Source organism: Arachis hypogaea, chromosome 12 (genome assembly GCF_003086295.3).
Source record: "Arachis hypogaea cultivar Tifrunner chromosome 12, arahy.Tifrunner.gnm2.J5K5, whole genome shotgun sequence".
Classification (NCBI taxonomy): domain Eukaryota; kingdom Viridiplantae; phylum Streptophyta; class Magnoliopsida; order Fabales; family Fabaceae; genus Arachis; species Arachis hypogaea.
Window position 1 is genome coordinate 20908940 of NC_092047.1, and position 72089 is coordinate 20981028.

At 37.1% G+C, this 72089-nt stretch overlaps 2 protein-coding genes, 1 long non-coding RNA gene and 1 other non-coding gene across 13 annotated transcripts; all 4 read right to left on the reverse strand.

The window, feature by feature from the left end:
• Positions 1-19278: 19278 nt before the first annotated feature.
• LOC112727107 (mitochondrial adenine nucleotide transporter ADNT1) lies at positions 19279-23452 on the reverse strand. 10 transcript variants are annotated; one of them, XM_029290662.2, is made up of 10 exons: positions 23118-23452; positions 22552-22656; positions 21772-21926; positions 21615-21666; positions 21059-21169; positions 20828-20915; positions 20404-20588; positions 19868-20039; positions 19665-19751; positions 19279-19518 (listed from the first exon to the last, which is right to left on the reverse strand). In XM_029290662.2, the coding sequence occupies exons 3-7, from the start codon at positions 21879-21881 to the stop codon at positions 20422-20424; spliced, it is 528 nt and encodes a 175-aa protein (XP_029146495.1). In that variant the 5' UTR covers positions 21882-21926; positions 22552-22656; positions 23118-23452; the 3' UTR covers positions 19279-19518; positions 19665-19751; positions 19868-20039; positions 20404-20421. The 10 variants fall into 10 exon arrangements, with proteins under 10 accessions (XP_029146495.1, XP_025632528.1, XP_025632525.1 ...); XM_025776743.3 differs by having other exon boundaries at positions 19665-19766; XM_025776740.3 differs by having other exon boundaries at positions 21772-21914; positions 23118-23438.
• A 2420-nt stretch (positions 23453-25872) lies between these two features.
• On the reverse strand, positions 25873-26580 carry LOC112729816 (pentatricopeptide repeat-containing protein At5g15340, mitochondrial-like). The gene has a single exon (XM_025779963.1). The coding sequence runs from the start codon at positions 26578-26580 to the stop codon at positions 25873-25875; it is 708 nt and encodes a 235-aa protein (XP_025635748.1).
• Positions 26581-27950: 1370 nt separating this feature from the next.
• On the reverse strand, positions 27951-29160 carry LOC112729184 (uncharacterized). Its single transcript, XR_003166389.2, has 3 exons — positions 29029-29160; positions 28187-28368; positions 27951-28085 (listed from the first exon to the last, which is right to left on the reverse strand). It is a non-coding gene; the product is annotated as an uncharacterized lncRNA (long non-coding RNA).
• A 21446-nt stretch (positions 29161-50606) lies between these two features.
• On the reverse strand, positions 50607-50714 carry LOC112731303 (small nucleolar RNA R71). The gene has a single exon (XR_003167087.1). It is a non-coding gene; the product is annotated as a small nucleolar RNA R71 (small nucleolar RNA).
• Positions 50715-72089: the final 21375 nt, after the last annotated feature.

Genomic DNA, 72089 nt, shown 5'->3' on the forward strand with positions numbered 1-72089 from the left:
AATGTTTGAAGAAAAGCAAAATTAGCTTGAAATTGATACAATACATGATGAGAAAAAAACAAGCAAAATTAGCTTGAAATTGATACAATACATGATGAGAAAAAAACAAGGGTAATTTGTTTGACAAGTTTTGTATAAAACTAAAATTGGTTAAATGGTATATAAATAGTTTTGTAACTGACAAAGTGACAATAGTAAGACAAGTTTCATATTGTGTTGCCACTAAGGATTTTATCATAATTAAAAATATTGAGATAATAATAATAATAATAATAATAATAATAATAATAATAATAATAGAGTCATTTAAGGAAATATATTAAATTAAAAATATAAGTAAATAATTAAGTTTAATAATTATTTGATTAATCTAATAATATATATTTTTTAAAGAATAAGTGTTGGAGTATGTCATATTAGCATGAGAATAACAAATCCACTTTCTACTAACAATTCTACAACTAGTAACATTGTTTTAAGAGTAATGCTGTACATCTAATTTTTTTTTATGATCCAAATTTAATCAAATTACACAATAAGATTTAGAATAATGCTAGCTATAACTGATTTTTATTATATTAGACCAATTTAATTGAATTTGGTTAATAAAAAAAAACTTGGATGTGTAGCATTATTCATTATTTTAGTCTCTAAAACTTTAATAATAATAACGTATGTGCAGCTTGTGGGGTTGTAAGGAAGGTATCCTCCCAGTTAGATACCTTGGAGTTCCCTTGGGTGCTAATCCAAAGTTGGTCAAGACCTGGAAGCCTATAATTGACAAAGTGAAAGAGAAACTAAGCCTCTGGAAACCTAAGGTGCTAAACAAAGCCGGAAAGTTGGTGCTTATTAAATCAGTGTTGAATAGCTTGCCGGTGTATTACTTGAGTTTGTATAAGATGCCGAAGGCGGTTGCGGAGAAATTAATTTCCTTGCAGAGAAGGTTTCTATGGAGCAAGGAGGATGGCAGGAATGGTATGGCGTTGGTTCGATGGGAGTTGGTGCAGCCCCAAAGAAGTTAGGTGGTTTGGGAGTTGGAGATGCTATGGTTCAAAACACCGCACTCTTGTTTAAGTGGTGGTGGCGGTTTGCGAAGGAAGAGTGCCCATTGTGGAAAAAGGTGGTCTGTTCCTGTAATAATCTGAAGCCGGATGAGTTACTGGCCACTCAAGTGTTACCTACCAGAGGAGGTCCTTGGAAGGATATATGCCAGGTACAGATAACAGACCAACTTTTAAGGGAGAAGATGATTACAGGTCTGTCCATGGAGGTTGGTGATGGTCGTCGGACTTGGTTTTGGGAGGATGTTTGGCTACATTGTGGTTCCTTGAAAGATCGGTTCTCCCGTCTCTTCTCTGTTTCAAACCAGTGTGGTTCATTTATTGGGGATTGTGGGTTTTGAGATGGGTTAGAGTGGGTGTGAAACTTTCTATGGAGGTGAGAGCTCTTCCAGTGGGAGTTGGGCCTTTTGGGTCAGTTGCACAAGACTTTGCGACCTGTGAGGCTAGTAAGTAATAAAGAGGATAGAGTGGTGTGAAAATATGATAGACTTGGTATTTTTTTGACTAACTCTTTTGTGCAGGTGTTACAAGAGGGAATGCTTGGCTCGGCCCTCCCGTATGCTTCCGCTTGCCTGCACGCGCCTAGGCGTGCGGGGCGCGGTTCATCCGGTTGTGCTGTGTTTGCGGACCGTGGTGGCGGATGAGCGGTGTGTGGGTTGTGCGTGTGGCTTTATCTAGACGGTGCAGCTGTTCGGTTATCGTCCGAAGCACCTTACGCTTCGGGCTGTCCCTCGAGTCTCTTTTGTCCCTTCCCTTGAAACCTGCCCAGCGGCGTTGGCTCGGCCCTCCCGTATGCTTCCGCTTGCCTGCACGCGTCTTGGCGTGCGGGGCGCGGTTCATCTGGGAGTGCTGGGTTTGCGGACCGTGTTGGCGGATGAGTGGTGTGTGGGTCTTGAGTGCTGTCTGGCTCCTTGCCTCGCGCAACGAACGGGCGCACCGGATCCTCTCCATGTGTGGGCTCGAGCTACCGTGCTCGTTCCACTGTTGTGCGGCTCCTGTGTTTCCTACCCCGTGGTGTGGTATCCTTGCCTTGCCCCAACCTTTCCTCTCCGGAGTCCCCTAGTGGGATTGCCGGGGGAGTTCCAAGACACGCCCGTGGTCCTAACTCCATTTGGAAAGGTTTAGTTCCACCAAAAGTAGAGCTGTTTACCTGGTTTGTATTGATAGGCAGGGTGAATGATAAACCACTATTTTATGGTTTATATTGTGTTTAATTGTGTGGTTTTATCATGATCCTTACCCACTTATTCATTAAATTAGCATGCATTTAGATTTCCTTCCTGAATTTATTACATGTTTGAAAACTGCTTCCTAGAGACTTTAATTATTTATTTTTAATTCTCCTTTATTCCATTCGATGCCGTGATCTGTGTGTTGAGTGTTTCAGACTATACAGGGCATAAACGAGTTAGAGATTGGAAAGGAAGCTAGCAAAAATGAAAGGAACACAAGAATTTGAGGAGATAACCAGCGAGAAGTGACGCGGTCGCATGGCTCACGCGACCGTGCGAAGGAGAGCAAATCACAGCGACGCAGCCGCGTGGCTCACGCGGCCGCGCGGATTGGAAAAGTTCTGGCGACGCGGTAGCGTGGACGACGCGAACGCGTGGCGAGGAAAAGCGCGAATGACGCGTCCGCATGGATGACGCGATCGCGTGACATGTGCAATCTGCATAATCTGCAGAATTCGTTGGGGGTGATTTTGGACCCTATTTCGGCCCAGTTTTTGGCCCGGAACAGCAGACTAGAGTCAGAGAACATGCAAAAACAAATAACACATTCATTCAGTCAACAGTTGGGAGATCTAGTTTTACTCTCTTAGTTTTTTCTCTCTAGGTTTTTAGAAATTTAATTTTCAATTGATCTTAGCATTGGAACATTGAGAAGAGTTACTTCCTTATCAAGACTTCGTCATTCTAGTTCGTTTTCTCAACTTGGTTTTATTCTTCCATGTTCTTTGCTTTGTTCAATTTTGTCATTTAGATACTTTTATGATTATTTAATGCAAGGATTATTTCTTTTTAATTCAATTTCAATTCCAATAATCATGTCTTCTTTTAATCCCCTTCCATGTGCTATGGATTCTTTATTTACAATGCGTGAGTAGTTTCCTTACTTGATGGGGAGTTGATTAAAAGGAATTCTTGAGTTGGAAGGATTGAAAGAAAAATTTGTAATTGGGTTAAATGTCGGATTGCTGTCCTGTCACCAACGCCAATCCCTTTGAACTAAGTGGGTTGCAACTTGTGAACAGATCTGGCATTCTAGCTTGTTTGACTTTCCCTTACTTAGTAAAGGATAACCACACAGAACAACCATTAATTATAAATTAATCTTACAATCACTCCACCAATAATAGAAATTCCAACCAATCAACTCCCAGTCAAGGCTTTTATTCATATTATTTAACTTTCCTCAATTTACATTCCAATTCACTTAGCTCAACTTCTTGGAACATCTGATTAATAAGATAGCACACTTTTCTGCAACTCATTGGGAGACGACCTGGGACTTAAAACTCCCAGTAATTTTTAATTTAATTCTCTGTGACATATTTCTAAATTGATAGGCAGATTTTCGGTGAGTTAAGAACTATACTTGCAACGTAACCATTTTAATAATTTTTAATTCACCAGCTTCTGCGTCTCATCAATTTTTGGCGCCGTTGCCGGGGAGTTGCAATAGAGTGCTAATTTTATTAATTAGAATTTATTTATTTGCATTTTATTTTACTTTGCTACTATGAGCTGCATGTTTCTTCCGTCAAATGACGCGTTCACTTCCTGATCCGCGCTTGCTAATATTTGATCCTGAAATTGAAAGGACAATTTCACGAATAAGGCGAGAACAGCGTCGGTTAGCCCACTCTGAGGGTGGATCTGAAAGTGAATCTGAGGAAGAAATCAGCCCTCGTTCTACTGATTCGGTTGTTTTACGTGCAGAAAACATGACAGCTAGGAGAGTTACCATCCAGGAGGAAGGAGCCCCTGATTTTACAATGCAACCGTTTCAAGCGCATCATCCAGCGGTAGCTACAGATTTTGAAATAAAGTCCGCACTACTAAATTTGATGCCCAGGTTTCATGGCCTACCTGCTCAAGAGCCTATCAAGCACTTGAGAGATTTCCAGGCAGCCTGTTCTACTGTCAGGCGTGATGGCACTGATGAAACTTCAATTCTGCTGAAAGCTTTTCCGTTTTCTCTTGAGGGAAAAGCAAGAGAGTGGTACTACACTCAACCTCTAGCAAATGTATCCAACTGGGATACACTCAGAAAGGAGTTTCTGGAGAAATTCTTTCCATCTGAAGTTACTGATAAGCTAAGGAAGGATATCTCCACAATTGTTCAGGATGACAATGAGACTCTCTTTGAATACTGGGAGCGCTTCAATAATCTTCTGGAAGCATGTCCCCACCACATGATTAACAAGATCGTGCTACTCAGCTATATTACACAGGGTATGAGGCCCCAAGATAAGACCATACTGGAAAGTGCCAGCAATGGGTCTATGAAGAAGTACAAGACCACTGATGAAGCTTGGCAATTGATCAGTGATTTAGCTGAATCCACTAGGAACCACAGACAAAAGCAAGGCCGTTCAAAAGCTGTTGCAGAAGTATCTTCCAGCAGAGAGACTGCTGCTCTAACTCAAGGCATCTATGAAATGACCAACTTGCTGAAACAAATGCAGTTGAATCAACAAGCTCAGCAAGCTCAACCTCCTCCACCACAGCAAAACCAACAACTAGTCCCACAAAGAATTTACGAAATCTGTGTTGATTATAGCCACTACACCGATGAATGCTCGCAGCTCCAACAAGAAGACAACATGGTGGCATCCACTCACAACTTCTATGACCACCCCAACCAAGGGTACAATCAAAGTGGAAATAATAACCATGGATGGCAGGACAATTCAAACCAAAATTGGAGGGGCAACAATAACAGAGGAGGCAGAGATAATCAGGGAAATCAGAGGTGGAACAATAACAACAACAGACAGCAAAATCAACCTTACAGAGCACCTCACCTGAGGCAGAACCAAGGACCACAAAATAATCAGCAGCAGACCTCTCAATTTACTCATTCTTCGTTATCTTCTAATGAAGATCTACTACAATCTCTTGAGAAAAGACAACAGACCATGGAAAACAACATCATGAATAGTATTAACGCTGGTCTGAATGGTCTCACCTCTACTCTGCAAGCTTTTATGACACAGCTTGGATCAGCACAAAATTCCAGTAACCAACCTTCAAGCACCACTGGAATCCCCTCTCAACCATTACCCAATCCAAAGGGAGGCATTAATGCTATCACCCTGAGGTCCGGAACCACACTGCAGGAGAGGATTCAGGAGGAATCAAGCTCACCAGAATACGCCTCAGCTGAAGAGGTGGTAGAAATCGAAGATGTTGAAGAGGAAGAGGATATACAGGACATAGCTGAAGAAGAGACAACTCAACCACAGAAGGAAGCACCAAAAGGCGCAGACACCACAGACAACACTGCTCCTATTCCATTTCCACAACTTGCAAGGAAGCCCAGGAAGCAGCTGGAACCCGATCCTAAAATGGTAGAGATATTCAAAAAGGTTGAGGTAACTGTTCCCCTTTTTGATGTTATTCAGTAGGTACCTAAATATGCAAAGTTTCTAAAAGACTTATGTATCCATAAAGACAAAATTAATGAATTAGAAATTATTCCTTTAGGTAGTTCTATATCTGCTTTAATGGGAGAATTACCTGAAAAATGTAGTGATCCAGGTCCTTGCATAGTTAGTTGCACTATTGGTGGTGTAGTAATTTATGATTGCATGTGTGATTTAGGAGCATGTGTCAGTATAATGCCTTTGTCTATATATGATGTTTTGAGGCTCCCTCCCTTAAAAAGGTCGGCAGCTCGTTTTGTGTTAGCAGATAAAAGCATTATTACAGTGGCTGGAGTTGCTGAAGATGTTTTGGTGAACATTAAAGGGCTCACATTTCCCACTGATTTTTATATCTTGGAGATGCCCCACAATGATTCAGATAAGCCATCATCAATCCTACTTGGAAGACCATTCCTGAAGACATCAAAATTCAAATTGGATGCTTTTTCAGGAACATACTCCTTTGAAATAGATGGCTGCATAGTAATCTTCAATCTGAATGGAGTCATTGACAACCCCCCAGAAGATCGTTCTATCTTCCAGTGTGATGTCATAGACGAAAGTGTAGCTGAAGTTCAAAAGGAAGAGTTTGAAGAGAGGCACACTGGACAAGGTCCAAGTGTGGAGACCCTCTTAACTGACAATGGGAGCACTTCGCCATTTTCACAAGCCCCAGATAATCCAGAGCCCGCCCATGATCAAAAGTTAGAATTGAAACCTCTCCCTCCACATCTCAAATATGCTTATCTTGAGGATAAGCAGAAGTTTCCGGTTATTATTGCGAGGGAACTAACTTCTCAACAAGAAGAGCAGTTACTTGATGTACTGAGGAAGCATAAGAAGGCAATTGGGTGGAGTTTGGCAGACATAGTGGGAATCAACCCTCAAGTATGCGAGCACAGAATATTTCTAGAAGAGGAAGCAAGACCTGTCCGTCAACCCCAAAGAAGATTGAATCCCACCATCTTGGAAGTTGTCAAAAAGGAAGTGAACAGACTATTGGAAGCAGGTATCATATATCCCATTTCAGATAGTGAATGTGTAAGCCCAGTACAAGTGGTGCCCAAGAAATCTAGAGTCACTACAGTGAAGAGTGAGCATGGAGAGCTCATAGCAACTAGAGTTCAGAATGCTTGGAGAGTCTGCATTGATTACAGGCGTCTCAACCAAGCTACCCGTAAGGATCACTACCCACTTCCATTCATTGATCAAATGCTGGATCGCCTGTCAGGTAAATCACATTATTGCTTTTTAGATGGTTACACAGGTTATTTCCAGATTCATATAGCTCCTGAGGATCAGGAAAAGACTACTTTTACATGTCCTTTTGGGACTTATGCTTATAAGAGAATGCCCTTTGGCTTGTGCAATGCATCAGCCACCTTCCATAGGTGCATGATGAGTCTTTTTCTGACCCTATTGAGGACTGTATGGAAGTTTTTATGGACGATTTTAGCGTTTATGGTGATTCTTTTAGCCTTTGCTTAGATGGATTATCTCGAGTGTTAGATAGATGTGTTAACACAAACCTTGTATTGAATTTCGAAAAATGCCACTTTATGGTAAAACAAGGGATTGTATTAGGACATGTGGTATCTAATAATGATATTTCTGTAGACCCAGCAAAGGTGAATGTTATTTCTAGTTTACCTTACCCCTCTTCTGTGAGGGAAGTCCGTTCGTTCCTTGGCCATGCAGGTTTCTACCGGAGATTTATTAAGGACTTTAGTAAGGTGGCGCTTCCCTTATCCAGATTACTGCAGAAGGATATTGAGTTCGAGTTCAGTGAGGATTGCAAACAAGCGTTTGATAAGATGAAGACTGCTCTAACTCAAGCCCCAATTGTGAGAGGACCAGACTGGAGTCAGCCGTTTGAAATCATGTGCGATGCTTCCAACCATGCAGTAGGAGCAGCGCTGGCTCAGCGTGAAGGTAAGGATCCTTTTGTTATTGCCTATGCGTCTAAGACTTTAGACACTGCCCAGTCCAATTATACTACTACTGAGAAGGAGCTTCTTGCTATTGTTTTTGCTCTGGATAAATTTCGAGCTTATTTACTCGGTACTAGAGTAGTAGTGTATTCAGACCATGCAGCTCTAAAGTATCTATTAGCTAAAAAGGAATCCAAACCAAGACTTATACGTTGGATACTGCTATTACAAGAATTTGATTTAGAAATAAAGGATAGGAGTGGTAATCAGAATTTAGTAGCAGACCACTTGAGTCGCCTTGAACATATTAAGGATGACCCTACTCCTATAGATGATAATTTTCCTTTTGACAACCTGCAAGTAGTATCCGAGGTAGTTCCTTGGTATGCACCTGTTGCTAATTATTTAGTTAGCCGCACATTTCCTCCACATTTTTCTAAACATCAAAGGGACAAGCTGAAAAGCGAGTCTAAATATTATATATGGGATGACCCATATTTATGGAGATGTGGCGCTGACCAGATAATTAGACGTTGTGTGCCTCAATCAGAATTCCAGTCCATTTTAGAGGCCTGTCACTCATCTGAGAGTGGAGGACATTTTAGCCCTCAAAGAACAGCTAGAAAGATCTTAGACTGCGGATTCTGGTGGCCTACTCTTTTTAAAGACGCTGCTGAGTTTTGTAAATCTTGCCCCCCATGCCAGAAATTTGGTAATATATCCAGGAGGGATGAGATGCCTCAACAATATATGCTCTTTTGTGAAATTTTTGATGTTTGGGGCATTGACTTCATGGGTCCATTTCCAAATTCTAATGGATATTTTTATATATTGTTAGCTGTAGATTATGTTTCCAAATGGGTAGAAGCAATTCCTACCCGCACTGATGATGCTAACACTGTTGTTTTCTTTGTGAGAAACCATATTTTATGTCGCTTTGGATCACCACGAGCGATCATGAGCGATCAAGGCACCCATTTTTGTAACAGGAGACTAACAGGATTGATGAAGAAGCATGGGATAATCCATAAAGTTGCAACCGCTTACCATCCCCAAACTAATGGGCAAGCCGAGGTGTCGAACAGAGAAATTAAGCGTATCTTGCAAAAGATAGTAAAGCCTCATAGAAAAGACTGGAGCACCAGGCTACAAGATGCACTGTGGGCATATAGAACAGCATACAAGACACCCATTGGGATGAGTTCCTTCCGCTTGATTTATGGAAAAGCTTGTCACCTCCCAGTTGAAATAGAACACAGAGCCTTCTGGGCAGTTAAGGAGTGCAACATGGGAATTGAGAATGCTGGAGCTGAAAGGAAGTTGCAACTGCAGGAACTGGAGAACCTTCGCCTAGAAGCTTATGAGAACTCCAGAATTTACAAGGAAAAGATGAAAGCTGTGCATGATCAAAACATCAAGAAGAAAGAGTTCCAACCTGGAGATTTTGTCCTCCTTTACAAATCTCGACTAAGGCTCATGCCTGGTAAGTTGAGATCAAAATGGGAAGGTCCATACAGAGTAGAGAAGGCTGAACCGTACGGAGTTTATCACCTAAGCCATCCTTCAAGCTCTGAACTTATTAAGGTTAATGGACAACGCCTGAAGCTGTACCATGGTGAGAAGGTGCAGAGAAATAAGGAGCTTGAGATCTTCCGCCTGGAAGATCCCCACATAGCAGCCGATTGAGCTAGTGGAGCGTCCAACTTACGGACGTTAAAGCAAAGTGCTTGGTGGGAGACAACCCACCGTGGTATGATCGTTCTTTTCTTTGTTTTTCCTATTCAATAACTCTTCTCTTTATTAGTACTTTCGTGCATTTGCATTTCATGTCTTCATATTTCAAAAAAAAAATTTCGCCACGCGACGCGATCGTATCAGCGACGCGTCCGCGTTGCAAAGGGGGTGGAGAAAACAAATAAACGAACAGAGAGTTCGGCTGGAGCGTGGCTGGAGGCGTGCCAATGGCACAAATCAGCCCATGCGACCGCGTCCTTGACGCGTTCGCGTCGCATGGGAATCATGGCCTCCCACGCGACCGCATGCCCCACGCGGCCGCGTGCCCTGAGTTTTCGGTAAAAGGGTGCACATCAACATTTTGTGCGAGAGTGATGCTGGATTGGTGCTGGAAGCACAATCCTTGTCACGCGACCGCGTCACCCATTTTACAACGCACACTCATGCGATCGCGTGACCCACGCGATCGCGTCACCCCAATTTGGAAATTCAATTAAAATGAACAGAGAGTTGTGCTGGAGCGAGGCTGCACTCGCACCAGCAGTGTAACATGGGTCACGCGACCGCGTGACCAACGCGATCGCGTCCCCCTACCTGACGCGCACCCACGCGAATGCGTGCCCCACGCGGCCGCGTCGCATGCGCCGCACAGCTTAACCTAAATTGCCAAATTATCTTATCTTTCTCTCCCCCAAATCCTAATTTTTCTTTCCCCTCCTTTATCTTCCTTCCCCCCTCCCCCTTCTATTTCACCTTTCACTCTCTATCTCTCTCACCACCGTTAACAAGGTTTTACCTTCTTCTTCCTTCTTTTCTTTTCCATCATTCTTATTATTTTATATACATTTTTATTTTCTTTTTCTTTTCTTTTTCTTTTCAATTTTTTTTATTTTTCATCTTCTTCCTTCCCTTTTTACACGATGCTAGAAATTTTTTTTGAGTCATTATCCCTCATTATATGCTTGTGACTTGTTATAATTTATTTGACAATTATTATTATTTTTAAGGGGATTGCTTGCATGTTCAATTTCATACTTTTTATATCTTATTTACCATGCATGCCATGTGTTTGTGAAAAAGCCTATATAGCCCTATGCACTTTTCTACATTACTTTACTCTATTACTCAATGCTTGCTTTTCACAAATTTCCCTTATTATTTTATTAATTGAATTCAATTGTCAATACAAACGTGATGGTTTGTTACGAAGTAATGCTTGGTCTATGCTACTCATGCCCTTTTCTGGCACGCCAATAAACACCTTGCATTCACTTGACTTTGTATGCACTAGCTATTTTCCATTGATGGCTTTTCATATGTACTCGAGAGCATGTGTTAATGTCATCTACATTTTGCTGTGCATCATTCACCCTCTTTTCTGTTTCCTTCCTTGCTGTATATCTCTTTAAATTTAATTTTCTTTCTCTTCCCTTCTTTCAGGATGGCCACCAAGAAAGGAAAGGAGAAAGCAACTTCCAAACCACCAGCAAGAAGAGGAACTAAAAGAGCATTAGTGGCAGAGCCTTCTTCAACCGCCGTCAAGCCCTCAACAAAAAGAGTTAAGCGGATAATAAAGGTTGACGAAAAGGAGAAAGCCTTTCTAGCAAAGGACACTGCGCGATTTCCCAATCGCTACTGTGAGCAGATGTTCCCTATCATGGCAGAAAAGAATTATAATAATGAATACCTTCTTATCCTCCTGTCCAATATTGCCACCTTTGTTGAGCCACAAATTGAGCGAAGACAATGGGGTTTCCTACGGAGACAACCAAGACAGGTCAATCTTTCTTGGGTAGTTGAGTTCTACTCCAACTTCTACATGCCGACCCTGCAGTCTGTTTATGTCCGGCAGAAGTAAGTCCCCATTACAGAAGAGGCCATTCAGCAAGCTCTGAGTCTTCCCCCTATTCCAGTAGGAATGGACGCTTTTCAAGAAGCCACCCTTCAGCACCAGAGATACCAATTCAACTGGGACTCTGTTCTCAGAGTCATAGCCTTACCTGGCAGCCGTTGGATCTACGGATACCACCGTACCCGCCCTAAGGGAATCTTAGCTTCAGCACTTACCTTGGAGGCTCACGTATGGGCGCAGATAATGTCCCATTATGTCTTTCCGAGCACTCATGAGTCCTCCTTCACTGCGGACATGGCTGTTCTACTATGGTGCATCCTTACAGACCAACCTCTGTATCTCTCAAGACATATCCGGAATGCTATGGAACACGTACAAATTGCGGGCAACTTACCTTTCCCCGCCTTGGTCTCAGATCTTGTCTCAGCAGCCGGAGTCTCCTACAGAGCTGGGGACACAAAAGCCATGCTTCCACGGGATGATCAGTATGTCCCTAACGGAAAATACCTCAGACTCTCAGCAGCTACTACAAGCCTTCCTACTGCTCCAGTTGAAGATAATCCTTCTTCAACACCACAAGCATCTACAACTGAGAAATTGCTCCAGCAGATAATCGAACGGTTGGATCGGCAAGAACAGAAAGCAAAGATGAGAGAGCGCCGTAACGAGCGCCGATTCAAACACCTCAAGGAGCTACTCAAGGGACATTTCATAGACTCAGACACCCCGGACTCCACTTCCTTTACCAGCACAGGGAGCCATGACGGCCCCGACTGTGGAGATACTGCTACCAGCCCACCCCTGTTTCTGACAGATGGCACCGAGGACGGTGCAAAGTCTTAAGTGTGGGGAGGTCGGTCAGTACCTGACTTCCGGAGGTAATTTCTCTTCTCTGGCACCAATAATTAGGATATTTTAGTTAGATTTTCTTTCCTTTATAGAATAGAATAAATTGCATAGGTTAGGATAGTTGCATGCATGTTCTACTTGATTGAAAAGACAATAAGTTTCTTTTAAAAATCTATCTTTGGAACAAAATTTCACTAATTTTTCAAAATTTTTATGATAAATTTGCTTGAGTTGTATTTGGAACATGATATTTGAGTTAAAGAACACACAACCTGTGAAAGATTTGAGCCTTTATGAATGGTTACATTATTTAACCATAATTATTTCATTCTTGTGTGTTTACTTCTCTATGATTGTAATCTATATTTTGTTTTATCTTATATGTTCAATAGTTATTGTATTTGCATGCTTGCACATGATTGAGGCCATTATTTGTTTAAACTCACTCATCCAAATTAAGCCTACCCGTTTCAATTACCTTTGTTAACCACTTTGAGCCTTTAATTCCCATTTGTTCGATATTTTACCACATTACTAACCTTAAGCCGAAAAACAATTGTATATCCCAATTTGAATCTTTGGTTAGCTTAAGATAGAATTGTGTGTGCTAGTTAAGTATGGGAAATTGTGGGAACAAAAGTTGTTAAGGGAATGTGTCATAAAAATTTAAGGGAAATTTGGATACCTACTCATGTGAAAATATAAGAATGAAAAATCTATGTGCATTGATAAGCTTTATTTATTTATTTAAAAAAAATGAAAAAAATCAGTAAATAAGGGGACAAAATTACCCCAATGTTAAATTCAGAATTCAAAGATCAGTGCACATACAATAGAACCAAAATATAAGTTGATGCATGAGTATGGATTGAAAAAGGGAATTCTAGGTAGCTAGGTATGAACTTTAAAGATGACATTAAGTGTATACAAGTTATGTTAGAGCTTGGGTTAATTAAAGATTCAATTTATTAGCTCACTTGACCAAATATACACCCCTACCTATACCTTAGCCCTATTACAACCTTGGAAAGACCTCATGATGTTTGCATTGGTATATTAACTATTGTTGATTGGTTAGGAGAAGAACAAAAGTTAGAAAGCATGATTAGAGAAGGATAGAGTGACCACCCTATACACTAGAGATTAGAGCATACATACATTATCAGTGAGGGTTCAATACTTGAATTTTCAAGTTTCCTGCTTTCATGAGCTATCTTCTTGCACTTTTATCCATTTTATTATGTAATGATAAAATTAGTGGAATTTGATTTGTAATTGTTTTGAAGAGCCTATTTACTTTTGATCAAGTGGACAAGAATCATATAGTTGCATTTATTTATATATATATAGGTTTGCATTGCATTTCATGAGTTTCTACATGTTCATACTTATTTCCTTATCTCCTTCAATTAAGCATGAGGACATGCTAATGTTTAAGTGTGGGGAGGTTGATAAACTACTATTTTATGGTTTATATTGTGTTTAATTGTGTGGTTTTATCATGATCCTTACCCACTTATTCATTAAATTAGCATGCATTTAGATTTCCTTCCTGAATTTATTACATGTTTGAAAACTGCTTCCTAGAGACTTTAATTATTTATTTTTAATTCTCCTTATTCCATTCGATGCCGTGATCTGTGTGTTGAGTGTTTCAGACTTTACAGGGCATAAACGAGTTAGAGATTGGAAAGGAAGCTAGAAAAAATGGAAGGAACACAAGAATTTGAGGAGATAACCAGCGAGAAGTGACGCGGTCGCATGGCTCACGCGACCGCGCGAAGGAGAGCAAATCGCAGCGACGCGGCCGCATGGCTCACGCGGCCGCGCGGATTGGAAAAGTTCTGGCGACGCGGTAGCGTGGACGACGCGAACGCGTGGCGAGGAAAAGCGCGAATGATGTGTCTGCATGGATGACGCGATCGCGTGACATGTGCGATCTGCATAATCTGCAGAATTCGTTGGGGGCGATTTTGGAGCCTATTTCGGCCCAGTTTTTGGACCGGAACAGCAGACTAGAGTCAGAGAACATGCAGAAACAAATAACACATTTATTCAGTCAACAGTTGGGAGATCTAGTTTTACTCTCTTAGGTTTTTCTCTCTAGGTTTTTAGAAATTTAATTTTCAATTGATCTTAGCATTGGAACATTGAGAAGAGTTACTTCCTTATCAAGACTTCGTCATTCTAGTTCGTTTTCTCAACTTGGTTTTATTCTTCCATGTTCTTTGCTTTGTTCAATTTTGTCATTCAGATACTTTTATGATTATTTAATGCAAGGATTATTTCTTTTTAATTCAATTTCAATTCCAATAATCATGTCTTCTTTTAATCCCCTTCCATGTGCTATGGATTCTTTATTTACAATGCGTGAGTAGTTTCCTTACTTGATGGGGAGTTGATTAAAAGGAATTCTTGAGTTGGAAAGATTGAAAGAAAAATTTGTAATTGGGTTAAATGTCGGATTGCTATCCTATCACCAACGCCAATCCCTTTGAACTAAGTGGGTTGCAACTTGTGAACAGATCTGGCATTCCAGCTTGTTTGACTTTCCCTTACTTAGTAAAGGATAACCAAACAAAACAACCATTAATTATAAATTAATCTTACAATCACTCTACCAATAATAGAAATTCCAACCAATCAACTCCAGTCAAGGCTTTTATTCATATTATTTAACTTTCCTCAATTTACATTCCAATTCACTTAGCTCAACTTCTTGAAACATCTGATTAATAAGATAGCACACTTTTCTGCAACTCGTTGGGAGACGACTTGGGACTTAAAACTCCCAGTAATTTTTAATTTAATTTTCTGTGACATATTTCTAAATTGATAGGCAGATTTTCGGTGAGTTAAGAACTATACTTGCAACGTAACCATTTTAATAATTTTTAATTCACCAGCTTCTGCGTCTCATCAGTGAACACGAAGGAAAGGCTAAGTTGGTTTGGGATTATCAATCAGGATGATACGAAGTGTATCTTATGCAACAGGGATGTGGAGCACGTCCATCACTTGTTTCTTGGATGTGAATTTGCCTGGCAGGTGTGGAATGCTTGGATGTCTGTGTTTGGCCGACTGTGGTCTCTTCCGGAATTGATGAAGGACCACTTTCTAAATTGGACAGAAGAGCCGCGTAGGAAGGAGGATCGCAAGCAGCGATTGAGATGCTTCTGTGCGATCATCTGGAACATTTGGATGGAAAGAAATAGGAGGATATTTCAGAATGAAAGCAAAGGTGTTGAAGAAACCATCAATATGTCCTTGCTTAGCGTTAAAGAGTGGGAAGGTGTGCGCTCTTCTTGTTGTTGATGTCTATGCTGGAGATGACATGGAGAGTTTCTTTATGTTGTGTTTGTTCTAGGTGTTGTTCGTCTGCTTGTTTTTAAGTTTGCTCCACTCTATTGTGTTGAGCTCTTTTATTTCAAAAAAAAAACTTTAATTAAGTCTTTGTTTTATTATTAACATTTAAAATGTCATATTTTTATCTCAAACGTTTTATTTTGTTCTATTTTTATCCTTTGTTTAAAACTAAAACTTTTTTTCAAAAAAATCATTTTTCCTTTATTATTATTATTATCTTCTTCTTTCTCTTGTTTTTTTTTTATCACTTTTACTCTCAAATCACTATAACCACTATTATAATTACTATAATTACAATTTTTATCGCTATTTAAAAAAAATACAATATAAAAAAGATAATTTTGGAAGGGAAAAAAAATTAATTTTGACCAAAAGATTAAAATTGGACAAAATAATAAGATGTTTGATATATATGAAGCCAAATCTAAAATCCTTAAAAAATAACATAAGGATTTAGTTAATTAGCTTATTAAGTAGGAGTGGCAGATTGGGTTGAACTTGTCAGACTAAACTGCTAAAATAGCTAAAAATTGTGGGTCGGGTAAGATTTTACATTCGCCAATTTTTAAAAACCCGCAGACTTTGACAGGATGAAAAGGGTTGGCAATATTTTTTTTAAAGAATATTGTGGTCATTTTATAATATCATATAAATATGAATTAAGAGCATTTATGGTGACATGGTTATTACTATGGATTATTTGGTATATTTTGATTTAAGTGTAGTTTGATCATTTGATATGGATTTATGGAATATGGATTATGTTGTTGTATTTGAGACTTAATATGGTTAATATTATGATTTAAGTGTGTTTGATATAGTAATTGTTATGGATTGCATACTTATTATTTAGAGCTTAAAAAAATATAGTTATTGTCATGAATTTATTGAACTGTACTTATTATAATATTACTTAGAGCTATAAAAAAAAGTGAGAAGGTGGGCTGGTCTGCCAACTCGCCAATCTGCTTTTTAGCAAGACGGGATAGCAAATTTAGCTTATATTAATTTGGTGGCCTGCCTTGATTTGTGGCGAACTTTGGTGAGACGAGACGCGTAACCCACTTTGTCATCCCTATTAAGAATCATAACTTAAGTAGGTGCGATGTATAGTGGCCATAAATATACTGTCTATGTTCTTTCCACCAATTAGTGCAGTATACGTAAATAAGAAAAAGTTGTTTGACTTTGACTTTCATGTTGTTAATGACAGGAACATTTTTAACCAGATACAATAAATACGTTAATGTGATTAGATTTGAAATCATAAAAACTTTTTAAAAATAATTAAAAAAATAGAAATATGAATAAATAATTCATGAGGAAAAATCAATTAGGATTTTATGGTGGTCTTGGATGGTCTATTAGAGCAGGGGTGGCTCATTTAGTGCAGAGCATGATAACCAAATGGAAGATGAGGATGCTATAAAATTTTGCAGTAGAAACCATGGACAGCATAGGTGGTGGTAACCGTCGGTGGCAGTTCGTGTACGATTAATATGTCTAGCTTTTATCAATTTATCGCATTTTGACAACAAAGAGTGTACGAGAGTGTACCCCATGTGCAGAGGCGGATTTAGGAGGGACCAGTGTGGCCTTGGCCATCCTAAATTTTTTAAACTTAAAATATATATTATATAATGTCTAAAACTTTAATATATGAATCCCGCTAGGGAACCAATAGAGTATCTGTACAATATGTATAATGGGTTGTTTATTTGGCTCAATATGAGTTAAAAAATGAATATTCAGGGTAAAATACTACTAATTTCTCAAATACAATACACCCATACTATCCAAAATAACCATTCGGGTACCAAGGATAATAAACATCTGATATCCTACTGAATCGAACATCCCTACACCCCTATTGTATATATTGTACTCTATTGGCTCCCTATACTTCCTCTTAATATATTTACTAGTATAGTGGTTGAAAGGAGGCATATTATACCCCAAAACATGGGTTCAAATTCCATTTCATGCATTTTAAATTTATTTTATTCAATGAATTGTTTTTGTTGTTCTTTCTAAGATTTTATTATTTTTAATTTTAATTTAAACTTAGTTTATTATTTTCTATTTTATTAATATGTATAAAATTAAAAATGATTGAATTTTATATTTACTTAAAAAAATTATTTTTTTATGAGTAGGGTTGGGTAAGGTAGGGTTTAGAACTTTAGGATACGAATAGGGTTAGGGTTGAGATATTCTCAACCCGCAGGTAGAATAGGATTGAGTTTTAAGAAAATTTTCAACTCGCGAGTAGAATTAGGGTAGAATCTAAACCCTACCCTACCTATTGCTAGCATAGTAACAAACACTAATAAGAAATGTTCAAAAATAAAAAATATGAACTACTCTTCTTCAACCTCTCCCTGCCACACCTTCAAGCCTTTATTTATGGTCACCTGCAACACTTAGCTCCTTCTGCTTCGGATTCTCAAACAAACCAGAATAACTCCAACATTCGAGTACTACAACGCACAACGCATACATTTCCCTTCACCACATGCACAAATGTCACCATCTTTTCCTACTTCACTAATAACTAACTATTGACCTCACAATTGGCTTCCAACTTCGGCCATATGTAACTGAAATAAGTTGACAACAATCGACACATAACCAACCTACTTCGAGTAGATTTTCTCTAACGACATCATATACATAGTTCATCCCTTTCCAGCACCGGCCAGCAACCCTTTCGATAGATAAAATCCATTCCACAGCTTCACATTCTTAACTTTGGAACATCACTTATTGCTATTTGCATTCAAGTTTTTGTACTAAAAGAACCAAAATTAACTGTGCTTAATGTCTTAAGAATATGTCAATGCCACTAACTAAGAAGCCATTTGTGAGCATCTCATTAGATAGTCAACTCATTGTATTATGTATTAAAAACATTCTTAAAAGTATAAATTTTCATAACTGTGTTAGAAACCTTTTTATAATCAGAGGTTATCCGTTCGTAAAACTTGGACTAACCCCTAAAGGAATAAACTGACAACAATACTTATTTCCACTATTATAAATTGGTTACAGAAAAAAATAAAACGGGTGAACACATGATAAAGCAACACAACTATGAGACAAGGAAAAAAAATAGGGACACAATGTATGTTTTTTGAGTCCCTTTCTAATATTGTAAATAATGTTCTAAATACATATGGATTTAGGCGTCAAAATGCTTTTTGCAGATGTCCACATCACTTTGTAAGAGAAGTCAAGCATGGGAATTAGTTGCTCAGAGAAAGGAGGTTGAAATCATACTATTTCAGCATATCCTCAGAATACTAAAATAATTTTGGCGCCCATTGTAGAGCAAGAGAAAGAACATTCTGGTTACCCACAAAAATAATAAAAGGAGGATACTACATTCGTTTTGTCTGAAGATCCTCTACCTTAACCTAAGTCGACTTATTAGCAGTAATAACAGAATTGCAAACTAATAACAAGCAAATGAAAACTCACACTACAAGAAAACACGTCTATTGAAAGCGTGGCGAAAAGCTAAAAAAAGCGTGGCGGTTGCTCTATCGCCACACTTTTGGTGACCTATTGCCACGCTTTTTACAACTGGCCACCTGTTAAAGCGTGGCGATAGGTAGAGATACGGCCACGCTTTTAAAGCGTGGCGATAGGGAGATATACGGCCACGCTTTAAAAGCGTGGCGAAAGCCTTGTTAAATTAAAAAAAAATTCTTTTCCTTATTTGAACTTAATTACTACACAATATAAATTTTCAATCCTTTTTTATTACCAAACCTATAAATATAGTATGCAATTTTTATTGCAAGACAAATCAAACAGTAATTAGTGACATAATTTTGCTATAATTATTTTATACATTAATAAACTAATATTCAAATACAAAATAAATCTCGAGTTTAAATTCCAAAACTAAAAATGGTAGAAAAATACAGAAACAATACAACTTAAACACTAAGTCCTTTGTTGTTCTTTCTTCCTCTAGCCCTCTCAAACTTCCTTCCCTTAGATCGTACATAAGGCTTGGTATGGCTATGAGGAACACCAGGACCAGGACCAAAATGTTTCACAGCTTCCCTGAAATAGCAAAATCAACAAGGGAACAAAAAACATGTTTAAGTTACAAAAGATAAAGTAAGACATAACACAAGAAGAAGCAAGAGTGTAATACTCCAGAATCCCCAATTTTTGGCTGAATTAGGACATAGCAAAGCCAAACTTACAATCTGACTGAGCAGAACAAGTCCTTTTCCATCAACACATCATTTCTGATTATAGTAATCCATTGACTCCTCAGCAATTGGAAAGAACTGCAGCACATTTAACTTACCAAATATAAATAAAACTGAGCAGCATAAAAAGAAAGATGGAGTAAATGCAAAGCAGGTTCATTAAATTTAGAAGAAAATATTTAGATACTACTCACCTTCAAGAATAATAGAAGACTAGAAATCATCAACCTTGTTCATTCCAGCCTTACAGTGGACAACCACAACATTCTCAATATCTAACTTCAACCACGAGTATGCACTATGACAGAAAGAGATAACTAGTTGAAGTGGTGGGCAATTATGATCATCAAATGGAAAGCTAGCCACCTGAAGAGAGAATTTGATATTGTAGATGAAAGCAGCAGTTGGTTTGTAAAACAAATCTAAGTGCTGAAAAAACCTAAAACCCAAGTGAAACAGAAAGCTGACACATGTAGTCTAGGTGTTGGAAATTAATCAAGACATCTGCATGAACACTCTATTTCCTTGGAACATTTATGATCACATTAAAAGAGATAATGTTGTTAAGTAGAGTAATATTATATGGTCTAGTAATCAATAATTATTCCACGATTTCCCAGGCTGAGAAACCACGTTAACAATATGGGCTATGATATGTAACACCTAAAAAAATAATAAATAAAATTCTAACAACATGCATGGATTGGCTTCTCTAAAATGATACTCACACCTTCAATCTAAAGGTGCTTCAAAGGGAATAAGCAACAGTTTCCCCAATAGTTCCAGGTGCAACACCACATGCCAGGCGAGTTGTCACACTCAACTCAGAATCTTGCACTAGACCAAATGGATTGGATTTAACTAACCAATCTTTCAAAGACTCATAAACAGCAAAGTTTAGATCTACAATGGAACCTGGGAAACAAGAAAAACAATTAAAAATAAGAAAGCATTAATTCTAATAACAGCACTACAGCAGGAGAGGTGGGGGTGGAGAACTGTAGGGAGTTAATTATATCAGTTGCATGAATTGCCTAAGCACAATATTATAATTTGTCATATTTGCCATTATGATCATGACTGTAATCATCAACTTTATAAAGAATTAAAAATGAAAAGATTATTCACAACTCTAATGACTGAAGGAAGCCAACCCTTATATAAAGCACGTGGGCCTTCTTCTCTAAGCACAGTTGTCAAAGCATGGAACATCCCTCTGTACTGGTAAGGAAACTTCTCTGTCTGCAAATACAACAAAAAGCATACTATAAATATTAAGAGCAGTAGAGCACAAAGAACACGAAGAAAACCAATGTTATATCTTCTCTCTATGTGATTTGCAAACCAAGCAATTGGTAAACAGAAAAATGAAGGTAAAGATGTACCTGTACAGTTATCCTGCCTCGAACCATATCCATTGGATAAGTTGCGGACATGGCAATTATTCCAGCACGTGCTCCAGCTCCAAGATGTAAACAGGAGTCAGCTGAGATCCTCTACCAAAATCATAAGAAAAACAGTTAGACAAACAGGGTTTTATAACTGAACCCACTCCCAGCCCCTTTCCTTTCTTTGATTGAGAAAAGTGCTACTTCTTATTAATTTTCATCGTTAAGTTTTTATAGGTACATCTGTGAAAATATCAGTTAATGAGAAAGCAGTAACTGGAGACCAAAACCTGCAATCCCTCTTGCCCAACACCAAAAAACTAGATGGGGAAAGAAAACAATAAATACGGTCATATCATTTCCAGTTTTTTGCTGATACAGCTGCAGTATAGATCTGAGAGAAAACAATAGTCAATGAAACAGGACAGGGACACTTAAAAATATGTCAGATGCAATGAACAAAAAACTGAAACTTGTTAAATGAAACTGCTCCCTATATTCTGCAGTTCAAATCAGACACTACAAGAAACTTGGTGTATTACTAATTACTTACAGTCTTTATTTGGATATACGTGAATAACCCCATCTTGTATTTCAAAGTAGTGCTGCATTACAAAACAAATTAACATTCATTTAATCACAGAAGATAAAATTGGGATATCTACCTCTTCGATGATGGAAAAGTATAAAATAAATTCATAAAAACTCACATCAGACTTTCCTTCAGGTGCATAAAAGAATGGTTGTGGGTTAGGCTTTGGAGTACTGGGGTCAGATATAACTTCTTTGTCCCATGGAGCAACCGCTTCTTTAAAAACATATCTTTTTCTCATTTCAAGACACTCTTGAAGAACTACATAGACTTCTACAAATTAAAATAATTACAGTTCATATAACAGTCCATATTCTCTAATTAACCACCTAATTCAACTAAACTAAATTAGTTGAACTAAACAAGCTAAACAGAATGAGCTAAACCAGATTAATCAAACAAAAATATTGGTGAGAGCATGATCAATCAATTATTGGTGGGAGCATGGAAATAATAGAGTGCAGTATTACAGTTAAACATAGCACAATTTCTGGATCTACTATGTCTCTTCATAGCAATAAGTGCTAAATACAAAAAGAGAAGTTGAAATCAAATGAGAAAACATAATACATATAGTAGTAGTGGTAAGAGTTGCCTATAGACTATAGGGTTCCCTCCAATCTATATTTCCTTATTTAATTGCCATGTTACTACTATAAAATTGTACACATACAAATGAAAATAATCCATATAGGTAGCAGGTCCCCTATTCTGAATGCTTGTTCTTTATAAACTAACAAATATTTAATTTAACCTTACCATCCTTTACACTGAGTAAAACCAAACAGAATGCTGATATCAATATCATGGTCCAATCCAAAAAAGAAAAAGAAAAAGGAACAAATATATGTTATGTAAGGATAAGAAACACTTAAAAATATAAAATTGAAGGTGCTACCTTATTCATGGCTGCCATTGCCTTACTAGCTCCTTGCATACTAGCAGCAACATTCAGAGGAAAGACAAATTCATTCTAAACAGCAGCAGTAAAACAGGGTGGATGCTGGGGTAGCGGCAGTGGCGGAGGGTGGGTGCACAGTAAAACAGGGATTGTAAAAATTAGCTAATGAAGCTACCGAATTCATATATACAAAAAATTTTCTTAGGGCAAGAAAAAAAAAGTAGGCTACAGTTTAGGAATTGTAAAAATATAACAGCTAAAATATCAAAATTCAAAAGCTAAGATCACACAAAACAACATTCAAAATTAGGTATCCATTTTCAATTAACCAGGAAGGAACATGCGTGTTGAGTATGCGATTGACAGAGAGAACGAATCAGGGATTGAGATTCAATGGATCAAGACAGAGAGAAAGCGAACAATTATTGCAAAAATGAAATGAGAAGCGAGCATTTGAAAGCGATTTAGAGGAAAATGAAAATGGAAAGGGAAAGCCCTAAAATAAAAAAAATCGAGAAAATAAAAAAAAAATAGAAGCGTTGGAGGCGGAAAATCGATCATACCTTTGGAATCGGAGGACTTGGAGGAGAAGAGATCGTCGGGGAGATTCACCTTGCCGTCGCCCATGTTTGGTGTAGCTTGAAATTTAATTTGTGGACTTCGAACGTATGCACAAAGAGATCCAGAAGAAAGAACGGAAGAAGAACGAGAAAGAGAAGAAGAGTATGAAGTGAAGATTAAGAAGATGAAGAAGATTGTGACACGATTAGGGTATGGAAGTGGTTTCGAAGGCGAAGGGAATGGGAAGAGCTCTTCCAGGGGTAGCCAGGGTGAAAGAGCGCGATGAGGAGGGTAGCTAGCTAGGGTGAAAGAGCATCGTCAATGGGTTGGGGACCGGGTCATGGGCCGAGTCATTAGGGTTTTTTTAAAAAACCTTTTGGCCACGTTTTGTAAGCGTGGCTGTAATGAAAACCTCTCACCACGCTTTTAAAACGTCCCTGTCTCTCTCTATAGCCACGCTTTTGAAGCGTGGCAGAAAAAACCTTTTGGCCACGCTTTTAAAGCGTGCCATAATAGTATCAGGATATGGCCACGTTTTAAAAGCGTGGCCATAATGAAACCCTGTCGGCACGCTTTTAAAACGTCCTGCTTTCTCTCTATGGCCACGCTTTTGAAGCGTGGCAGAAAAAAAACGTGGCCGTTTCTCTAATAAATGGCCACCCTTTCAAAAGCGTGGCCGTTGACCCTTTTTGCCACGTTTTTGAAGCGTAGCAAGAAAAAACGTGGCCAAATCTCTATTCAATTGCTACCCTCACAAAAGTATGGCCATTGACCACTTCTGGTCATGCTTTTAAAGCGTAGCAAAAAAAAAAAGCGTAGCCATAGGCCATTTTTCTTGTAGTGTCAGCTTAATTTGTCGACCTAAGGCAAGAATGTGAAGGACATTGTAACAAAGAAGATGTTCATAATGAACATGACACGTATCTCAACTACACCTAAAGAAAAACAAATCTTTCTGCATCCACCACATGACCCCCTTACGGTTGGTATCGGTCCATACATTTAGTGGATATCATGGCTATTCCTCTTCCATTAAATTTGAGAAAGTACTGGAACTAATACTAATGGTACAATATGTACAATAGATTAAAAAAAGAAAAGATAAAATTATAATTAAAAATTAGATCATTAATTAATTATTTAATTTCAAATTTTAAAATTTGAAAAATTAGGATTAGTATTTAAACTCATTCACATCACGTACGGTTATTTCTAATTTTACCGTAACTTTTAATACACGTTCAAAATTTACCATTATCTTCTCCGGTCCTCACCTCGCGTCACTGAATTTCTCGCCAGCCATACCGATGTCGCCGCATCTTCCCACCGACACCGTCCTCACCTTCGCCGGTCAGCCCGACGCGCCTCGCTCTCCGGCGCTCAGCCTAACATTGCTGTCGCTTTTTTGCGCGCCTTTCTTCCGAACTGGCTTCGCTTTTTCCTATTTCTTCAAGCTTCTTCTCATCGATGATTCCACCATGCTTTTGTTCTTCTTCGGATCGCATGGTTAGCTTCTTTTAGATTTGAGCCCTATGCTTCACAACAGTGCCGCTTTTGTCATGCCTAGTCCTTCAAAACTATGTTTCACCCCAATAGTTGTTTCTTCTGTTTATTCATCATCTTCTTCTTCTATTTTAATGGTCAATTTAGGATGGTCATTTTAGTAGGTATGCGGATGGTTATTTTAATTTTTATATAGATAATTATTTTGATTGGATTAAATTTAGTTATATATAATTAAAATATGTTAGATGTTCAATTCATTAGATATGCGAATGATTATTTTTATAAGTGGATGGTTATTTTTACTAAGGGTGAGTGGCGTGTGGCAAGCCAAGTAACGACGGTGAAATGAGATGATTATTGATGAAGGTGGAGTGGCCGTCGGTTGAAAAAGAAGAGAGTATTTAAATGAAATGCTTTAATAAATTAGGATTTCAGATGGTTATTTTTTTAAAATAAATTTTTTAAAAATTTAAAATTTAAAATTTGATTTATTTTTATTAAACTAAATAACCAACATATTGTACACATTGTCAAAATTTCTTATTGGCTTCTTAACTAAATTCATCAAATTTTAGTTTGCCCACGACTTTAAAACCCTATGATGGTTTTGGAGATCCAACGGCACATATCACCAAATTTTATTATATGATAGATGGTTCTTAATGGTGCCTCCGGTTCAATTTTTGCCAAAATTTTCCTACGACATTATTTTAGAAGGTGTTGCTTTACTCTGTTTTTTTTTTTTACCTACAGGTTTCATCAATAGTTTTTACGAATTGGCCAATTTTTTATCAATAACTTTTTCATCCTTGTGCATCTTAGTTCATAGCTCTAATTATCAGAATGTCAAGCAAGGTCCTCTAATTATCTGAATGTTAAGCAAGGTCCATACAAGACGTTACAAAATTTTCTTACTCAATTTGACAAAGTTGCTTTGGAACTACCTTATATTTTTATTTATATGTCATCAATTATAAATTTTAGGTAAATACCCTTTCCGACCCCTGAGCATTTTAAATTGGGACATGTCGCACCTTTATCATCCAGAAACCTCAACAAGGTCCTCAACCATCAACATTAGTGGACATATCGACCCCTGTGACCGGTTGCCAACAGGTTGCCTGGATGACGTGTCAGGTGGAGGCTGAGTTGTCCAAATGCAAGTGCCACGTGTCACTAGAAGTTGTTGCATGGACTAAAAACTCCTTCCCTGCCCAAACTATTCTCAGCCCCACCAGCAACACCCTCTACTCACCACCCCTCCCCAGCACTCCTCCACCACATCCTTTCCCTTCCCAAACTATTTGCATCAGGGCTCACTCCTTCTCCGATCATGGAATCAAACATATCCACCACATCCTTTCCCTTCCCATGCATGGCCAACCCACCAATCATGGCATTCCACGCCACTACATTTCTCCTTGGCATGTTCCTGAACACAACCAAGGCAGCGCCAATCCTCCCACACTTTGCATACATGTCAACCAACCCAGTCCCCACCATGACACCCACATCCCACCCAATTTCCTTCACAGCATACCCATGAACCCACCTCCCCAAGCTCACATCCCCAGACTGCGAACAAGCCGAAAGAATCGAACAAAGGCTCACATCATTCAACACAAACCCACACTCAAAAATCATTTCCCTCAAAAGCTCAAAAGCCTCCCTAGTCATCCCATTCTCAACATACCCCACAATCATCATAGTCCAAGCAACCTCATTCCTCTCTGGCATTTCATCGAACACCTTCCGCCCATTCTCCAAACCCTCCCCTTTCACCACACCTTCCAAGACCACAGTCCAAGACACCACAGTCTTCAACCCCATATCCTCAAAAACTCTTCTAACCCCACCCACAAGCTCACACTTCACATAAACATCCATCAAAGCATTGCAGGCTCTAACACACCCAGAAACCCCAAGCTTCACCACAAGTGCATGAAGCTGCGAGCCCATTTTGACACAGCCGAGATGGGAGCACTTAGTGAGGACGCAGAGTACGGAGACGGGGTCAAGGGGGAGGGGGAGGGAGCGCATTTCGGAGAAAAGGCGAAGGGCATGGTTGGGGTTAGTGGCAGAGATGAGGGCAGTGTAATTGTGGAGGAGTGTTGGGGAGGGGTGGTGAGTGGAGGGTGTTGCCGGTGGGGCTGAGAACAGTTTGGGCAGGGAGGGGGTTTTTAGTCCGTGCAACAACTTCTAATGACACGTGGCACCTGCATTTGGATAACTCAGCCTCCACCTGACATGTCATCCAGGCAACCTGTTGGCAACTGGTTACAGGGGTCGATATGTCCACTAATGTTGATGGTTGAGGACCTGGTTGAGGTTTCTGGATGATAAAGGTGCGACATGTCCCAATTTAAAATGCTCAGGGGCCGGAAAGGGTATTTACCCTAAATTTTAAATTTTATGTCGTAAATTGGTTTTACTTTCAAATGTTCTTATTACTTGAATTTCAAATATTTTTATTATTTTTAATTTTGGAGCTTTTTATGTTCATTTATTTTTAATTATTATCTAATTTTCAGATTAATTAGCTAAACTAATGTTAACTCCCAAAAATTTTTCTAATCAAATACCATATGTCTGTATCATTTTGATTCATCCTTAGACTAATTCGAAAATCTTTAATAGAAAAAAAGCTAACGTTAGAAAGACAATAACTCATAAGGAAAAGTATATGAACCAACTTCAAATTAGCCAAAAATAAAACAACTTAATTAATTATAAATATAGTAATTAGTTTTATTTATTTATGATTTAAAATATTGGTTATTAAATATTTCACCATATTCAAATTAGGAGAAGATACGTTCAGTATCATTGCAACGTGAATCACGGAAACTGATTCAATTAGCTTCCGTCTCTTCACCCTCATTTTCTCTCCAAATGCCTAAAACATGATAAATCAGAAAACAGATTCAGAACTATCCAATTTATAAAGAAAAGAAACATCCTAATGCCTAGCATAAGCACCATCCACGTAAAAGTTTTAGATTCACCCAGAGATATTTAGCTAATTTTTGGTTGAAACCATCTTAGTTCCCTAGCATTATTGTAACTCATAATTACACACTCACCAAATAATTTACTAATAAAATAGTTGATAGCCAATATATATTATATTTTTATTAAAATAATTGAATATATATATAGTTAAGAATATAATTTGAATCACTTATGAGAAGAAGCTTTATTGTTTGGAGAGATCTATATCTCAAATTTTCAATCTTCTTTTGAAAGTAGTTATTATTGATGAAATTATTTACAAAACTAAGATGTCGATGCAACTTTTTTCTTATTCTTTTTTTTTTTTTTAATATATTTTTGGCAGATTGCATTGAAAGAAAACAAAGAAAGAGGCTATATCTCATAGTAGTGTAGCATGGAGGTCTCCTAGCTCCAGCCAATGAGCATGTGACATTTCAACCTGCATGGCCACCTTATTAGCTATTGAATACCTACATTCAAAGAGCGATGGACAAGAGAACATTTTTATTAGTCTATATAACTCAGTTGACCAACAACTTTGAATTATAGAATTAACTTATAAGTTATTCACCTTAATGCCACTAGAGGTAAGCTAATTAACCTTGATAGTCTTGGATTATTTCTTCATTGAAGGCAGCACTGGCCTAATCACTGGTTCTCACTCCCGAAACGTAATCCAATATTATCTCATTATTGTCACCACAAAGTTGATGCGCTCATTGATCAAGAGAAATTTTGGGGGTACATCTCTTTCTGAGTTTTTGTGTATATTTTATACATAAATGAGTCTAGAATAATCAATATTTTTTGTTGAATTTCAGTATTTGAACAAACATTAATCAACACGTATTAGTTTTCTAGCATTTTCTTTAATATGTATGAGTTAGAAAAAACCTTTTAAGTTTAATTAAAAAATATAAAATAGACATACATTCACTATCCAAAGAAATTAATATTTTTATATATAAATCCTACATACATATTTATTTCTCTTTTAATATATATCTCAATCGTGTTACATAGACACAATATATCACCAATCAATTACTGTATAACAATGTATATTTGGCGTTTACAAAAAAGTTTGATTATTTTGCTACGTTTGATAATTCTGTCGTAAAATGTTTGATTATTTGACGAATAAATATTGGGAGACTATTTTTTGTGTTTATAAAATATTTTTTCAAACATTTTTAGTAATGAAATAGTTTTAAAGGTATATACAGAAAGAAATGTATATGAAACAATGCTCATTATTGATCAACGGAACTGTAGAGTTAAAGAAACACTATCACCAAACAAACATTATTATTTATGTCACAAAGTGAAAAATAATAATATATAAAGTAACACAAAAAATTAATTGACTAATAAATGGAACTAAGAAGATAATAGATTCGCAATTCCTCATACCTGTCTCAGAATACTTCCGACAGATAAATGAAATGCATTTCAAGAGTGAGATCCAGTCATTAGGCCACCAGCCATGTTATGCATACATATCAAGAAAACTGAAGTCCTAATAATAATGTGATAATAATGTGGAAGATTGAGCAAGGTAAGAGAGTATTTATATATGCATAGAAAGTAGTTTGGTTGGTGAATTGAAAGTAAGATATCAACAATAATTGTTTGAATTAGGAGAAGAGTTTGTATCAAACAGTGGGTTGAGAAGTCATGGTGTGGTTTAATTTCAGTCTAAGATGTAGTCCATCCATTGGTGAGTCAGATTAAAATAACTCAAATTTGAATGTTATATATTTACAGAAGAGTTTAATTTGAATGTAATGTATAAAATTATTATCTAATCACATTCTGTTTTTTTTAGGAGATAATTAATAATGTATAATTAGATGTATGTATAAAACTTATTTATATTATCGGTGGATTAAATTATATTTATTTTTATTTTTACCAAATTTTGTAAAAGTTGAATATCAGTAAGACTATATACTAACAATACATATTTTATACATTTAAAATGTTTATATTACCATCAATTTTGATCTATTAAAAAAATATATTAAATGATTTTGGATTGATATAAAACTTTATAAACAATTAAACATGATCTACAATAATATAAACACATAATCCAATAATAAGTTTATAAAAAAATAAAAAAATAAAATTAAGAATTTAATTTTAATATATTAATAATATAAAATATTTTACATACTTATATAATTATAATTATTTTTATTAACATAATATTATGTAATTAAATGCACGTATAAAATAGTTTTATTCTAATAATACATTAAATTAAATTCTAAAATCAATGCCCATAAAAAGTTATTCAATGATACAACGCTAAATTAAGCTTACGCTAGTATCATTTGATCCAACTTATATAATTTATTGTAGTTGAACTTGTAAAATATATATAATCTTTTCCTACACTTATAACATACACGTTAGAATTTCTCATATATATTTATGAAATGGTCTTGTATGTTTTTCCGATTGCTTGGATTCAAAGGCTTTAATTCTTTTCTATTTTCTATTATATGTAAACAAAATTAAGTACTTGTTCGGTAGTTCATTCAGTCGGTTGGGATAATGTGTTGAATGATCGACAGATCAGGACTTTGAGATGCTGATTATAAACGGGGAGACTGATACACCACTATTTTATGATACATTTTATGCTGAATTGAGTGGATTTTATTCATTATTTTCACACTTATTTATAAAATTCACATGTTTTACATTTTTCTTATTAATTTTGTACTATAATTGAAAACATACTTCTTTAGTCTTAAATTTGTTAATTTTAATCTTTTCTTATTACCTTTCGATGCCGTGATATGTGTGTTAAGTGATTTCAGGTTTTCCAGGACAGGAATGGCTTAGAGGATGAAAAATAAGCATGCATAAGTAAAAGGAACACAAGAAGTTGAAGTTTTTAGAATCTGGTAGCGACGTGCACGCAAGGGCGACGCGTACGCGTGACCAGTGCAGCAGACATACGATGCGCACGCGTGGATGACGCATACGCGTGACCAGGAATTTGTTCAAGCGACGCGTACACATGGCCGACGCGTACGCGTGACAGAGCATCACGTGCTGCAATTTACAGAAAACGCTGGAGGCGATTTCTGGGCTGCTTTGGACCCAGTTTCAGGCCTGAAAATGCTGAATAGAGGCTGCAGAGTGGAGCTAGAAAGGGAATCAATCACTCATACTTTCATTCATATAATCTTAGGTTTTAGATGTAGTTTTCTAGAAAGAGATGCTCTCTCCTCTCTCTCTAGGTTTAGGGTTTCTTCTTTTGATTTCTCCTTAGGTTCAGGTTCAATCTTCGTTTAATTTAGTCTTCTTTTACTTTTATTTGTTCTAGCACATTAATTATTTACTTCTCTCATTGATTCCTTTGTTTTGCTAATTTAGTTTATGAGTTCATGTGTTACTCTCAATTTTTATTAATGCAATTTATGTTTCACATTTCTTATTGTTCAATTGCTTTGGTTAGTTTTAGATTTCACTATGTCTTGTTAGTTTTCTAAGTTTTTATTTTATACCTTCCAAGTATTTGATAAAATGGTTGGTTGGATTTTAAATTAGATTTTTTTTGTTCTTAACTTGGATTGATCAATTAGAGACTCTTGAGTTATCGAAATTCTTTTGTTGATTGGTGATTGAGACTTGCTAGTTGGCTTAAACTTCACTAAATCTAGTATTTGATTAGGACTTGTGAACTTAAGTTGATTTTACTCACTTGACTTTTCTTCATTGTTAGAGGTTAACTAAGTGATTCTTTTGTTGATTGGTGATTGAGACTTGCTAGTTGGCTTAGCCTTCACTAAATCTAGTCTTTGATTAGGACTTGTGAACTTAAGTTGATTTTGCTCACTTGACTTTCCTTAATTGTTAGAGGTTAACTAAGTGAAAGCAAAAGATAATTACCATCACAATTGATGATGATAATGAGGATAGGAATTCCAATTCTCAATCCTTGTTAGGAGTTTTCTTAGTTGATATTTTATTTCCTTGTTATTTACATTACTTGTTCCTTATTTCAAAACCCAAAAATATACTTTCCCATAACCAATAATAACTACAATTCCCTGTAATTCCTTGAGAGACGACCCAAGGTTTAAATACTTCGGTTAATTTTATTGGGTTTGCTTAAGTGACAAATAATTTAAACATTGACTGAGGATAAATTGTTGGTTTAGAACTATACTTGCAATGCGATATTTTTGTGAAAAATCTTTACCGACATTTTTCCTCCGTCAGAGGCTCAGCCAGCAAGTCGTTGGTTGGTCGGCAGATAGAGCCACCTGTAAAGATACTCCAATGCCTAAGTCAGTGTCTTACGATGAGGCGACTAAATTAAGGTAATAGTGACATACCTTGGGAGAGGGGTAGGTCCCTCTCCTTTATCCTATTTTATTCGGGTGGGCTCTCCTTCTACTAAGACCCAGCCCCTCAGAAGCTTCCATCAGTTGGCAGGACCTCTTCAGGAGATCGGTGCATGTGAGGTGCATCTCGTTGTATGAACGGGCGCGGGTCCGTTTGGTGGGCCTCCAACTCTTGTCGGGTTGGGCCAGAAGAGTGTCCCCAATACGACAAAGTATGAGATTCACGTCTAGCATATTCACTTACTCGTGTCTTTGTCGGAGGTAATCTGCGCCCAACACGGCTTCATTAGTAAGGGCCTAGGCTTCTAGTGCGTTCCGCGCGCATGGAGTTTTCCTTTAACCCCTGTTCGAGGGCGTCGCTTCGATTATCCCACCGGGGACATTAAGTGCGTTTAATTGTGATTTGAAAGCACGTGGAAAGGTCGATTTAGCCTTTGACCTTTCGAACTTCTTCTTCCTCAGTTACAATTACCGCTCCCTTTTCATTCCATCATTTTCATTTTTCTCTTCTTTTCCCATGACTGCCACCACCATTCTCCTTCTTCTCTCCATTTTTCATCCTTCCTTCCGTGACTGCTACCCTTGTTTCGACCTGCGGATTTTGCTCTGCCACTGTAGAGGACTTGCTATTTTCTGCTTCTAGCATTTTCTTATGCCAGATAATCAACGATAAGTGTGACCATTTACTTGCACCATTTTTCTTGTTTTCTGCCATGGCTGTCCTGGTTCCTTTTACTGTTGCTTTTTTCGAATCAAACTGGTATTTACTCGATAAATTGGTATTTGCTAGATAGCTTTTAGGGGGTGCCATAGGTGTCCTTCTTGTGGTTTAGGCTAGGGTGGTTTAGTATAGGTGGTGCAGAATTTACAACCACAAACTAACCGGCAAGTGCACCGGGTCGTACTAAGTAATACCTCAGGTGAATGAGAGTCGATCCCATGAGAATTGATGGATTAAGCAATAACGGTTAAGTGATTTACTTAGTTAGACAAGCAGAAAATAGTGTTTGAAAGTTCAAAAGCATTAAACAATAATCCAGAATACCAGAAGACAGGCAAGTAAATAAGTTGGGAATAAAATATGGAGAAGGCAGTTAAGGCTTCAGAGTTATCTATTTTCCAGATTGACTTTCTTATTAGTTTATTTTAATCATGCAAGATTTAATTCATGGCAAACCATATGTGACTAACCCCTAATTGCTTAGACCTTTCTAGTCTCCTCTAACTTTCATCAACCGCCAATTCCTTGGTCAATTAATTCCAATTAGGGGGTAAAGTTTAATTCTAGTTGTTATGCCACAAAAATCCTAATTATCCAAATATAAGAGGATTATATGTCACGTATCCCGTTTAGTCCAGATAATTAGAATTTAGGAGAAATTGTTTTCAAGCTGTTGTTCAAGTAAAGAGATTTTCCAAGTTATACAAGAACTCAATTAGAAAGAGGGTCATACTTCCGTTCCACCCAAATTCAAAAGATAACGAACAAAAACAATTCTTAAATTATAAATCAGTACATGAATTAAAATAGAAAAATAATAGAATCAATCCATACAATAGACAGAGCTCCTAACCTTAACAGTGGAGGTTTAGTTGCTCATAAAAAAGAGTGAAAAAAAACTAGGATTATGGTAAACTGTAAATTCGGCTGAGGTGGAATGAAAAGTGGAATAATGTTCCTCTCTCAGAAGAGAAGTTTTTTTTTCTCTTTTATATCTAATCCTAATTAATTTAAATTCTATTTTCTAAAACTAAAATAATATCTTTTCCTATTTTAAAATAAAAATAAAGTTTAAATCAAAATTAATTAAATAATCAGCGTTTTCTGCACGTGGCGCATGTCACGCGTACGCGTCAGTCAAGCGTACGCGTCGATGGTCTTCTTCGCGTGTCACGCGTACGCGTTAGGTACGCGCACGCGTCGTTGTGCAAATCTCCAAATCACGCGCACGCGTCAGGTACGCGCACGCGTCGCTCCTTGCTGGTCATCTCCTTTAATTCTTGTGCTGATTCCGTTTGTGCAAGCTTCCTCTCCATCCTCTAAGCCATTCCTGCCCTATATAGCCTTCTTCTCTTTTTCTGCGGAAGCTCCACCAAATCCAACCGAATACTACCTAAAATAAATAGAATTGCACAAGACTCAAAGTAGCATCCATAGTGGCTAAATGATAATTAATTATTGATTAAACTCAACAAATTAAATGCAAATTCACTAGGAAAAGATAGGAAAGATGCTCACGCATCACAATACCAAACTTGAATTGTTGCTTGTCCTCAAGCAACCAAAACTAATACAAGACTAAGATGTGAATTTGCATGAGAATGTGAGTTCGATTAAGCTCATGTCTCTTCTTATAGTGGGGTTTATAACTGTAATCCTGAATAGTTTTGGCATCCCATTCTCCTTTGAATTAGAAGGATGTCATTGTCATTCGGAATTTGAATCCAGATAATATTATGAATTCTCTGATCTTTTGTAACTCAATTTAATCCTTGAATACATCAGTTTTTCTTTGTTTTGTCTCAAGCTTCACTTGACACGGAAATACCACAAGCACTTAACTGGGGAACTCTTTTGAAGTTTTGATTTTTTCTTCAGCTACTCCCAGACAGTGGTGCTCAAAGCCTTTGGCATACTCTGCTAATTACAATTGATCTCAACTCCAAATGTTTTGTCTCAAGGATTACTTGACACAAGAACACCACAAGCATATGACTAGGGGAACAACTTTTTGAGCTTTTAATCATGTCTGACCTCCCTAGTCATTGATGCTCAGAGCCTTGGACCTTGCTTTTATATCCTTTTTTTTTAATTTTTTTTTTTGCTGTTTCTTTTGCTTCAAGGATTAAATTTTTGTTTATTTCAGAGAAGTCATAATAATTCTCTAAATCCCTGTTCCTTGTACATCAATATTCTTTGATTGAAATTTAAATATGCACTGTTCATATCATGCATTCAGAGTCGCAGAAAATACAACCACAATTGAATAAATGAGACTACTCTAAAATTAAACTCAATTTCTCATGCACTACATCTATTCTTTTTTCTTTTTGATTTCAAGCTCAGTGGGTAATACATGAGGCACCTTTCAACATTAAAGCAAATAATAGAAAATTTTAAAACAGTAGAACTAAACTAGAACCTAGGAATTTATCTAATAAAGGATCATGCAATAAACGAGACAAAATAGCAGAAAACCAGAATATAACATAGTAAGAACGGGAAGGAATATAGAACGAAAGGAATTCAACCACCTCAGTTATCCTGGTGGCCGTTTTATTCTTCATGCTGTGCTCCTCCGTGAAGATGACTCGCCTCCCTTTGGTACCATAAAAATAAACAGAAAAAAAACATCAGCGAAGCGACAACACCAAACTTAAAGGTTTGCTTGTCCTCAAGCGAAGAAGAACTGAAAACAAAAACAAATAGTATGATGAAAGAAGAATAAAAGGATAAAAGAACAAGAGAGAATAAAAATCAAAACTAGGCGGCGCACTAGTGGAGTTGTGCGGCGCATGCGACGCGTACGCGTACAGCACGCGTACGCGTGGGTTGCCCGATTTTGAAAGTGACTCGTAAGCGTCTGGCACGCGTACACGTGCCCTTGGTTTGTGCGAATCGCGCGAAGGCCACCGCGTGCACGCACCACTCTCTGTTCGCATGGCCTGGGAACCAAAATTCTCATATGACGCGTACGCGTTAGGGACGCGTACGCGTGGATGGCCATTGTGGGAAAACGACGCGTTCGCGTCCCTGGGCTTGTGCTCCCAACACAATTCCAACCCCACACCATCATGACTCTCTGGCTATACACCCATTTACGCAGATTTGCAGGGTCACGCGTACGCGTGGGGGACGCGCACGCATGGGTGGCTAAAAGCGCAAACGACACGCACGTGTGAGGTACGCGTACGCGTGGGCTTGTTTGTGCTCAAAACATAGTTCCAGCGCCACTCCTGCTCAACTTTCTATGTCGAACACCCCTTTTTTTTGCATAATCCTTCTCGAAGTGTTCGGTTCCTGTTCTAAAATAGCTGCATGATCAGAATAAATAAGAAGAACAGTAAAATCTCAATAAAAATCAAATAAATAAGAAAATCACTACTACGAAAAGTAACTAAGGATACGAAATTATCGGGTTGCCTCCCGACAAGCGCTTCTTTAACGTCACTAGCTTGACGGTCAGTTCTGCTAATTCAACAGATGAGCAGACCTCTGGCGATCGATCTCGCCTCTAAGATAGTGCTTCAACCTCTGGCCATTCACTATAAATTTTCTGTCAGAATTCTCTTCCTGTATTTCCACATGACCATATGGTGAAGCTCTAGTAACCACAAACGGTCCTGACCACCGGGATTTCAGCTTCCCGAAAAAGAGTTTGAGCCTTGAATTATGCAGAAGCACTCTCTGTCCTAGCTCAAAGACTCTGATGGCAATCTTCTTGTCCTGTAATAACTTGGTTCTCTCCTTATAGAACTTGGCATTCTCATAGGTTGAATATCTGAATTTATCAAGCTCATTCAACTGAAGCATTCGCTTAATTCCTGCAGCTTCTGAATCAAGATTCAGATACCTGATTGCCCAGTAAGCTTTATGCCCCAGCTCGACTGGCAAGTGACAGGCTTTGCCATAGACCAACTGATAAGGGGACATGCCAATGGGAGTCTTGTACGCTGTCCGGTATGACCAGAGAGCATCATCAAGCTTCCTAGACCAGTCCTTTCTTGAAACACTGACGGTCTTCTCTAGAATCCTCTTGAGTTCCCTGTTTGAAACTTCAACCTGTCCACTTGTCTGAGGGTGATAGGGGGTTGCCACTTTATGACAGACTCTATATCTATGCAGAAGAGAGTCCAGCTGTCTGTTATAGAAGTGACTTCCTCCATAACTAATGAGTGTCCTTGGGACACCAAACCGGCTAAAGATATATCTCTGAAGAAAGCTCATTACCACCTTGGCGTCATTGGTGGGTAAAGCCACAGCTTCTACCCACTTGGACACATAGTCAACTGTCACTAGAATATAGTTGTTTGAATGTGAGGGTGGGAAAGGTCTCATGAAATCAATACCCCACACATCAAACAAATCAACCTCAAGAATCCCCTGCTGTGGCATTTCATGATTGGCAAGGAGATTCGTGGCTTTTTCACATCTGTCGGCCAGTAAAACCCGCTCTGAAGGACCTTTGTAGCTGTCCTTTCACCACCAAAGTGACCTCCATAATCAGAACCATGACAGTGCCAAAGAATCTGCTGTGTTTCTTCATCTGGGACACGTCTCCGGATGATACCATCTGAACACCTTTTAAAAAGGTATGGTTCCTCCCAAATGTATTAATTTGCATCAGTCAATAGCTTCTTTACTTGTTTCCTACTATACTTCTTTGGAATAAAATTCATGGATTTGTAATTCGCAATGTCTACAAACCATGGAGCCTGCTTAATAAGGAACAATTGCTCATCCAAAAATGTCTCAGTCACAGATGTGGGTAGTTGTACTCCTGCTTCAGGCTCAATTCGGGAGAGATGGTCAGCTACTTGATTTTTTGACCCTTTTCTGTCTTTTATCTCAATATCAAACTCCTGAAGGAGTAACACCCATCTAATTAATCTTGGTTTAGAATCCTGTTTGGTTAGAAGGTACCTCAAAGCAGCATGATCAGTATAAATAATAATCTTAGAACCAATTAAATAAGACCTAAACTTATCAACAGCATACACAATAGCTAATAATTCTTTTTCTGTAGTTGTGTAATTCTTTTGGGCATCATTTAACACACGGCTAGCATAGTAAATGACATGTATAAGCTTGCCATGCCTCTATCCTAAAATAGCTCCTATAGCAAAATCACTAGCATCACACATTAACTCAAATGGTAAATCCCAGTTAGGGGGAGCTATAATGGGGGCAGAGGTAAGGTTTGCTTTCAGAGTTTCAAAAGCATGCAGACATTCAGCATTAAAAACAAAGGAAACATCAACAACCAACAAGTTGCTTAATGGTTTAGCAATTTTAGAAAAATCCTTTATAAATCTTCTATAAAATCCTGTATGACCCAAGAAACTCCTGACTGCCTTAACATTAGCTGGTGGTGGTAATTTTTTAATTACCTCCACCTTTGCTCTATCAACCTCAATTCCCTTACTTGAAATCCAGTGTCCAAGAACAATACCTCCTGTAACCATAAAATGACATTTTTCCCAATTTAGAACAAGGTTTGATTCTTGACACCGTTTCAAGACAAGAGATAAATGCTTAAGGCAGGATTCAAAAAAATTACCAAAAACAGAAAAATCATCCATAAATACCTCAATGAACTTTTCAACCATATCAGAAAAAATTGAAAGCATACACCTCTGAAAAGTTGCTAGAGCATTACAAAGTCCAAAAGGCATTCTCCTATAGACAAATACTCCAAAAGGGCATGTGAATGCTGTCTTCTCTTGATCTTGAGGGTCCACTGCAATTTGATTATATCCAGAATATCCATCTAGAAAACAATAGAAGGCATGACCGGCTAACCTCTCAAGCATCTTATCAATGAAAGACAGGGGGAAGTGATCCTTCCTTGTAGTAGTGTTGAGCCTCCTGTAGTCTATACACATTCTCCATCCTGTGACTGTCCTTGTAGGAATAAGCTCATTCTTTTCATTCTTGATCACTGTCATCCCTCTTTTCTTGGGAACTACCTGCACAGGACTTACCCAAGAACTATCAGAAATAGGGTAAATAATACCTGCTTTCCATAATTTCATTACCTCTTTTTGGACCACCTCTTTCATGGTTGGATTGAGTCTCCTTTGTGGTTGCACAATTGGTTTAGCATCATCTTCAAGGAGGATCTTGTGCATACACTTGGTTGGACTAATCTCCTTCAAGTCACTAATGGTCCATCCAAGAGCTGTTTTATGGCTTCTGAGCATTGAAATAAGCGCCTCTTCCTCTTCAGGCTTCAGGGAAGAGCTAATAATCATTGGATAGGAATCATTTTCACCTAAAAGCACATATTTCAGAGAAGGAAGTAAAGGTTTAAGCTCAAGCTTGGAGGCTTCCTCCTCTACTTTAGGCGTGTGAACCATAGCCTTCTGGGGTGGTGAATCATCAACTTCAACTAATTCATACTCAGAAATATGATCCAGAATGTCATCAAGCACCTCAGCTTTCAGTACCTCTTTAACAAGTGGTTCAATAACATCTATTTTCATACACTCTTCAGAATCATTAGGGTGCTTGAGAGCTTCAAAAACATTAAGGACCACCTGTTCTTCATTGACCCTCAGGGTTAATTCACCCTTTTGCACATCAATCAGAGCTCTACCTGTAGCTAAAAAGGGTCTACCAAGTATAATAGAGGATTTTACCTCCTCTTCCATGTCTAATATAACAAAATCAACAGGAAAATGAATGGTCATACTTTCACAAGTAAATCCTCAACAACACCCACGGGTAATTTAATAGAAAGATTAGCAAGTTGAAGAAAAATACGAGTGGATTTTACCTCCTCAATTTGAAGCTTTTTCATCACTGAAACTGGCATGAGATTGATGCTAGCTCCAAGATCACATAAAGCCCTCTGAATGGTGACATCTCCAATGGTGCAAGGAATTACAAAGCTCTCTGGATCTGGCATCTTCTCAGGAAGGTTATGTTGGATAATGGTCAGGGACGCGTACGCGTGGATGGCCATTGTGGGAAAACGACGCGCACGCGTCAGGGACGCGTACGCGTGGTGGGGCTTGTGCTCCCAGCACAATTCCAGCCCCACACCATCATGATTCTCTGGCCATACACCCATTTACACTCGGGAGCGATATGTGGAGGTGGTCCCGAGGAGGTGAACTACGAGCTTTTGGTTTTGGGCCCTAGGGAACGTATTTGTCTTCTCAACCTTGATGCTTTTCGTGTCCCTGACTGGATGCAGGTATATAAGCCTATCTTCACCGTCCTGGGCATCCGGTTTTCCTTTTCACCATTCATCCTGACTCTCTTAAATAGATGTGACGTTGCCCCTCTCAGCTTCACCCCAACAGCTGGGGCTGCCATCCGGTGCTTCGAGATGGTTTGCGAGTACTTAGAGCTCCTGGCTACTATAGAAGTTTTTCTTTATTTTTTCCTTCTTACAAATCCTTTCTGGGAGGGTAAGCATAAGAAAGGGTACCTCTCCTTCCGAGTTGTGCAAAACTGAAGGACCTTCAGCTTCTTCGAAGATTCCTTCCATGGCTTTAAAGAAACCTTTTTTAAAGTGAGGCCGCTTGAGGTCATCACCCTTTCTGGCTTACCCACGAGGGGAAGAGGCACATCTCGACCTACTATAGCTTTGGCGCTAGCTCCAACTATTTGATCAAGGTGACTTATAAGGGTGTAGGTCGGCAAAATCAGCAGATTATCGATGTCTTATTGGCCGTGTTTGTCCCTAATACCCTTAACCCCCATCTTCTGATGGGTGATTGGGACGCCATCCGAGATTGTGTTGGTAAGTGTAAGACGCTTTATCCGTTACTATTCTTCCATTTTCCTGACTTCTATGCTGTAACTTATTTATGAATTCGTAACTTGACTTTTGATTTTTCCTTACAATTGAGATGGCCGCTGAGAATACCATCCTTAGTCGCTTGATGAGCCACTTTATCCCCAAAGAAGATGACGACGCCTCCAACTCCCCCAATCCTCAAGCAGAGATCCCCCATCCTGAAGAACTGGAGGTCTAACCCTAACCTCAACCCGATCCCCAACCTAGGCATAGTACGATGGGTGAGGTCGACTAGGGCAAGGCTGCTATGGTTGAGCACTCTTCGGGTGCTCGGGTGGAGGAAGATGAGGTACTCGTGATCCCCAATCCTAAGAAGAGGAAGTCTAGGTCTTCTAATTCGGGGCAAGCTCTAATAGTTATGAAAAAGCACTTTGATGCGGGCACTTTCATCGATTCCCAACTACTGCCGGGCACCAAAACTTTCTTCTGCGATGAAGACCTGACGATTCAGGCTAAGTGGATATACCGAAGCCATCTCCGAGCTCTCGCTATTGCGAGGAAGGTTGAGCCAATCTTGGCCCAATGCCAGACTCTGGATGAAAAGTATATGATGGCTCAGTATAAAATTTCTAAGCTGAAGGCTGAGGGAGAAAACATGAGGAACTAACTGATAGGCACCAAGAAGTAGCAGAAAGAGGATAGCGAGGAGATTCAGCGACTGACTGATCAATATACCGGCCTCCTAAAGCAAATCAATGAAGCTCAAGGTCGGGCCATGACGGCAAAAGATTGGGTGAAGGAGCTGGAAAAAGAGCTGGCTGAGGCCGTAAAATCGGCAGATGCTACTCATCTTGAGGCCACCAACATGCAAAAAAAGAATAAGGAAATTATAAAGGATGCCCAAGATGCTATTTCTACTACCTAAGAGGCAATGAAGGCTCAAGTGCTTCTGCCCGCTCCTGGCTTCGACACTTCTTCTATCGGTGCTTTCAAAATGATCCAGGATGGCAAGATTGTGGATATGCTGAGAAAATAACTACTTTCATTCTTGTAATCAAACTCTTTTGTTGTAATTTGAAGTTTTTAGTTGCTTTTGTGTTGTCGGGCCGATTTGTTGCCCTATCAGTAAACTTGGAACTGGTGGTTTGTAAACTTTAAAATTTTGAACTTGTAGATTTGGTTTGTATACTTAAGCCGTAGTGGCCGATTAATCGTGTGATTATTATGCTATTGACCGTTTAGTTGTATTTCGATAAATATCCATTTATTCCTGCAGGGTTTCCCAGGTTGATCAGTCTTTGAAAGCTGTAGTTATAACTTTTTATAAACTATATTTCGACGATAGACCATGCTCAACAAAAAAGAATTAACAAATGGGCCTCGTCAAAACCCTTGCCACCGTTCCGAGTTGACAGTAAGGGAAAAGAGTACCCCTTCTTTTTATAAACTATACTTCAACAAGAAAATGTGCAACAAAAGTGAAACTAAAACAAAGACATAGGTTAATAAAATGAATAAGGAAAGTAACAAGGTATAACCAAATCATCTTTGGAGACCGTGAAAGTGTAGACCTTTACGAGTAAAACCTCCTCAGGGTTGTCGCGTTCCATGTTCTCGAGAGTTCCTTCTCATCTAGTCGCTCCAGCTTATACGCCTTTCCCTGCACCTCTTTCACCCTGTAAGGCCCTTTCCAATTGGGGACAGCTTTCCTTCCCCTAGTGTCAATTTCAGTAACCGTCCACATTCTCACTATGATCCTCATCGTTTCTCTCTCTTCTCTTCGTCTCTCTTCTCTCCCACCCACGTGAAGTATTCCAAAAGTAAAATAAGAAAAAAGAACTCTGCTTAGTATTCAAATCAAAGATGAAAAAGGTAGGTTACTAAAATCAAGCAAGAAGAAAGTCAAACAAGCTAGGGATCTAAGCAAATATCACATCCAAAGGCTACATTAGAGAAAGTTTTTCTTCTTTATGCTTCATTGAACATTGTTGAAGAAACATTCTCTCTACATGTACCGAACTGGAAAGATCAAGAAGTTAAAGATTATGGAGCTTTGCTACAGATCAACGGTCAAGAAAGAAACTTGGAGTCAAAGCACAAATGAATGGCCAAGATTCTTCAAGAAAATTGAAAAAGAATGAAAGAGAAGATGGTAGGTACGGATGCATGTAAAGTTCACTCACTGCTGCTATTCTATCTCTCTTCTACGCCGCTGCTGCTGATATTGGGAAAAAAAAGTCAAATGTGCTGAAGCCAAGTATTAAGCTTTGGAAGCTTTACTTCTCTATTAAAAGGGTAAACGGCCAGGGGTTGGTTCAAGGAGTGAGAATACAAAGGTTGGGTTTCCATAGCTTACAAAGCTATACCTATCTTCTCCTTTATGGTTCTTTATTGAATATTCAGCTTTTTCAGTTTTATCTTTCTTATGGAAAAAAGTATTAATGTGAGAAATTAAGAAAAAGCCATTGAGAGAAAAGGTAAAGAGAGTTAGACTTGGAGAAAAGTCAAATGTTTATTTCAGAAATTTTTTGTACATTTTTTTATTTAGTTTTCATGATCTTGAGGGGATTCCCTTGTTAAGTTAGGTGTGTACTTAGTGGTTGAAAATTTAGGGAGTGAACATAGTCAATCTAGCTTGGGTAGAAGCTGGGTTTGTCCCAGATAGGATTGGGTTAAATCCTAGAGAAATTGGTGTTTGTAATCTTTAAAAGATAGTAAAAATTCTACTACAATTGTGGAGAGACTGGATGTAGGTCACGTTGCACATGGTGGCTGAACTAAGATATATGGTTATGTCACTCTTCTTTCTCTGATCTAATTCTGGTTTTATTTTCTAATAGACAAAATAAAATTGTCTCTTATTTATTTTATCCAGCAAGATGTCACAGCAACTCTGATCCCATACAACTCTATTTTGACTCCTCTATCGACAAGAGACAAAATAAAAGTGTCTCTTGCATTTTCAACAAAATTAGACTTAACAGATTCTCTAAGTTCTATCCAGTTTGAAGTAAAATCCAGCAAAGTAAAAAGATACTTAGATTCAACCCCTCTTCTCTAAGCCACTGATAACCATCAAAGCTAAAATCGTTGGTGGTGGTAGTGGTGGCTATGGACAATGAAGATGATGGTGGTGGTAGCAGTTGTGGTGGCGAAAGAACTTGTGGTAGTAATGATAAAAGTGGAGGAAGTGGTGGTGTATTCTTCTCCTCCATTGAATTTTATTTTCTTTTTTCTAACTACTAATGTGGATTTGACCTTTGTATGGTGCTACTATTTATCATGAGAAACATACACTACTCACATTTCTCACCCGCATAATTATTATTGGAAGATCCACCACTAAAATGCCTCCATGATTATTATTACAACGATGAACATTCATCGACAATGACGGGTAATGGACGGCTATGATTATTAAAAGTCATAGGAGTAACATTACTCAAGGGAGCCTGTGGAACACTTAAATTGAAGCTTTATAACATTGCTGGTATAATTGCTTGTTGCAGATTCTACATCTGTTTATTATAATTAAACTCATTTGGGGGCAGCTACAATGTGCTGTGAGCTACCATCATTAAAACCACAACTACTACCACTATTGTTGCTACTATCAATTCTAACATTAACGCTAATAATAGTATTATTAGCATGATTTTCTGCCCTTGCACTTACACCTGTAATTGCACCTTTACGTCTACTTCTATTTCTACTAGGTTTAGGGCTTGTGATAGAATTGTTGTAGAGATTAAAGAAACTCGATAGAAGAGGGAGAACTGACGGAGGATAAATGTCGGTAAGAAATTTCTCAATAAAATCATGTTGCAAGTATAATTCTAAACTGACAAATAATCATCGGTCAACGTTTAATTTGTTTGTAACAATGCAAACTAATAAAAATAACCGAAATATTTAAACCTTGGGTCGTCTCTCAAGGAATTACAGCAAATTATGCAATTATTGACTATGAAAAGGTACCTTTTGGGGTTTTTGTAATAAGAGATAAATAATGTAAATAACAAGAAAATAAACTAACAACTAAGAAAGGTCTTAGCAAGGATTGAGAATCGAAATTCCTATCCCCATTATCATCGTCAATTGTGATGGTAATTGTCTTTTTCTCTTACTTAGTTAACCTCTAACAATTGAAAGAAAGTCAAGTGAGCAAAATCAACTTAAGTTCGCAAGTCCTAATCAAAGACTAGATTTAGTGAAGTTCAAGCCAACTAGCAACTTTCAATCACCAATCAACAAGAGACTTTGACAATTCAAGAGTCTCCAAATTACTCAATCTAAGCCAAGAACACAAAAATCTATTTTAAAATTCAACCAAGCATTTTATCAAACACTTGGAAGGTACAAAAGGAAATCAAGGTAAATTGACTAGAAATTTAAAATCTAACAACTACTAAATGAAAGATAACAATGATAACAACTAGATTAAGCAAAAATAAACAAAGAAACATCAAATTACATTAATGGAAATTAAATTCAACAAGGAGTTCATAAACGTGAAAGTGACATGAAGGGAAAATTAACAAGAAGACTAAGAAGATTAAAGCAATGGAACAAGGAAAAGTAGAGGAAACTAAATCAAAACAAGCAATTAAACCTAAATCTAAGAGGAATCTACCCTAATCTAACCTAACTCTAGAGAAAAGAGAGAGCTTCTCTCTCTAGAATATGACTTAAAGCATGTTCCTAAACTATTCCTCTGTCCTCCCCTTGTTCCTTCATGAATTTTGCATCAAATGGCTTTAGAAATGAGTGGATTTGGGCTTCAGCCAGTCCAGAAATCACCCCAGCGTGTTGCCTTTAATGAGGTTACGTGACGCTTGTCACGTGTACGCGTCACTGGCAACTTTCTTCATCACGCGTACGCGTCGCCTTGACAAATTTCTTCTTCACGCGCACGCGTTGAGCACGCGTACGCGTCGCCTTGAATGTTCCAAATCCTCATTTTCCATGAATTATCCATCTTGCATGCTTTTCTCTTCATTCCTTTGATTCATTCCTTGCCCCAATTCAATCCTGAAATAACTAACGAACATATCAAGGTTTCGAATGGAATCAAAGTGAATTAAATTTAACTAATTGAAGGTCTAAAAAGCATGTTTTTAACTATTAAGCACAATTAGGAGAAATTCATGAAACCATGCTATTTTGTTGAATAAATGGGAGAAAAGTTAAAAAAATCCACCAAATACAATACAAAATAACCCATAAAATTGTGGTTTATCAACCTCCCTACACTTAAACATTAGCATGTCCTCATGCTAAATTCAAGAAAGACAAAAAAGGGTAATCAGTTTATTCAAATGCAAACTATCTAAATGCAAGCTACCTACATGCATCTAGCTATTCTAATTACTATATATATATATATATATATATATATATATATATATATATATATATATATATATATATTGTGGTCAAAATGAGTCAAATTTCTAAGAAATCATATATGCACAATCAAGGGCTAAATCAATCATATCAAAACACATTCATAATTGAATTGAGTTATTCAAAAGAGTTCACAACTTGCAAGATAAGCAATGATCAAAGATGGACATATGGAATTGAGAAATTGAACCCTTACCGAATGTGTATATGCACTCTAATCGCTCAAGTGTTTAGGGTTAATCCACTCAATTCTCCTCTAATCATGCTTTCTAAAGTTTGTTCTTCATCTAACTAATCAACAAATATTTAGTGTACATATGCAAATATCATAAGGGCTTTTCAAGGTTGTAACGGGGCTAAGGTAAGGGTGAGGATATATGTATGGCCAAGTGAACTATCATTTGAATCTTTGACTAACCTAAGTTCTCACCTAACACATACATCCACTCTATACAATTCTAAAATCAAGCTTAGCCACCCAAAATCTCACTTTACATATATTCACACACTCATGTATCAATTCTAATTCCATCACATATGTATTAATTTTCTTATTGAAATTCACATTGGGGTAATTTTGTTCCCTATTTATTTATTTCTCTTTTTTATTTTGTTTTTTTATATGAAAGCATAATATATATGATGAGCGGATAATTTATACGCTTTTTGGCATTGTTTTTAGTATATTTTTAGTAGAATCTAGTTACTTTTAGGGATGTTTTCATTAGTTTTTATGTTAAATTCACATTTCTGGACTTTACTATAAGTTTGTGTGTTTTTCTGTGATTTCAGGTATTTTCTGGCTGAAATTGAGGGACTTGAGCAAAAATCAGATTCAGAGGTTGAAGAAGGACTGCTGATGTTGTTGGATTCTGACCTCCCTGCACTCAAAGTAGATTTTCTGGAGCTACAGAACTCAAAATGGCGCGCTTCTAATTGCGTTGGAAAGTAGACATCCAGGGCTTTCCAGCAATATATAATAGTCCATACTTTGGCCGAGTTTAAACAACGTAAAAGGGCGTTGAACGCCAATTCTACGCTTCTGTCTGGAGTTAAACGCCAGAAACACGTTACAAGCCAGAGTTGAACGCCAGAAATACGTTACAAACTGGCGTTCAACTCCAAGAATGACCTCTCCACGTGGAAACTTCAAGCTCAGCCCAAGCACACACCAAGTGGGCCACGGAAGTGGATTTATGCATCAATTACTTACTTCTGTAAACCATAGTAACTAGTTTAGTATAAATAGGACTTTTTACTATTGTATTAGACATCTTGGGACGTCTGGTTCTTAGATCAGAGGGGCTGGCCATTCGGCCATGCCTGGACCTTTCACTTATGTATTTTCAACGGTAGAGTTTCTACACCCCATAGATTAAGGTGTGGAGCTCTGCTGTTCCTCAAAGATTAATGCAAAGTACTACTGTTTTTCTATTCAATTCAACTTATTCCGATTCTAAGATATTCATTCGCACTTCAATATGAATGTGATGAACGTGACAATCATCATCATTCCCCCACGAACGCGTGCCTGACAACCACTTCCGTTCCACCTTAGATTGGATGATTATCTCTTGGATCTCTTAATCAGAATCTTCGTGGCATAAGCCAGATTGATGGCGGCATTCATGAGAGTTCGGAAAGTCTAAACCTTGTCTGTGGTATTCCGAGTAGGACTCTGGAATTGAATGACTGTGACGTACTTCAAACTCGCGAGTGCTGGGCGTAGTGACAGACGCAAAAGGAGGATGAATCCTATTCCAGTATGATCGAGAACCTCAGATGATTAGTCGTGCTATGACAGAGCATTTGGACCATTTTCACAAGAGGATAGGATGCAACCATTGACCACGGTGATGCCTCCAGACGATTAGCCATGCAGTGACAGCGCATCGGACCATTTTCCAGAGAGGATGAAAAGTAGCCATTGACAATGGTGATGTCCTTACATAAAGCCAGCCATGGAAAGGAGTAAGACTGATTGGATGAAGACAGCAGGTAAGCAGAAGTTCAGAGGAATGAACGCATCTCCATACGCTTATCTGAAATTCTCACCAATGATATACATAAGTATTTCTATCTTATTTTCTATTTATTTATTATAATTTTCGAAAACTCCATAACTATTTGATATCCGCCTGACTGAGATTTACAAGATGACCATAGCTTGCTTCATACCAACAATCTCCGTGGGATCGACTCTTACTCACGTAAGGTTTATTACTTGGACGACCCAGTGCACTTGCTGGTTAGTTGTATCGAAGTTGTGAATGAAAAACGATTTATTAAGACGTGCGTACAGAGTTTCTAGCGCCGTTGCCTGAGATCACAATTTCGTGCACCAAGTTTTTGGCGCCGTTGCCAGGGATTGTTCGAGTTTGGACAACTGACAGTTCATCTTGTTGCTCAGATTAGGTAATTTTCTTTTTGTTTTAATTTCAAAAATTTTTCAAAAAAAAAAATCTTTCAAAAATTTCTCATCTGTTTTCGAAAATTATTCTAAAATTTTTAAGAATGAATTCTAGAGTTTCATGAAGCATGTTGAAGCCTGGCTGGCTGTAAAGCCATGTCTAATTCTTTTGGATAGGGGCTTCCAACCATCAGCATAGAGGCAAGTTAATTGGAATGTCAGCTGTGGCATGTCTGAGTTACATACTAAAGCTTGGCTGGCTATTAAGCCATGCCTAACCCTCAGATTGGAGCTTTAGACTAAGAGTACAAGATTCCTGGAATTCATATTAAAAAATTTTGAAATCCTTATTTTTTCTATATGTTTTTCGAAAATAATATACAAAAATCCAAAAAAATTTATAAAATCATAAAAATAAAAAATATTTTGTGTTTCTTGTTTGAGTCTTGAGTCAGATTTTAAGTTTGGTGTCAATTGCATGTGCATCTTGCATTTTTCAAAAAAAATCATGCATTCATGGTGTTCTTCATGATCTTCAAGTTGTTCTTGGTAAATCTTCTTGTTTGATCTTGATGTTTTCTTGTTTTGTGTCTTTTCTTGTTTTTCATATGCATTCTTGAATTCTTAGTGTCTAAGCATTAAAGATTTCTAAGTTTGGTGTCTTGCATGTTTTCTTTGCATAAAAAAATTTTTCAAAAATAAGTTCTTGGTGTTCATCTTGATCTTCAAAGTGTTCTTGGTGTTCATCTTGATATTCATAGCATTCTTGCATGCATTCATTGTTTTGATCCAAAATTTTCATGCATTGAGTCTTTTTCATGTTTTTCTCTCTCATCATTTAAAAATTCAAAAATAAAAAAAAATATCTTTCCTTTTTTTCTCTCTCATAAATTTCGAAAATTTGGATTGACTTTGTCAAAAAATTTTAAAATTCAATTTTTCTTATGAGTCAAATCAAATTTTCAATTTAAAAATCTTATCTTTTTCAAAAATCATATCTTTTTCATTTTTTCTTATTTATTTTCGAAAATTTTAAAAATATTTTTCAAAAATATTTTTCTTATCTTTATCACATAATTTTCGAAAATAACATCATCAATTAATGTTTCGATTCAAAAATTTCAAGTTTGTTACTTACTTGTTAAGAAAGATTCAAACTTTAAGTTTTAGAATCATATCTTGTGATTTCTTGTGAATCAAGTCATTAATTGTGATTTTAAAAATCAAATCTTTTTCAAAACTAATTTCAACCATATCTTTTCAAAAATATCTTTTTATCTTATCTTTTTCAAAATCATATCTTTTTCAAAAATTTGATTTTAAAATATCTTTTCTAACTTCTTATCCTCTTATCTTTTCAAAAATTGATTTTCAAAATTTGTTTCAACTAACTAACTAACATTTTGTTTGTTTCTTATCTTTTTCAAAACTACCTAACTAACTCTCTCTCTAATTTTCGAAAATATCTCCCTCTTTTTTCAAAATTTCTTTTTAATTAACTAATTGTTTTAATTTTTTATTTTTATTTTCGAAAATTACTAACCTTTTTCAAAAACTATTTTTGAAAATCACTAACTCTTTTTCAAAAATTATTTTCGAAAATCCTCTTTCTCTCTCATCTCATTCTATTTATTTATTTATTTACTAACATCTCTTCCTCACTCACCAAAAATCCGAACCCCCTCTCTTTCTCTCTGAGTTCAGATTTTCTCTTCTTCTTTTCTTCTACTCACATAAGGGAACCTCTATACTTGGGCAAAAAGGATCTCTATTATTATTATTTTTCTGTTCCCTCTTTTTCATATGAGTAGGAGCAAGGACAAGAATATTCTTGTTGAAGCAGATCCAGAACCTGAAAGGACTCTGAAGAGGAAACTAAGAGAAGCTAAATTACAACAATCCAGTAAGCACCTTTCAGAAATTTTTGAACAGGAAGAGGAGATGACAGCCGAAAATAATAATAATGCAAGGAGGATGCTTGGTGACTTTACTGCACCTAATTCCAATTTACATGGAAGAAGCATCTCAATCCCAGCCATTGGAGCAAACAATTTTGAGCTTAAACCTCAACTAGTTTCTCTGATGCAACAAAACTGCAAGTTTCATGGACTTCCATCTGAAGATCCTTTTCAGTTCTTAACTGAATTCTTGCAGATCTGTGATACTGTTAAGACTAATGGAGTAAATCCTGAAGTCTATAGGCTCATGCTTTTCCCTTTTGCTGTAAGAGACAGAGCTAGAATATGGTTGGACTCTCAACCTAAAGACAGTCTGAACTCTTGGGATAAGCTGGTCAAGGCTTTCTTAGCCAAGTTCTTTCCTCCTCAAAAGCTGAGCAAGCTTAGAGTGGATGTCCAAACCTTCAGACAGAAAGAAGGTGAATCCCTCTATGAAGCTTGGGAGAGATACAAGCAACTGACCAAAAAGTGACCTTCTGACATGCTTTCAGAATGGACCATCCTGGATATATTCTATGATGGTCTGTCTGAATCAGTTAAGATGTCATTGGATACTTCTGCAGGTGGATCCATTCACCTAAAGAAAATGCCTGCAGAAGCTCAAGAACTCATTGACATGGTTGCTAATAACCAGTTCATGTACACTTCTGAGAGGAATCCCGTGAGTAATGGGACGCCTCAGAAGAAGGGAGTTCTTGAAATTGATACTCTGAATGCCATATTGGCTCAGAACAAAATATTGACTCAGCAAGTCAATATGATTTCTCAGAGTCTGAATGGAATGCAAGCTGCTTCCAACAGTACTCAAGAGGCGTCTTCTGAAGAAGAAGCTTATGATCCTGAGAACCCTGCAATAGCAGAGGTAAATTACATGGGTGAACCTTATGAAAACACCTATAATTCATCATGGAGAAATCATCCAAATTTCTCATGGAAGGATCAACAAAAGCCTCAACAAGGCTTTAATAATGGTGGAAGAAATAGGTTTAACAATAGTAAACCTTTCCCATCATCCACTCAACAACAGATAGAGAACTCTGAACAAAATACTTCTAATTTAGCAAACTTAGTCTCTGATCTATCTAAGGCCACTGTAAGTTTCATGAATGAAACAAGGTCCTCAATTAGAAATTTGGAGGCACAAGTGGGCCAGCTGAGTAAAAGGATCACTGAAATCCCTCCTAGTACTCTCCCAAGCAATACAGAAGAAAATCCAAAAGAAGAGTGCAAGGCCATTGAAATAGTCAACACGGCCGAACCTAGAGAGGAAGGGGAGGACGTGAATCCCAAGGAGGAAGACCCCCTGGGACGTCCAGTGATCAATAAGGAGCTTTTCTCTGAGGAACCAAAGGAATCTGAGACTCATCTAGAGACCATAGAGATTTCATTGAACCTCCTTATGCCATTCATGAGCTCTGATGAGTATTCTTCTTCTAAAGAGAATGAGGATGTTACTGAAGAGCAAGTTGCCAAGTACCCTGGTGCAATCATGAAGCTGAATGCAAGTTTATTTGGTAATGAGACCTGGGAAGATGAATCTCCCTTGTTCACCAATGAACTGAGTGATCTGGAGCAACTGAGATTGCCTCAGAAGAAACAGGATCCTGGAAAGTTCCTAATACCTTGTACCATAGGCACCATGATCTTTAAGGCTCTGTGTGACCTTGGTTCAGGGATAAACCTCATGCCCCTCTCTGTAATAGAGAAACTGGGAATCTTTGGGGTGCAAGCTGCTAAAATCTCATTGGAGATGGCAGACAATTCAAGAAAACAAGCTTATGGACAAGTAGAGGATGTGTTAGTAAAGGTTGAAGGCCTTTACATCCCTGCTGATTTCATAATCCTAGATACTGGGAAGGATGAGGATGAATCCATCATCCTTGGAAGACCCTTCCTAGCCACAGCAAGAGCTGTGATTGATGTTGTCAGAGGTGAACTAGTCCTTCAATTGAATGAGGACTCCCTTGAGTTTAAAACTCAAGGACATCCTTCTGTAAACATGGAAAAGAGGCACAGTAAGCTTCTCTCAAAACAGAGTCAACCAGAACCTCCACAGTCAAACTCTAAGTTTGGTGTTGGGAGGCCACAACTAAACTCTAAGTTTGGTGTTGAACTCCCATATCCAAACTCTGAGTTTGGTGTTGGGGAGTCTCAACAATGCTCTGAACATCTGTGAGGCTCCATGAGAGCCCACTGCAAGCTATTGACATTAAAGAAGCGCTTGTTGAGAGGCAACCCAATTTTTATTTATCTAATTTTAATTTATTTTTATTGTTATTTCATGTTTTATTAGGTTCATGATCATGTGGAGTCACAAAATAAATATAAAAACTGAAAACGGAATCAAAAACAGCAGAAGAAAAATCACACCCTGGAGGAGGATCTCACTGGCGTTTAAACGCCAGTAAGGAGCATCTGTCTGGCGTTCAACGCCAGAACAGAGCATGTTTCTGGTGTTGAACGCCAGAAACAAGCAGCATCCTGGCGTCCAGACGCCAGAAATGCGCAGTTAAGAAGAGCTGGCGCTGAACGCTAGAAACAAGCATAGAACTGGCGTTCAACGCCAGAAATATGCTGCATCTGGGCGTTGAATGCCCAGAACAAGCATCAGTTCGGCGTTTAAACGCCACAATTGCATGCAAAGGCATTTTACATGCCTAATTGGTGCAGGGATGCAATTCCTTGACACCTCAGGATCTGTGGACCCCACAGGATCATCTCAGCATCTGTGGACCCCACAAGATCCCCACCTACCACCACTCACTCTCTTCCCTCTTCTCCATGTTCATCATCTCTTCCCAATAAACACTCTTCCCCAAAACTCTTCACCAATCACCTCAATCTCCCTTCCCTATCCCCACCTACCACCACTCACATCCATCCACTCTTCCCCATAAACCTACCTCATAAACTCCACCTACCTTCAAAATTCAAAATCAATTTCCCACCCAAAACCCACCCTTATGGCCGAACCTTACCCCCCCCACCCTTCCCTATATATAGCCCTCCATTCTTCCTCATTTTCACACAACACAACCCTCTCCTCCTCTTCTTGGCCGAAACACATCTCTCTTTCCCTCTCCCCCATTTTCTTCTTCTTCTTCTACTATTCTTTCTTCTCTTGCTCGAGGGCGAGCAATATTCTAAGTTTGGTGTGGTAAAAGCATAAGCTTTTTGTTTTTCCATTACCATTGATGGCACCCAAGACCGGAGAATTCTCTAGAAAAGGGAAAGGGAAGACAAAAGCTTCCACCTCCGAGTCATGGGAGATGGAAAGATTCATCTCCAAAGCTCATCAAGACCACTTCTATGATGTTGTGGCCAAGAAGAAGGTGATCCCCGAGGTCCCTTTCAAGCTCAAGAGAAATGAGTATCCGGAGATCCGACATGAAATCCAAAGAAGAGGTTGGGAAGCTCTAACAAACCCCATCCAACAAGTCGGCATCCTAATGGTTCAAGAGTTCTATGCCAATGCATGGATCACCAAGAACCATGATCAAAGTAAAAACCCGAATCCAAAGAATTATATTACAATGGTTCGGGGGAAATACTTAGATTTTAGTCCGGAAAACGTGAGGTTGGCGTTTAACTTGCCCATGATGCAAGGAGATGCACGCCCCTACACTAGAAGGGTCAACTTTAATCAAAGGTTGGACCAAGTCCTCATGGACATATGTGTGGAAGGAGCTCAATGGAAGATTGACTCCAAAGGCAAGCCGGTTCAACTAAGAAGACTGGACCTCAAGCCTGTGGCTAGAGGATGGTTAGAGTTCATCCAATGCTCCATCATCCCCACTAGCAACCGATCTGAAGTTACTGTGGATCGGGCCATCATGATTCATAGCATCATGACTGGTGAGGAAGTAGAAGTTTATGAAGTCATCTCCCTTAAACTCTACAAAATAGCCGAAAAGTCCTCCCCCATGGCAAGGCTAGCTTTTCCTCATCTTATTTGCCATCTATGTTACTCAGTTGGAGCTTTCATAGAAGGAGACATTCCCATTGAGGAAGAGAAGCCCATCACTAAGAAAAGGATGGAGCAAGCAAGAGAGTCCATTCATGGATCTCAAGAGACGCATGAAGCTCATCACCATGAGATCCCGGAGATGCCTCAAATGCATCTTCCTCCACAAAACTATTGGGAGCAAATCAACACCTCCCTAGGAGAATTAAGTTCCAACATGGGACAACTAAGGGTGGAACATCAAGAGCACTCCATCATCCTTCATGAAATAAGAGAAGATCAAAAAGCAATGAGGGAGGAGCAACAAAGACAAGGAAGAGACATAGAAGAGCTCAAGGACATCATTGGTTCCTCAAGAAGGAAACGCCACCATCACTAAGGTGGATTCATTCCTTGTTTTTACATTCTCTGTTTTTCGTTTTCTTTATGTTAAGTGCTTATCTATGTTTGTGTCTTATTACATGATCATTAGTATTTAGTAACTATGTCTTAAAGTTATGAATGTCCTATGAATCCATCACCTCTCTTAAATAAAACTTTTTTAATTCAAAAGAACAAGAAGTACATGAGTTTCGAATTTATCCTTGAACTTAGTTTAATTATATTGATGTGGTGATAATACTTTTTGTTTTCTGAATGAATGCTTGAACAGTGCATATATATTTTGAAGTTGTTGTTTAAGAATGTTAAATATGTTGGCTCTTGAAAGAATGATGACAAGGAGACATGTTATTTGATAATCTAAAAAAATCATAAAAATGATTCTTGAAGCAAGAAAAAGCAGCAAAGAACAAGCTTGCAGAAAAAAAATTAGAAAAAAAAATTAGAAAAAAAGAAAAAAAAAAAAAAGAGAAAAAGCAAGCAGAAAAAGCCAAAAGCTCTTAAAACCAAGAGGCAAGAGCAAAAAGCCAGTAACCCTTAAAACCAAAAGGCAAGGGTAAATAAAAAAGATCCCAAGGCTTTGAGCATCAGTGGATAGGATGGCCTAAAGAAATAAAATCCTGGCCTAAGCGGCTAAACCAAGCTGTCCATAACCATGTGCTTGTGGCGTGAAGGTGTCAAGTGAGAACTTGAGACTGAGCGGTTAAAGTCAAGGTCCAAAGCAAAAAAAGAGTGTGCTTAAGAACCCTGTACACCTCTAATTGGGGACTTTAGCAAAGCTGAGTCACAATCTGAAAAGGTTCACCCAACTATGTGTCTGTGGCATTTATGTATCCGGTGGTAATACTGGAAAACAAAGTGCTTAGGGCCACGGCCAAGACTCATAAAGTAGCTGTGTTCAAGAATCAACATAGTAAACTAGGAGAAACAATAACACTATCTGAACTCTGAGTTCCTATAGATGCCAATCATTCTGAACTTTAATGGATGAAGTGAGATGCCAAAACTATTCAATAGGCAAAAAGCTACAAGTCCCGCTCATCTGATTGGAGCTATCTTTCATTGATAGTTTAGAATTTATAGTATATTCTCTTCTTTTTATCCTATTTGATTTTCAGTTGCTTGGGGACAAGCAACAATTTAAGTTTGGTGTTGTGATGAGCGGATAATTTATACGCTTTTTGACATTGTTTTTAGTATATTTTTAGTAGAATCTAGTTACTTTTAGGGATGTTTTCATTAGTTTTTATGTTAAATTCACATTTCTGGACTTTACTATGAGTTTGTATATTTTTCTGTGATTTCAGGTATTTTCTGGCTGAAATTGAGGGACTTGAGCAAAAATCAGATTCAGAAGTTGAAGAATGACTGCTGATGCTGTTGGATTCTGACCTTTCTGCACTCAAAGTGAATTTTCTGGAGCTACAAAACTCAAAATGGTGCGCTTCCAATTGTGTTGGAAAGTAGACATCCAGGGATTTCCAGAAATATATAATAGTCCATACTTTGGCTGAGTTTAGACGACATAAAAGGGCGTTGAACGCCAGTTCTACGCTACTGTCTGGAGTTAAACGCCAGAATCACGTTACAAGCCAGAATTGAACGCCAGAAATACGTTACAAACTGGCGTTCAACTCCAAGAATGACCTCTCCATGTGGAAACTTCAAGCTCAGCCCAAGCACACACCAAGTGGGCCCCGGAAGTGGATTTATGCATCAATTACTTACTTCTGTAAACCCTAGTAACTAGTTTGGTATAAATAGGACTTTTTACTATTGTATTAGACATCTTGGGATGTCTGGTTCTTAGATCAGAGGGGCTGGCCATTTGGCCATGCCTGGACCTTTCACTTATGTATTTTCAACGGTAGAGTTTCTACACCCCCATAGATTAAGGTGTGGAGCTCTGCTGTTCCTCAAAGATTAATGCAAAGTACTACTATTTTTCTATTCAATTCAACTTATTCCGCTTCTAAGATATTCATTCGCACTTCAATATGAATGTGATGAACGTGACAATCATCATCATTCCCCCACGAACGCGTGCCTGACAACCACTTCCGTTCCACCTTAGATTGGATGATTATCTCTTGGATCTCTTAATCAGAATCTTCGTGGCATAAGCCAGATTGATGGCGGCATTCATGAGAGTCCGGAAAGTCTAAACCTTGTCTGTGGTATTCCGAGTAGGACTCTGGGATTGAATGACTGTGATGTACTTCAAACTCGCGAGTGCTGGGCGTAGTGACAAACGCAAAAGGAGGGTGAATCCTATTCCAGTATGATCGATAACCTCAGATGATTAGCCGTGCTGTGATAGAGCATTTGGACCATTTTCACAAGAGGATAGGACGCAACCATTGACCACGGTGATGCCTCCAGACGATTAGCCATGCAGTGATAGCGCATCGGACCATTTTCCAGAGAGGATGAAAAGTAGCCATTGACAATGGTGATGTCCTTACATAAAGCCAGCCATGGAAATGAGTAAGACTGATTGGATGAAGACAGCAGGAAAGTAGAAGTTCAGAGGAATGAACGCATCTCCATACGCTTATCTGAAATTCTCACCAATGATATACATAAGTATTTCTATCTTATTTTCTATTTATTTATTATAATTTTTGAAAACTCCATAACTATTTGATATCCGTCTGACTGAGATTTACAAGATGACCATAGCTTGCTTCATACCAACAATCTCCGTGGGATCGACCCTTACTCACGTAAGGTTTATTACTTGGACGACCTAGTGCACTTGCTGGTTAGTTGTATCGAAGTTGTGAATGAAAAACGATTTATTAAGACGTGCGTACAGAGTTTCTAGCGCCGTTGCCTGAGATCACAATTTCGTGCACCAATATACAAAGGATATCAATGCATATGGTTTCTATACTTTCACATGGGTATACACCCAAATTCTCAATATTTCTCAATAAAAATAAAACACATTCTCATCAACCAAAGTTCCCACATTTTCCCACACTTAGTTGACACACACTCACTATCTTAAGCTAACTAAAGATTCAAATAGGACAATTAATTATTTTTTTGCTTAAGGCTAGTGATGTGGTAATATAAAGAACAAAAGGGGGTTAAAAAGGCTCAAAGTGGCAAACAAAGATAAATGAAATGGTAGGATATTTGGGTCAAGTGAGCTATAATCAAATGATGGCCTCAATCACATAAATGCATGAATATACACTAAATAATGGACATATAGAATGGAGCAAACCAAAGATTACAATCATAGAGAAGAAAACACACAATAATTAAAATCATGGTTAAATAATGTAACCATGCAATTAGGCTCAAAAACTCACGGGTTGTGTGTTCTTAGCTCAAAAACCATATTCCAAGCTATATATATATATATATATATATATATATATATACATGATGCAAGTTTCAAAAAGTTACAACTCAAATCAATTTGAATCTTCATGCCCTTTTTAAGAAAAAGAAACATTCCTTGAAAATTTCATCAAATTGACCAATATTTATTATATATATACTAAATGATATGATGTGATTGTGAAAAGTTAAAAATTCCTAGTTTAATCCTATTTTCAACCAAATCAATTTCTCATATGCAACGGAATAAACTAAGCTCAATTATGCGCATTTTTCCAATCACAACTAATAAACTAAAGTACTATACATACATACATACATACATACATACATACATACATACATACATACATACATACATACATACATACATACATATATATATATATATATATATATATATATATATATATATATATATACTATCAAACTAAAAAGTGCAAATCAAACTAGAAATCTAAGGTATATACAAGTAAAAGTGCAAAATACAACAAACTAAAAAGTATTCAAAATAACTAATATATACAAGAATCCAAAAGTGTAGTAAAGTAAAAATGCAAATACTGAAAAGTTAAACAAAATAAAAGCAGGAATGTCTGGAATGGTTCAGCAAAATATAACTCTGTCGATAACAGTGACCTCCCCACACTTAAATGATAGCATCATCCTCGATGCTCTTCAGATCAAGTCGGGTGAGAGGGGTCAACGCCTGCATCTCTACCGTCGCTGTGGGTGGATGTGCCTCCGGCTCTGTCTACTGCTCGGTAGGAGCCTGTGTCTGTACAAGGGCCTCGTGATGGGTCTCCTTTGACTAAGCCTCCTCCTCGTCTGGCCGATTGGATGGGGTGTCAGGCTTAGAGGGGATATCAGCGCCGCCAGAAGTCACAACCCGCCTCAAGTGCTGATAACGTCGCTTGTTGCGACATTTTCAAAGAGACGCTGCACTAGACGGTACATCGGCTGAGATGTGGATGATGGTGCTGCTCTAGAAGGTGATGATGGTGCTGATGCAGCTGAAGAAGTAGCCGGTTCAGTAGCTGCGGCTATGGCAGCTCGGTGTCGGCGCCGAGCCATTGGACGATCATCGAACCAGTTTCCCCAAGGAATAACTTTCTCGTTCTTGCTGTGGACTCCAGGTGTCTCATCCCTTGCTCCCAGGGTACCTCAGCCTGGTGAGCTAACTGTGTGATCAAACTTGGGAATGCCAGGATGCCTCGGATGTAGGCCTGGGCCATGTATCTCTTGATGAGTCTTGGAAGGAAGAGTTCCTTCCCCTCCAAGACACACCATATCAATGCAATCATGTCGGCCGAAACCTCAGTCGCATGAATGCTAGGCATGACATAAGTAGTCAGGATCTGCTGCCATACCTTAGCCTCCTGCGTCAGATACTCAAACTTGATGCCTTTGGGACCTAGTTTAGAATGACCATACTCCAAAGGAACATCAAGACTAATAGCAACAACCTGGCGCACTGCATCCCAATCAAAAGTCATACAATGCATCGCTTCCTCGACCTTATCGAAGTCGTCTTTATCACTGATCTTCGGCCAAAAATGGAGGATCGCCTCAATAGCTTCCTCTGTCACCAGAATCTGTCTATCTCTGAGAAGAACTGCATTAAGGGTCGCCCGGTAATAATTACTGTAAAACTCCCGGACCCAAGATTCATTCACTCGCACTAAGTCTCTATCCAGAAATACCCAACCGTGTTCCTCAATCCGACGCTCAGTAAACGACATCATATCGGAGGGTATAACTAATTTATTCTCCAAAACGAGTTTCCGCTACAGAAACTGCGGAAATCTGAGCTCACAGTACAGGTTGGCGAACTTAACTGAATTGGAGGATGGCGTAGCTTGGTCAGCCTTCTCCTTGTCAGAAAGCCGCCGCTCAGATAAAGCCACTTTCGCTGACTCAGCGGATGGTTGTGATCTCTTCCTCTTACTGGAGGTGGCCTTCGCTTTGCCTTTTCCTCTGTCAGACATCCTGAAAAACAGAATTCACAGAATACCGAATATCAATTAAAAGCAGAGGAATTAAAAGACAAACAGTATACAATCAAGCAGACAGAACAGAAATTAAGAGTATAAAAGATGTTCAGAATCACTTGGTCAATCAAGGTTCTATTCGACACAGAAATCCGTCAAATAGTTCCTTGATTGCGCCAATGATGTAATACAACATACGGGAATTAAAAGAGCGGGAATGATAGCTAATCAAATTATGAATGGGACTTGGTAATAACCAAATGAAACCAAAGTCAAAATGTACCAACTTCAATTCACAAATTGAAAATTAATAGCACAAAAAAAATTCGGAAAATTTTGGCAGCATTCTGGCAGTAAATTGAACATTCCCAAAATACAGACAAGCAGGAGATTCAATCCATATGAATTCAAGATAAATCAAACAAAAGCCGTAACTATAATTTCATATGAACTAAAGTAAATAATCAAACATAAGCAGCAATCAAAAGCATCAACACAATGTGTATATTGGTAAGAGAAAAGCAACAACATCATCACATTCATGAAGCAATTAAGCATTTAGCCATTCAAACTACATAAAAAGCAAAAATAATAAACCATCCACTACCAATTCAACTAAAACTACCTAACCACATGCAATTCTAAACTAACTAATTAAACATAAATTAAACAAACTACTAAAATCAAAATCAAACTTAATTAACAAAAATTGAAAATGGCAGAGGGACTGAACCTGGATGAAGACAAAAATGGAAATGGAAAGGATGGGGGAGCTACTGGCCCAGAGGCGGCGGAAGCGGCGGTCCGATGGTGGCGGGAACATAACCGGCGGTTGAGACAGGGAAGCAGGGTTTGGTTCGCAGAAGCAGAGGTGATTAGGGGAAATAGATAGAGAAGAAAGGGAAAAGAAGGTGGTTGGTTGTAGTTAGAGGGTGGAGGTCACCGGCGGCAATGGGCGGCTGTGGCGGTGCATGGTGGCAGGAGAGAATGTGAACGGTGGAGAGGGAGAGAGAAGGAAGAAAAGAAAGAAGAGAAATTAGAAGAAGGAGGGGTGGGTCGGCGGTTTGGGGTCGTTGAAGCGGTGGTGGTGTGTGGTTGATGGTGGTTGTTATGGAGGTAGGAGGAGAAAAGTGAAGACAGAGAGATGTTGGAGGGAGAGAGGGGGGGTTCACGTGAATGAGCTAGGGCTCCTCGCGTCAGGGGTTATCAATTTTAAACCCACGCGTCGGCGTGGCTACTACGTGAGCATCGCAGGAGCAATCGGGGCCTCGACGCGTACGCATGATCATGCGTGGGCGTGATAGGGGAAAAGAGGGTATGACGCGTGCGCGTGGACTACACGCACGCGTAGGACGAAATTGTGCTAAACGCACAGTTTCGGCACACTTGTCGCACAACTCTCTGTTTTTAGTACTGCAGCATTAAGATACAACGCATGCGCGTCGGCCATGCGCACGCATGAGATGCACTTTTTTTTTAACAAAGAAGCATAAAAACAGAATTAAATACTCTCCTAACCTATAAGCACTCTAGACCAACCAAAACTTAAACTTAACCAAAAAATTTTTTAAGTTTTCGAAAAAAATATTTTTCTAAAGATTATTCAAACAACACTTTCAATTCAACCAAAATGCAATTCAAAATAACTATCCCAACTCAAACATAAATCTAACAAGCAATCAAAGCAAGATATATAAGAGTATGGAAAGAAGAAAACTATCTAACAATGGCAACTCAATTCATTCATTGATTATATCTACGAGAGAAATAGAAAGAGATTAGCATGGTGGGGTGTCTCCCACCTAGCACTTTTATTTATTGTCCGTAAGTTGGACATTTTGGTGAGCTCCTTGTCATGGTGGCTTATGCTTGTACTCATCCTTGAACTTCCAAGGATGCTTGCTCCTCAAACGGTTGTCAGAATTTCCAACCAACTTCACCAAGCCTTGGTGAGGTTCTCCACAAGATATGAGCTCCCAAAGTTGGCATTCATGTTGTAATCCGGGATTCCATATCTTATTTTCGCACCTGTCTTCAAAGCGATTCTTGTGATTCCACTCGGGTGGTAAGCAAGCCGAATTCTCAATAAAGTACCAAACTCTTCTCTTAGATCCAACCAATTGAGCACTACTCCAACCCTTGCATCTAGCTCTTGAAATCCCAACCTTGATGAGTCTTGATTTGTAATGCCAATCATTAAATGTTCTTCTCTTACACTTCATTCCACAAAGCCTCCTAAGTTGGCCATCCGTTTCAAGCATACCATACTCAAGTGGGACAATAAAGCTAAGAGAGATAAGTTTTACTTACTCAAATGAAGGAGTAGATGACAACCTAGGTAGAGAAGTCTCCAACGATCTTGATAAAGAATATTTAACTCCCGTCCAACCTTTCCAGAGGACTTCCACCTTTTGAAAAGATTCTTCACCTTCAAGCTCTTCCTCACCGAATTCATCCAACTCTTCTCCGTCACTCAATTCATAAATAGGAGGTTGAGAGAAATCCACCTCAATGTTGCTTTCAATTTCATCGGGAGAAGGTTCTTCAAACTCAAAGAGTTCACTTGTGGATGCAAATTCATTACTAGGAGGGCTTGATTCATTATCATCATCACTAAGGGAACTTGCCTCTTAATCTATTCCATCCAATTTTTCATAGAGAACATGCCTTGTAGGTTGTGCACTATCCTCTTCAACATCAACTTCAAGCTTCTTGGAGGAATACTCTACAACTCTAGATTTCCATAGAGGTTCAGCATCTCCTAAGTCTTCAACCACTTCTTTCTCTTTAACAATTACGGCTTCCTCCAATTGCTCCAATACAAAGTCACATTCCTTATTTTCCACTGGAGTTTCTAATCTCTCCTTCATGCTACGCTCCTCATTAGATTCTCCACATGCGGCCATGAGAGTGCTTTGAGTGTCGAAGCATAGGGAGGCTAAGTTATCTACTACCTCAGTCAAAGTAGCCATGAACTCTAATACCGTCCTTTGCATCTCTCTTTGCCCTTGAAGAACAAGATCAAGGGTGTCATCCATTGGAGATTGGAGTGGATATAAGGGTTCATTTCTTGGGAGGAAGGGTTCATGATAGGGAGGTGGTTCATCTTGATAAGGATATGGAGGTGGTGTATATTGAGGTAGTTCTAGGGAGTATTGATGTTAGAATTGTTATGGTTCTAAATATGGCTCATATGGTTTGTCTGGTGGTTGGTATGGTGGATAAGAATTAGGGTCATATGAAGGTGTTTGGTGGTATGAGGCTTGTGAGTATGGTTGAGGGCTATGTTGTGGAGGAGGTTCATAGGCATATGGTGGTTATGATTGATAATCACAAGGAGGTCCACCATAGCCATCGGATTGGTATGCATCTTTGAATGGCTTTTGCTCATAGTAAGTTGGAGGAGGTTGTTGCCAAAAAGGTTGATCATATGCTCGATGCTCCTCCCACCTTTGATTGTCCCATCCTTGATGCATGTTCTCATTGTAGTTCTAATTTCCTACAACATAGTTGTAACCACACTCATAGCCAAAGGGATGAGAATTCATAGTAGCAAGAGAAAATAAAAACAAACACTAATAAGAACTAATGAAAATAAACTCCTAAAACTAACAAAAACTAACAAAGAAGCAAAAGGAGAACATATTCACAATATATACAATAACCAATAATAAGGCACACATTTGCAAATCCCCGGTAACGGCGCCAAAATATGACGGAGGATAAATGTCGGTAAAAATTTCTCAATAAAATCACCTGCAACTATAGTTCTAAACTAACAAATAATCCTCGGTCAACGTTTAATTTGTTTGTCACAATGCAAACCAATAAAAATAACCGAATTATTTAAACCTCGGGTCGTCTCTTAAGGAATTACAGGGAAGTGTCCAATTATTGGCTATGAAAATGTATCTTTTGGGGTTTTTGTAATAAGAGACAAGTAATGTAAATAATAAGAAAATAAACTAACAACTAAGAAAAGTCCTAGCAAGGGTTGAGAATCGGAATTCCTATCCCATCATCATCGTCAATTGTGATGGTAATTGTCTTTTGCTCTCACTTAGTTAACCTCTAATAATTGAAGGAAAGTCAAGTGAGCAAAATCAACTTAAGTTCGCAAGTCCTAATCAAAGACTAGGTTTAGTAAAGCTCAAGCCAAGTAGCAACTTTCAATCACCAATCAACAAGAGACTTTGATAATTCAAGAGTCTCCAAATTACTCCATCCAAGCAGAGAACACAAAAATCTATTTTAAAATCTAACCAAGCATTTTATCAAACACTTGGAAGGTACAAAAAGAAAGCAAGGTAAATTGACTAGAAATATAAAATCTAACAACTACTAAATGCAAGATAACAATGATAACAACTAGATTAAGCAACATTAAACAAAGAAACATTAAATTGTATTAATGGAAATAAAATTCAACAAGGAGTTCATAAACGTGAAAGTGACATGAAAGGAAAATTAACAAGAAGACTAAGAAGATTAAAGCAATGGAACAAGGAAAAGTAGAGAAAACTAAATCAAAACAAGCAATTAAACATAAATCTAAGAGGAATCTACCCTAATCTAACCTAACTCTAGAGAGAAGAGAGAGCTTCTCTCTCTAGAATATGACCTAAAGCATGTTTCTAAACTATTCCTTCGTCCTCCCCTTTGTTTCTTCATGAATTTTGCATCAAATAGCTTCAGAAATGAGTGGATTTTGACTTTAGCCAGTCCAAAAATCGCCCCCAACGTGTTACCTTTAATGAGGCCACGTGATGCTTGTCACGCATACGCGTGGGTAACGCGTACGCGTCGCTGGCAACTTTCTTCATCACGCATACGCATTGCCTTGACAAATTTCTTCTTCGCGCGCACGCGTCGAGCACGCGTACGCGTCGCGTTGAATTTCCAAATCCTCATTTTCCATGAATTCTCCATCTTGCATGCTTTTCTCTTCACTCTTTTGATCCATTCCTTGCCCCATTTAATCCTGAAATCACTAACAAACATATCAAGGTATCGAGTAGAATCAAAGTAAATTAAATTTAACTAATTAAAAATCTAAAAAGCATGTTTTTAACCATTAAACACAATTAGGAGAAATTCATGAAACTATGCTATTTTGTTGAGTAAATGAAAAAAAATTAACAAAATTCACCAAATACAATACAAAATAACCCATAAAATTGTGGTTTATCAAAAATCGGTGACAAATCGTGAAGATACAAGCTCTCATAAATGGTTACCACTTACCACATGGATAAAATCATCGAGATATTGCTCCACTCTCTTTTTCACATTACAACCAGTTGTAGTACAATGATAGTAGAAGCTATTATATTTATCTGTCTTTAATTAATATTTTAAACTATCCTCCTATATTTTGTGTATATTATGATTATATGAAAAATTTACAAATTCTTAAATACAAGAAGAAAAATATATTACTCTTTTAGATATATGTAAAAAAAAAATACTAAAACTCACTAAAGTCACTTTTCTCTTTCTTGTGTCGCTCACATACGCGCATGCGCACGTAAGACTTTCTTTTATGCTTCTATCACTTACTTCACCCTTCATGCACATTACATACTAAGGCACATATATATATTTATGAAAAAATTTCAAGTATATTGGAACATCAGTATTCCAGTTATTTTAACCGTTGATTTTAATTAATATATATTTTTTATAATTCAAATCAACGGTTAAAATAATTAGAACACCGATATTTTAGATACACTAGAAACTCTTCCTATATTTATATGCGCTAATGGCAGGGATGATTATAGAATATCATATATACTATTTTACTATTCTTTCTTTTATAATAAAAATCCTCCATCAAGGACCATGCTTACAACTCTCCTTTAGGAAAAAAAATTGTCGTCCAAACTATATCTCCCAAGAATTTTGAATCAGACACTTTAGTCTCTAACTAAAATTAATTATTCGATTGGTCTTTAACAATTAACTTCGTCAGTCACTTAGATCCTTTGCTCAATCAATTCTAACAGAAGATAAAATGGTCACTGACAATTCTAACAAGAGACAAAATAATTCCTGATTCCCTTTGTTCAGAAATGACACCGTTTTCCCCCAATTTCCATCATATCTCGCATAACTCTAACATTTATATTATCCTTCTTCACCTTCAGAGTCTTTTTCTCCATCTTTTCCTCCCTCCTCTTTAACTCCAAGATCAAGACATGGTGTAACAGCCACTTGTGTCACTCCTACCTCAACATGTCATAAACCACACACTTCCCAAATTTCTGTGACTGGTACATCCACCTCCTCCGCATCTCATCCACCAGAAGCATCTACCTCCACATCCTCGATAACAGTATCACCTCCAACCCTGACAATATCCACCACATCCTCAAGACCAAGTTCTATAACTACCCTAAGGGCATACCTTTCTCCACTCTCCGGCAAGTAATATGGATTGTTGGACATTAGGATATCATGAGAAGATTCTCTTTCGACATCATATGAAAATTCTCATTTGGAATGGACCCTGAGTACTTCATTCCTTCTCTCCCGAAGTTCAAGCTAGCAGATAGTTTCGACCTCGCATCCAAACTATCAGTACAGCGAGGCTCATATGGAAACTGAAGCGATTACTGAATATTGGTTTGGAGAAGAAGTTGAAGGAAGCGATCGGAGTGGTAGACAATGTGGTCATGGAGATGATAAGGCAGAGGAGGAGGGAGTAGTGACAACGACGATGGGTTTTAACAAATTGGACTTGCTGTCTAGATTCATGGGATCCAACAAAGACGACAAGTACTTGAAAGACATAGTCCATTAGTTTTCTGAGTATGAATTAGTTGAGAACAAGTTGAGAATTTTTTTTCTTGTGAACATTGAAGTTGTAGAGTGTGCATTGTATAGCTTAAAGTTGCAGTGTTAGACTATTAGAGTTATGCAAGATATGATGAAAATTGGAGGATATTAGTGTTGTTTTCGAACAGAGGAAGTCAGGAATCATTTTGTTTTCTGTTAGAATTGTCAGAGATTATTTTATTCTCTCTTAGAGTTGACGGAACAAAAAATTTAAATAACTGATAAAATTAATTGTTAAAAATCAATCGAGTAATTAATTTTAATTAAGGACTAAAATATCTGGTACAAAATTTGTTAGAGACCAAAAAATAAATACTCATAATATTATGTAATGATTTTGTTTTTAGTATCTTCTCCTTTTGATTATAATAATAATTTTGTATCTTTACGGTTCATTCCATTTTGGCAACGTACTTCTCGTTGTTACTGAGACGAGGTTCGTGGGAGATTAAAATAAACTTAAGAGAAGGAAAGTGTATCCATTTAACTACAATTTATTTTCATTTAGTCACATTTAGCAGTTATGGATAAAATCAATTCATGATCTATAATTAATGAGCTCAAAATGTACATTAAAAATGTTAATTTCAATAAAATAGTTGCACATAAAAGTAATTAAATTTTTCTATAGCAAAATAATCAAGCCTAACATAACAAATAATCAAAATTTTTTTTATAATAATATATTCACACTTTCGTTACCAATTTTTTGGGACTAACTTTATAACTTAATCACAACTTCATTAATGGCTTAATTGTTGGGTTTTTTTTTGGATATATTTAAAACGAACACGATAATTTTGTAAGTATTAGATATGCCATATTTATATAAATGATCATATTTTATTAAATAAAAATAAAAAATTAATATAAAAAAAAGTATTGATAAATTTAGAGACGGATTCAAAAATTTAGTAGATGAGGAATCGAAAATTAAAATATTATATAATCAAATATAATATTATATATTCATTAATATATAATTATAACTAATATTTTTTTATTAAAAAAATACTAATAAGTGTTTGTTATATAAAAAATTTATTTTAGTTCTTATAATTTTTTTATTAGCTTACTTTATTATATTAAATATTATTGTGATAGTAAATTATATTTTTATGTTTTATATCATAAAAAAATATATTATAAAATAATATAAATAAATTATTTTAATAACTTTGTTATATGCATTTAATTAAAATATATTTATGAATAAAATATATAAAATATAATTATTTTAATGAATTTATTTAATATGTTATTAATATAATATCATTAGAAAAACAAATAAATTTTAAAATAATTTTCTTTCATGTAGGTACTATAATATATAAAGATTTTTTTAGTTATTATAAATATTAAAGTATTTTTATATGATAATAGATGTGAAAATTAAAAAAAAAATATTTAAAAAGAGAAAAAAAGTTTAAATGATTAAAAATTTAGAAATTTATTTAATCGAAAAGTGATTGGCAATAATATTTTTTTCAATTTAAGGATTGTTATTTATTTTTGAGTTTAATAATTTAATTATTTATCTAAGATAATTATTTATTTTATTTTTTAAATAAAATTATATAATATATAATAATTTTATATACTTAAAATTATAAACTTTGTTAAAAAAAGTGGAGGGCCAAGGCTATATTTGCCTGTTTCTGAATAGACTTTAATTAATATAGAATATTTTAGTCTATAAATAAATATTTTTTAATATATAATATTTTAAATGATAATATAATTTTTTTATTTTTAAATAAATAAATATAAAACATATTAAGAAAAAAATAAGTATTTTTTATTCATTAAATTAATTATTATGCAATAAAATTTTTATAATATTAAAAAATTATATTAAATGATATTTTAAATTCTAATATAAAATATAAAATAGTTAAATTTTATTTTATATTACTCAATAAATAATTAGATTATTATGTTTAAAATTTATTAACTAATTATTTTTGTTAAAAATATTATTATATAATATAATTTTTTTTTCAAAATATTTGTGAAATTTAATTTTTCGACTTTATTTAATATGTATAGCGTAGGTTTCACACAGTAAGTTTATTTTTATAAATTTGTTTTATTTGTTGACTTTTCTATATATTAGTTACCGTAAAAAAAATCTTTATACATAAATAATGCTATAGTCTGACAGCTAATGTAATTATAGAAACTGATATTTGTATTGAAAAAGATTTCGAGATCTAACATTGTTTCAGTCAATAAATTAACTAAAAATAATTAAACACAAAAAAAAATTTAAAATTAAAAATAATAAAATATCCAAAATTCAAGTAAAAAAATTTGAAAATAAAATAAAATAAAATCAATTTAAGGTATAAAATTTAAGATTTAAAATTTAAAATTTAGAATAACAAATTTAGGGTTAGAATTTTAAATTTAAAGTTCGAATTTAGAATTTAAAATTTAAAATTTAAAACTTAGGATTGTCGAAGCAATGGATGCATGGTCGGTGTGGACAGCCAACATTAATTGGTAATTGGTTGAAATTATAGTGTTTAAGAAAGAAAAAGAAGTACAAAAGAATAAACAAGTAATTTTTATAAAAAATTGTGAATATTTTAAATTTCACAAATATTTTAATAAAAAGTAAGATTATATAATAATATTTTTAACAAAAATAGTTAGTTAATAAATTTTGAATATAATAATCTAATTATTTGTTGAGTAATATAAAATAAAATTTAATTATTTTATATTTTTATGTTGCTGTTTAAAATATTATTTGAATATAATTTTTTAATATTATAAAAATTTTATTGCATAATAATTAATTTTAAAGAATAAAAAATACTTATATTTTTTTGTATTTATGTGTTTTATATTTATTTATTTAAAAATAAAATATTATGTTATCATTTAAAATATTGTATTCTAAAAAATATTTATTTATGTAGTAGAATATTTTGTATTTATTAAGATCCATCAATGTTCTTCTTTTATATTAATTTTTTATTTTTATTTAATTTTATCTGATAATTTATATAAATATGATACATCTAATATACACAAAGTTGTTGTGCTCATTTTAGACATACTTTTTGTTTTTCTTTTGAGTTTATTAAGAAAAATGATTGTTTTCCTTGATATTGTTTCGGTTTTTTGACTTTTTCCCCCTTAAAAAAGATGATATTTCCACCATTATTAAACTAATAATTCAAATGGAAGAATGAACTTTCATAAAATCCATTAGACTTTATTTAAGCAAGTGAAAGAAAAATTCCCTGCTAGTAATGCATGCACACAACAATGTGAAAGCCTTAACAAAGGATACCTTCGTTTGGTCCCCCAATGTGAAAGCCTTACCAAAGGTATATTATATAGAATTCTACCATGAACTACAATAATATGCCGTTTATTAATTCAACGAATAATTGTTAACAGATTATGTATTACCATATTCGTTAATGAAAAATTATTTTTCATATAATACTGTGATATCATTATTAATAACTACATGCCGGATTAGCAATATATATAGGTAAAATAAGCACTCACATATAACTATTAATTTTAATTTAAACTGAAGGCAATTATAGAGATACTATAAAAGTATATAGTTTTAGCAAAATTAATTTATTTTCAATTTCTGCTCACATTCCTTTTAAGGAATCTAATTATTTTCATTTGTTGGTAGAACGTATATGAAAGTATTACAAGCATAATTTCCCAAATTTTTTACTATCATGACTCTTCTTCTTCTTATTGTTATTATTGATCTCTTAGTATGGAATTGGGGTTAGAATGGAGAAAAAGAAAACTTGTTTTAATGAATTTGATTGTATATAGTATATACAAGTGTGTATTATAATTATTTTCAAAAAGTGCAGCGTGAAATCTTCAGTTTTTTCTTTTTCTATTTGATTCATCTTTAAATGTTCGTTATTAAATAAAGAGTACTATACTTTTTACTAATTAAATAAATCTCAAATTTTTATTTATTATATTTTATATCAATAATTCATATTTATAATTTAAAATTTAAAATTTAAAATTTATATTTTATAATTCAAAAAGTATTATACTTTTTATTTTTTACGGACCATATTAGCATTTGTCTTTTCTACTCCTATTTTTTAAGTATAGCGTTTGAATTAATAATTTTTTTTTATATTTATATGAATCAATATTATTACATTCTAATTTTTATTTTTGACACCTCAAAACAAAAAAAAATCCCAAAACTATTCATGGAATCTGAGAAGTGATATGCTTTCCAAAGAAATCAACAAATTTCTTAAAAATCCTACAAGAGCCAATTTTCTTGTTTTCTACTATGATTGAAGTATCTTCTCTTGAAAATAAATTCTCTCAATTTTTTTAACAATTGAGGAAATAAAATATGATATTTCACCATCAATTTTATAAGTGGGATTAAAAATAAATATGAGAGAGAATAATGAAGGATTAGAAATCCGTTTTATACTCTAAATTTTTTTAAGGGGTAAGTACGATTTTGGTCCTAAAGTTTAGCCCCATAATCGATTTCGTCCCTCTTCTAATTTTGGGTTAAAAATCGTCCTTAACGTTTTTTTTTTTATTAAATTCGTCCTTTTTATTTTTTTTGGACAAAAATACCCTCCCCCTTTCCCCTCTCCCTCTATCCCCACCTCCACCACCATCCCCACCACCATCCTGCGTCCCCTTCCCCCCACTTCCAACCCCACTCCGCCGTCCCCTTTCCCCCAGCACCACCACCACACTGCGTCCTCCCCTTCCCCCCCACCCCCACCCCCAGTCACCCCTTCCCCCCACTTCCAACCCCAGCCCGCCTCCCCTTCCCCCCACCACCACCACCACACCGCGTCCTCCCCTTCCCTCCACTTCCACCCCCACCCCCAGTCACCCCTTCACCCCCACCCCCACCCCCACCCCCAGTCACCCCTTCCCTCCACTTCCAACCCCACCCCGCCTCCCCTTCCCCCTACCACCACCACCACACCGCGTCCTCCCCTTCCCCCCACCTCCACCCCCACCTCGCCTCCCCTTCCCCCACCTCCACCCCCAGTCACCCCTTTCCTCCACCCCCACCACCAGCCTGCGTCTCCACCCCTTCCCCCCAACACAACCACCACCACCACCATTACCAACACAACAACAAATAATAAACAGAGATCAATGAAAACCAACAACTCAAAACCAACAATGATTCAACAAATCAAATATTCAACAGAGGAGGAGGAGTATAGGAGGAGGAGGTCACGGCGGTAAGGGCGAGGAGGAGCAGAGGAGGAGCAGATGCGGCGAGGAGGGCGAGGCGGGAGGGCACGGCGGCGGTTCACGGACGCGGCGAAGATGAGAG

Bases quoted from the DNA above. Each gene is read 5' to 3' on its own strand.
- LOC112729816 (XM_025779963.1), bottom strand. From the start codon at position 26,580: ATGGGCTCGCAGCTTCATGCACTTGTGGTGAAGCTTGGGGTTTCTGGG.
- LOC112727107 (XM_029290662.2), bottom strand. From the start codon at position 21,881: ATGTTTTTAAAGAAGCGGTTGCTCCATGGGACAAAGAAGTTATATCTG. The intron at 21,667-21,771 runs GTGAGTTTTTAT...TTTGTAATGCAG, and splicing joins CACCTGAAGGAAAGTCTGAT to CACTACTTTGAAATACAAGA. The intron at 20,589-20,827 runs GTTGGCTTCCTT...CTTGTTTCCCAG, and splicing joins CCCACGTGCTTTATATAAGG to GTTCCATTGTAGATCTAAAC.